Source organism: Aegilops tauschii, chromosome 3 (genome assembly GCF_002575655.3).
Source record: "Aegilops tauschii subsp. strangulata cultivar AL8/78 chromosome 3, Aet v6.0, whole genome shotgun sequence".
In the NCBI taxonomy this organism is placed as follows: Eukaryota; Viridiplantae; Streptophyta; class Magnoliopsida; order Poales; family Poaceae; genus Aegilops; species Aegilops tauschii.
Window position 1 is genome coordinate 576,918,938 of NC_053037.3, and position 72,089 is coordinate 576,991,026.

At 45.9% G+C, this 72,089-nt stretch overlaps 1 pseudogene; it reads left to right on the top strand.

Annotated features, from left to right (window-relative positions):
- Window positions 1–12,675: 12,675 nt before the first annotated feature.
- Window positions 12,676–53,402, top strand: LOC109762235 (probable serine/threonine-protein kinase PBL7; annotated as a pseudogene).
- The last annotated feature ends 18,687 nt before the right edge of the window (window positions 53,403–72,089 follow it).

Consider the following 72,089-nt stretch of genomic DNA (forward strand, 5'->3'; position numbering starts at 1 on the left):
CCTTCCTCGTCGTCGGCTGGGTATGATGCCTCCTCCATCTGCGCTCTTACGTTCATTGTGCACGGCCGTCTTGGAGCTCAATGCATGGATGAAGAAGGGAAGGGCTATGTGGCGTTGAGCTGGGCCAGCGGCAGGGCCACCAACGCCCATGCCAGTTGGCACCGTGAGATGTTTAGGTGCCCCGTGAAGACGCGGACGCTTGCGAACTGTTAAAGTAAAACAAGATTGAAAGCAAAAGGACGATCAGTCCTGGTTTCTATTGATTCTCAAGTATATATACATCTGAAAGAGATAGGAAGAAAAGGTGCTTGTTCGGAGGCATCCCTCCAGAACATGTGCCTTTTGACAACAGAGAGAGAAGGGACATGACTCTTCAGGGTTGGACACACCCCTTGCTAATGACGGTTTGTTAATTAGCATGTGCTAATTAATCCACTAATTAATTCCTAACACTCCCTTGTACAACACCGCTTCTTGATCATCATTGAAGGCTTCTTGAACATCACTGAAGGTGTCTTGTATATTCATCTTCCATCTTGGGAAATCCTTTGTATGATCTTGAGAGTTTCCCCCAAAAATCCAGTGGGAAAAATATGAGGAGAATAGCGCTGACATGTTGCTAAAACTCCTTTAAACCCGATGGAAAAAATAATAAGGAGAAAATGATGGAACATATTATGATTACTGTGTCTCCTTGATAACTCATATGAGAAAAAACCATTTAGGAAGGAGAAAACTCATTTGTGAGTTTGGAGAACAGTAAATATGTTTTGTATATTTCCTTTAAAAACCCCAGTGGGAAAAAAATAGAAAGTATTGCATATGTCGCCTCATTAAAACCTTTTATGAGAAACTTCAAGCGAAATCTCATAAGGAAAAAGAGTGCGATCTGATATATCACTGAAAACTCCTTTAGAATCCAGCGGGAAATATATAAGAAGAAAATGATATGACATATCATTATAATTTTCTCTTTTAACTCAATATGAGAAAATCCAAAGAGTTTAGAGGACAATAAATATGTCGTGTATACTTTCCTAAAAATCCCGATGGCAAAAACAGAAAGTATGACATATGATGTTGTGTTGATATTACCTCATTAAAAACCTTAATGACAACCTGTAGAAGTAAACTCATTAAAGGAAAAAGAGTATAATATGATGCTTTGAACAGGAACAATTCAGGAAGATACTCCCCCTGGTTCTTGCAAATTTCGAAGCCGGCACATACCTATTCCATAAACATATTTCTGAAATGTAGAACTTGGTAAAGACTTGGAGAACAAATCAGTCACATGATTTGACTGACAAGATATGCAATATAGCGAGATTGCTTATTACGTAACATGTTTGCATCCGGGCAACACAAGCAACATTGTCTTAAAGATAATGGTTGATGGATGTAGCCATAAGGTCTGCATCAATGACTTTTAATGGGATGACTACCACACTTAACAAGAACACAAACTTCATCTACAATCTGACATAGTAGGGATCTGATCGATGTATCCCATGATATTGCTGTCCAGATTTCACCTGATGTATTTGAACCATAGATAATCTGTGGGTAGGCTAGGAATTAATTGAGATATACATGCACCATCAATGTGGATGCGCATCAATCCGAGTCCGGATGATATATTGCTTTCTTTTCTTTTTTCTCACGGGTTTCGCGTGTGTAGTAACCTTTCCTTCCTTTGAATATTGAATTAGCCTCCTGGTAGGTTCCTTGTTTGCACCTAGCAATCGGAGTTTAGCCACAAAACTGATTTGGCTTCACGTGATGTACCAGTACTGGAAACGATCGGGTTTGATGCTTGACGTGATTGGAAAAAGTATTTTCTCATGTACTTGGACTTTTGCTTTTGGATTTCAAGCAGTACAGAACAACGGCAGTTTGACGGATCGCGTAGAACACCTGCAACTGGGTGATTTGTACGCGTACGAACGAAACTCCTGGCGGTCTGGATGACGCGCGGCTGCATCAGCGACGTGCACCAGCTTTTCAATAGAATCAATCTATGGTTATATTTGATCATGGACACGCCTTAGTCTTGCAGTAATGACAGCGCACTCGACACAACCCAAACGATAAATTTGTCGGCTCTGCCTAGGGTTGTGCAATGCCGGGTCTTCTTCATCTGATCGATTTGCGAGCTTCTCGATCCTCGAAGAGTTCCCTCCGTGCACACAACACCACCGTGTGCCAACTGTCGTGATTTTGTCACGGCAGATGTCTTCGTGAAAGGATTAAGTTGTGAGGCCATCGCAACTAGGTGGTAGCTTGAACGGGGTTGGTCGGAATTGAGAGACGCGAGTTTTACCCAAGTTCGACCCCTCGCGGTGGAGGTAAAAGCCTACAGCCTATTTGATTAATATTGATAATGATGATCTCGATGACAAGGACGGTGTTTTGCTACTTTTATCTCCAAAGCTATTGACCTATCTAAAAATTTGTCCCTAACTTTTTTCTTTAGACGTCCTAGAAGCCCACTTTATATGAAAGTAGGGTCCCTGGGATTTACAATAGGTCACGAGTCCTACTCCTAATTGGAGTCCTACTATAAGTCTTGTTGATCTTCTGTGCCTTCTCAGTTAGGAAGTATCCATCCCGTGTATGACCTGTTGAGCCGGCAATAGCAAACCGGGTCTCCTCTTTTGAACCAATCAACCCTAACCGGGTCAATCCTCCGCCAGATCTCGCTTCCCTTGTCGCCGAACTTTTCCCTTCTTGGACCTTCTCTACGAGCCGGCCCATCGGGATCCCCTTAAGCCGGCCTCCTGCCGGGTCTGGACCTGGGCCCTTGGTCTCTTCTTATTGTCTCGCCATAACCTGGAATATGAGATGACCCATAGAGCCTCCTGGCTCTTGGCCGGGTCAAACTATGGCCGCCTCATAACCGTGGGGAATATCTCCAACAACCTCCAAACGCGATCTCGACCAAAGCGTATGAGACGGCCAACTTGCATGGACTTTGTTGGGCTCCACATGTATGAATACACATATATACGTAGCTTAATCCATTCCATTCAACAAGCTCGCTCAGTGGACCAAACCGCTTTCATGCCGGACAGGAACATCCTAGAAGGGGTTGTCGTTCTGCATGAAACACTCCATGAAATCCACTCAAAAAAACTAGACGGAGTTGTTTTCAAAGTGGACTTTGAGAAAGCATACGATAAGGTCAAATGGCCCTTCCTTCAACAGGCATTGCGTATGAAAGGTTTTGATAAGGCCTGGAGACACCAAGTAGACTCCTTCACGCAAAAAGGAAGTGTTGGAATTAAAGTGAATGATGACATAGGTCAATATTTCCAAACACACAAAGGACCGAGGCAAGGGGATCCGATGTCTCCTATTCTCTTCAACATAGTGGCCGATATATTGGCAATTCTTATAGGAAGAGCTAAGGATGCGGGTCAGGTAGGCGGCCTCGTCCCGCACTTAGTAGACGGAGGTGTATCCATCCTACAGTATGCTGATGACACTATCATATTCATGGAGCATGGTTTGGCAAAAGCACGAAATATGAAGCTCGTGTTATGCTTGTTCGAACAATTGTCCGGGTTAAAGATTAACTTCCACAAGAGCGAGTTGTTCTGTTTTGGAAGAGCTAATGCTGAACAAGATGCGTACAAGCAATTGTTCGGGTGTGAATTGGGGGCTTTACCTTTTACGTACTTAGGTATACCAATTCACCATCGTAAGCTAACCAACAGAGAATGGAAGTGCATTGAGGATCGTTTTGAGAAGAAATTGAACTGCTGGAAAGGCAAGCTTATGTCTTACGGAGGACGCTTAATTCTCATTAATTCGGTCCTCACGAGTATGCCCATGTTTCTTCTCTCTTTCTTCGAGGTTCCGGTGGGAGTCCGGAAGAGGCTAGAATTCTATCGATCATGCTTCTTCTGGCAGAGTGATGAACTTAAGCGAAAATACAGACTTGCTAAATGGGATATCATCTGTAGGCCGAAAGACCAAGGGGGTCTAGGTATTGAGAATCTAGAAGTGAAGAACAGATGTCTCCTTAGCAAGTGGATGTTTAAGCTTTCTGTCGAGACGGAGGCCACTTGGGCTCAGATCTTGCAGAACAAGTACCTTCACTCCAGAACCTTGTCCCAGGTGACAGTGAGGCCGACTGATTCGCCTTTTTGGAAAGGACTGATGAGAGTTAAACCACTCTTTTTCAATAGGACAAGATTCATAGTTGGAAACGCTAACGCTACGAGGTTTTGGGAGGATACATGGCTAGAGGAGACGCCCCTCGCGCTCCAATATCCTTCTTTGTATAACATTGTTCAGCGTAGAGACGCTTACTTTGAAACAATTATGCAGTCAACTCCGCTGAATATTCAATTTAGGAGGACGCTAGTGGGAACCCGTTGGGAAAATTGGCTCAATCTTGTCAGAAGATTGATGGATGTTCAGCTGTCTCAACAGCCCGATCATTTGTGCTGGAAACTAACTAAGAATGGTGAATTCTTGGTTAAATCCATGTATTTGGATGTTATCAACTCTAGTGTGATTCCTAGATCGAAACACGTTTGAAAAGTTAAAGTTCCTTTTAAAATCAAAGTGTTTATGTGGTTTGTGCATAAACAAGTTATTTTAACTAAGGATAATTTGACAAAACACAATTGGACAGGATCTACCAGATGGAGTTTCTGCGACCAACACGAATCAATCAAACATCTCTTTCTGGATTGTCCTCTGGCAAAAAATTTGTGGCCGTCGGTTCACACAGCTTTTAACATTACTCCACCGAATTATATCAACACGTTATTTGGGACGTGGCTTGATGGGATAGATTGCGATACAGCAAGACATATTTGTTTAGGAGTATGTGCTTTATTATGGGCAGTCTGGAATTGCAGAAATGATTTGGTTTTAATAGAACAACAAATATTCACTTTTTGCAGGTTATCTTCAGAGCCACTGTGTTGATCCGTATGTGGTCGCTACTCACTCCGACGGAGGCCAGGGAGCGTTTGGTTACTGGGTCTATCCGATGGGAGATGGTAGCACGGGATATTTTCAACCGGTTTGGATGGCGGTCATGTAATAGGATAGGCATGTAGTGCTCTTATCTTTTTATGCCAGCCGGTTGTGGCTTTTCCATTTTACTGTTTAGCTCTTGCTGAGCCTTTTTTCACTCGTTGTTCGAGACTTGGAGACTTATGTTGGATATTTTGCTTATTAATAATATTGGCCGTATGCATCATTCTGATGCAGAGGCTGGGGCATACCTCATTTTCGAGAAAAAACAACTTCCATCCTATAATAAGCTAGCAAAATTATCGTCCTTTCTTCCCGAAGGTAAAGGAGACGGTGAATATAAGGGACTCCATCGTAACCGTGCATAACAAGTAGAGGAGACAAGGTAGGAAAGTATTAGTGTATTACCCCTACCTAACTCTAAATTTGAATCATATTGCAGCCATCTTCACGGTCGAACAGGCGGAAGGCGAGAAGCTCCGGCTGTCAGCAGGGCCACCGGCTATGTTGGGATTGTGGCCACCACCAGCTCGAACAACTATCGCTTCTGGAAACACAGCAATATATACTACAAGCAGCGTTGTGGAAAGATTAGCTCGAGAAGACGCAGAAGAGGATGAGAATAAGCATGCTCGCAGGAGGCCGTGGGTAAGCAAGGAAGGATCATCCGACGTGAAGCTGCTGGAGAGCGAGGTGGCTGCAGTGCCGGACAACGACTGTGCATGGTGTGCTAGAGGAGCAGCAGGCGGCTCACGGGCATTGCGAGTACATGCAGCAGGCGGCTAACGGGCATTGCGAGTACATGCAGCAGCTGTTGTGTCTCAACTGGGTATGGTTCAGGTCATGCGGGCGGATATGGATCTTGGAATGCGGAAAGCGCAGGCCGAGATAGAAAGCATCATCCGCGACGCCGCACAGGCAGAGTCGCCGGCTCGTATGTGATTGGTGCAGGGCCACAGCCGTCACGACTCATGAGTCGATTTGCTTAGTGTTGCAGTACGCACGACGTGCGGCGCATCGGACACGGTTAGTTTTGTGTGATTCAGGTTACTTACTAGTCGACAACCCGTGCATTCGCACGGGCTAGTGTATGATTTAGTTATTTCTTTCAAATTACTATATAATGTACTTTTAGATAAATTATAAATAATATATGCATGTTAGAGTAGGTCCTTATACTATTTTTTGTGAAATAGCAAAAATTTAAAAGTTTTTTTGTTTTGTAACAATATCAAATTAAGTTGATTTGACAATGAAGCTTCTGTTAAAAGCTAATGCTATTGTACTTTTTCAAATTGGTTGACTTATCATGCGTTTATTTATGTAATTCTCCTGTTATCGAGCTTTCATTGTAATTCTTTGGTGGTTATAAGGTTCTGATATATCTCCTGCCACATTACTTGATTTACTATGAGTTTGGCCCATCCAATGGACACGTTGAAGATAAATCTAATTTTATTTAGTATTAGCAGATCTTCTTATTTGCTTAACATTTAAATTTTTTTGATGCAAAATTTTGTTAGTAGCTTTTGTACACTCTTTTATGTATGACTAAATATTTTTTTTCATATTCTGAGATAGAGCAATATGGAAAAACCTATCAAAGATCATTATAGTACTAAAATATTACAACCAATTTGTGTAACGCTTTGGCTATAGAGAATTCTACCCTTGTAGATTTAATCTTTAGTCCACAGTGTGATAGATGTGACCTCACGCACCACAACATTCACGCTCCCACCTGAAGCGTTGATTAAAACAATACGTCAGAGAATTAAAAGCATATTCAGTGACCAATGTAATGAAAACTAACAAATCACATGAGCTAGTCAAAGAGCTTCAGATGGACATATCACACACATCTTACAGCGCTTGAAAATTTACCACTCCTTATTGAAGTTTAAACATAGTATCGTCCATAGCCACTCCTAGCTTAGAAATAATTGCATACGAAACAGTGCAACTTACTTTTACAGATCCTGATTAATTGGAGGAGATTTCTGCAATAGCACTATTAGAGTTGTGCACAATTCCGTGAAGGCGCATTATCCAATGCACCCTCATATTTGGTGGCTATTGGGCGTCCTTCCGAAGAAAACATCTGGAAACATGACACTGGGATATGCAGCTTCAAGATTGTCCTAGTGAAACAAAGGACAAAGACTACAACCTCACAGTAATATTTTTGGCCCAAGATACATCATCTGCTGGATACATTGCTAACCAAAAAAAATGATGAGTGTGTCCATATCACCTGAAATTTCATCCTAAATAGTATAAGAATAAACCTATATGGTTGTACATGGCGAATACCGTACTACATTATCTGGTAGAAAATGGCACGTGATGATCTTCAACATATAACAAATAAGATAACGTTGGTGGAGAGGGCAAAATGTATAAACACAGAATCATAATTGAAGATAATATTCTACAATATAGATCATGCAACCCTCATGATACATTAACTAAAGTTTGGAGGACAGCTTCTAAGGCATATCTGTGTGAAGTTCCCTGTTTTAGGGGTTGTCAATCATACCTCAATTATAATAATGGATGACTGTTTTCAAACTGTAACATAAGAATTTAAAGCACATAGAAATTGAACGGTTCCAGTGTGTAGGATCTAAAAGTTCAGCTCAGTTGCACACACACAAACAAATATTGATAGTACACTATGAACACTCTGCCCAGAAACAAAATCAAGGTTCAGTTAAATTAACAATGAAGGTACAAAGCACGAATATAGCTTTGAGTATTAGAAGTTCAAAAAGAACCTGTAATAGAGAACTCAAGCTCTTGAAGAGATGAAGCAGAAACCGAGCTCAATAAGGCTCTTTATTTTTCTTTCAGCGAAAATGCTTTTTTCACTTCTAAAAAAATTCTAAAAATATATACACAGACATATGTTTGTAGTATACACGTATAAAATTTCATAAACATATATGTTAAAATGTGATGTACAGAAAAAAGAAGATAAATACATAGTAATCCGCCTTGCAGATCGGTCGTCTGCTGCCACTGCCCATATAATATTGCATATAAGCTATTTATAATTCTCTACACATCCTTGTGAACTGAAACTATATATTACTTTCCTCATGTTGTTTATGGATAGTGAACCCCACAAATCCTACAGTTTAGTTGAACTACATTCACCTTATATAGTTAGTTATGTCGATGAATTTAATATAAGTCAGCAGAGTTGAATACTGCTTTGAATATCACAATGAAAATATCCAATCAGGAAAGGAGGCACAGCACTTCACCTTCAGCGATTAGGCAAGGAAAGTACTTTAGCTTCTCGGCCTGGAAGTGATTCACGTTTGCCAAACAATAAAAAAACAATGTAAATGGAAAACCGTAGAACTGAAATACTCCCTTCAGCTAGCTTAAATTTTATGTGCAACCATTTGAAAATTTGACCACCAGATCAACAAAGAAAATATATAGTCTATTAGACGTGATTCTTGGAGAAAAACGGAAAATGATATAACTCAGAGTAAAATGCACAGGAATTTATTCAAAGTCTAGGTATCAATACCTTTGCTTAATATTACTAAAAAGCCAGAATAAGTAGAAATATAGTGCAATAGATATTCAGAGAATAACGACAACATCCAAATCCTCATTAGGAAACAACAATTAATTCTTTGCGGATTCTAGAGAATGTACTTGTTGTACTTTTACTCTTCCAGCGGCACTGTCAGATTTGGTTCGAGATCACCACACCTCCAGTAAGGTTTCTTTGGAGACACAAGGACGTAGGCGTACAAATGTTACACCGATTACTTTGTCAATATAAAACGGTCTAATTCACATATAAGATATAACATCAAATGAATTATTAGGAATTTGAGTAAACTAAGATATTTATTAGGGGTTCCCCAGTAAGGTTTCTCTGTACACCCACTGTCTAGATGTTGGATCTGCTACTTGATGAATCGGCTCCTAGCGATACAACATAATCAAGTGTAGACGTGCTGAATTGGATGGGCATGTACGTGGTGATTTGATCATACGCTAGGTATCAAGATAGTTTATTAGGGGTTCCCCATGACTCCAACAGACTGGAAATTAAGGAGGAAACTTAAGAAAATTTGATGGTAGGTTACTTGCCTGTGGAGATGGAAGCGGACAACCAAGTACGAACTCAACGACATCAAAGATGTAAATCGCTGTGCCACCAATTCTCTGTAGGTTTCAACAGGCCACACATCCGTCGAATCCGTGAAGCTTCCTCCTACCACCATAGATGCCACGTCTAAACAACACCTGTCATGTATATGCATGCAGTCACTTGTAGATGTTGGCCTCGACGTGCCCACTTGGTGCTGAAAATTTATTGCGTGGACGTACTGGTGCGAATGCAGCAGATCTAGACGGAGAGAGGAGATGCAATCGGGGGAGCAGCAAAAGAACAATGGTCTCAAGGACATCCCAACCTTCCTAGCAGATCTGACGTTCTCAGGTGAGGACTTGGGTCTGGAGTGATGGGTCGTTGTACCTTAGGGTTACTGCCTCTGCCAAACCTGGTCGATCCAAATAAGCCGCCACCTCAATCCTTCATCAAACTGAGGTAGAGCTGCTGCAGTGCAAACCGCAAGATTCACCAGAGGAGATGAGACAATTTGATTTACGATCAATCAGAGATACACTGCTGCTAACAAAACGATCTACTTCAAACCACCGTCGCCACACCTTATTCTACCCTGCGTCATCCATCGCTAGTGTTTGCCAAGGAGATTAGGTGCGAGGCGGATGATGAGGAAGAGCGATCGCCGCTTGGAGTCGCTGGGAGACGCGGTGATATGGAGGAGCCTTTTGGCAAGATCGATTTTCCACAATTTGGCGATCTATTGAGAATTTCTTTCTAGGGACCGTGTTCTTCTTTTTTTAGATTGCAGGGACCGTGATCTGTTGAGAAAAGATAACGTGAAGACACCATCTTTGCTGGGCCTTATTATTTTACAATGCTTTGGTGGGCCATTAATTACGATAATAAAACTCACGCATGCAAAAGAAGATGCGTGCCCCGCTGAGAAATAGCAAGATGGGCGAATGTCTAATCTACACCGTTATAACTTGGACCCACCAGATTAACGACTCATATAATCTAATTAATGTGGGAATCTTTTGGAAGTCTGTAATTAGTATAGGTAGGTATAGATAGGTAGATATAGATAGATAGATAGATATAGAGGTATAGATAGATAGATAGATAGATAGATGATAGATAGATAGATAGATAGATGTACGTGGGCCTTTCCTCTGGTATTCATAGTAAACAATTGTCAATATGTGGACGAGCTCGCAGGTAAAAATAATTAAATTTCACTAAAAAGGGTAAAAAATAATTAAATGTTGAAATGTTTGAATTTCTGATCATGTACACATTCATCCCTTGTGTGCGTTAAATTTCATGATTACCGGGTTGTTTCTAGAGCATTCGTGTTTTCAGGCATAAGAAATATTATTTTTCTAAACAATGTTACACGTGTTTGAAGCATCATACAACCCATTTCGCAATCCAAACTATTAAAAAAACATTTCGCACTATAACCTTCCTGTGAATTTATACAATCACATTTTCTTTCCTTGAGTAGCTTCTAGATGGAGGCCGTTAATCGGGTCGAGTTATAGGTTTGCAACATGCTGGACAACAAGAGTATGTGGTGATGACGCATGAAGACCCAGCAATTCTTGATCGAATCAAAGGTTTCCAAGCAACATGAATGTGGAGAATCAAACGTACATTCTCAATGACAAAAAATTTAGAATGGTTGCTGCTTGGTAATGACCGATAAACATTATAGTTACACTACCATGCTTATATCACACATTTGTTACAAGTGGTTTGCACATAACGGAGTGGTTATGCCCAAACCATAGTCACTGTGCACCACTTCCGAGACATAGGAGTTGGGGTTCGGAGAATCAAACCAAATAATATCTTAAACTCAGATTTGATGTACTGATTGAACCTTTAAAATATGGAAAACGAGAAGAAAAGTATGTTACCCGAGACTACAGCCACAATTGTTTCGTAGTGACGGTTACTGACGGCACATGCCACTCAGAGAATATCATTGCTTCATGGCTAAAGAGGTATGTAGAAGAGCAAAGAACCCAAAATAGTGTACATAAATTTAAGCAATATACCTACATAGAAGTAGAACTCAATGGCATCACTGTAATATTAAGTTGTTATCTATAAATGTGTTTTTCTTTTTGAAATATCATATTTAAATTTAAAGTTTGCAATTATCACGACATAATGTAAGGTCATATATAATTGTCGAACTAACTTTTAGGGCATGCAACTATTCAACATTTTATGAAACACTATGTTGGTTTTACCATGCTGAAAAACCAATACTTAAAGTGCCAACAAATGGCTGTCCAAAATACAAAAATAGTGGATAAAACAAATAGATGTTGACTTGCAATGGCATGGTTTAATGGCAGTTGTGTGTGCTTTGGCTGAGAGCATCATTTTGGGATTGAACATGTTCGGAGGCATGCAGTCAGGTGGACACATCGCCATGGTGATGAAGGCAATAAGGACGATTAGCAACAACACGGATGAGGCGCTATGTTCAAATCGATAACATGGACATGTGGAAGGGTCTTGAAGCGTGTTTATTGTATTAGGAGCATGCAAGCTTTTTCTCCGGTTGCAATGCACAGGCATGTTTGCTATAGCTAAAAATGTGTCCTCATAAGGTTTCTCTCCCGTGTATGTATATAGATTCCACTAAAGGCTATCTTAGCACAGGTCACACACTGGCTATGATATAGACTACATACATGGATAGATTACACAAGGCACGAGTGATTCTATTTCAGGGCCAAATATAGATTGCATACATGTATAAATGAATTATGAAACCGATATAACATGTGAAACACGTGACCTAGAAAACAACATAAAGCAGCACATGTAGGATCTGGTGACAAGCTCCTCATAAATATTCTAGATATTTTATTATGAATAACTAATTATAAACTAGAAAGTTTTAGCAAGATATTTATAAGACCATATTCTTTAAAGATTCCGACTGAGGTATATCTAAGAATAAACACAAAGACATATAGACTATGTTCCCAAAAAAATACAAAATATACGCAGTTTTGTGCTTCTTATTTTCTTACATTTTAAGACGCAATGTACTGAAATAAAAAGTATATAAATGTAAATTTCATTACAAATATAGTTCACATGCAAAAAATACAAAAATAGACGTTCCAACTCGAACATAAAAACACTCTTAATGATCTAATTACTTATTATAACAAAACCTCACGACTAAAAAATAAGTAAGAAAAATTGGTATAAATATTTAATTAACTTCGATGGGGGAGAGGGGCATACACGAAAATTAACATAGCAGAGGAGAAGTGACGAGGGAGACGCCTGGATGAAACATCTATGATGACCACCCCAACATCCTCACTGCCTAGAGCGAAAGGGCCACCGCTAGCGATGACACTATCACCTGGTACTATCTACACTGTAGTCGGATAGGAATTGCCAATATCTCCTTCAAATACCCACCTCCACCGCCCAAAGCCACAACAACCAATTCCCAAACCAACATGAGCCGATCAAGGCATGGAGGAAAGCGACGAAGAAAGGAAGGTGCCCACAGCTCTAGCCCCCCTGCCTCTCCCGCCTCGATGGACGCCGGACACCTGGAGCTCCTCGGGGTGCTCTGCCTCTGGGTGAGGGGTCTCGCCCCGTGGATGCTCCCCCACTACTTCCTCTTGATTGTCAATGTCTACAACTACCATCTGCAAAAAACTTCTGGTGACATACCCCTCTACGACCCCGGCGGACGGGAGCTTGGCCCTGTACTTCATCAATGTGGTCCGCCCCAAGACAGTAACCGACTCGAGGAAGAAAAGAGTTGTCCCCGGAGGCACTTGGAAATCTGAGTGCTGCCCGCTGCCGCTCGTCCCCGAGGGAACTCGGTATGCGTTCTCCTTCACTGTGTTGGGAACGCGGGGAGAGGAAATTCGGCAAGGGTACATAATCCAGGAACTCAGCCTTAACGGCGAAGAGGGAAAACTCGACGGCGGCAACGACATGGCGATATCCAAAATATATCCGAGCCCCTGTGGCGACAAGGCCAAGCCCATATCAAAACTCGTCTGTGCGTCATCAAGAAAGAAGAGGAGGATCCTTGACCCTGCCTATTCGGCCCTATCCCCCGCACTAGCTCTCCGACTCGTGATCTCCAGTCTGGCTCACCAGGTTCCCTCCCCTGCAGCTCCTCCCCGCCTAGGGGGCCTCCACCTCCTTCACGCCTCCTCTCGGCCAGGGTGCCGCCTCGACCTCCTCCATGCCTCTTCTCGGCCAGGGTGACGCCTCGACCTCCTCCATACCTCCACTCGGCCATGCCAGACGGTTTCTTATTCTGGAGATAGCCCACTTTCCGCTTGTAGGGGAGGATTTCTTGCCTCAGAAAATATTCAGGGCTTCGGAGGTTGTTTGTACAAGAAGAGTGCATGTTGACTACGACGACATCGTTCTGCTGCAGAAGAAGAAGAGGCTACCAGCAGGTTGGGACTGTTGGTGTTCCAGTCTTCCCTGCTTTGTTTGTTACAAAGTGATGATCAGCTAGTTATTGTTTGTTGCATACTTGGAATTTTTCTGTTCCTTTTCATTAATTGATAATTTCCCATAAAAAGTGTCATTCTGGGATAATGCATGCGTTTAGGCTTTTCACTGGTGCTTTTATTTCTGCAGATATGTGAAGCTTAGAGAGCATCTCAAGCCCTGGTGTGCATACCAATCACCTAGCATTCACCTACGAGCAGATGAACGCGGCGACATCGGGTTTCCCACGAGATAACTTCCTGTGAGAGGGTCGGTTCGCAAAGGTTTATAAAGGTGTGCTGGACAGCGAAGAGGTTGGTTCATGTGTTGATCTATGAGCAGTTCAATGATTGCAGTCATGTTCGATGCTTTAGCAGTCATGTTCAATGACTGGGATTCTAGGATAGACATATTTGTTTAAGAGTATATGACACACAGCTGTATGAGAAATCCAGTTGTTAACCAATGGAAAAAACGGGTTTATGCTCAACGCTTGCCATTGCAATCAAACCTTTTACCGGATAGTATTTCCAAGATGTATGATCGACACGATTCACAGAGTTCAGTGATAGTTCCAGTATCAATATGACTACTGGTTGTAGTAGAGTAGCAGGCCAACCAAAGGATGACAGCCCTTGATTGGTGATAGCAGACATCATGTCATCAGTGAGACAAGGGTGACCTTAGAGGAGTATAGCTCCACAAAAATTACCAACAATTATGCCTCAAGCTATATGTCTGAATTTCCATTCAACGAATTGTGTGGCAACCTTTTTTTAGGGCTTAAATCTCTAGCTTATAAATTCATTGTGTAACACCTGTTTTGAATGTAGCGACTTTCACTATTCTATAGGGGCTAGTGCTACAGGTATAATCACGTTTGCAGTGATAAAGCGAATGTATTAAACTAGGAAGATATTTTCTTGCTAAAATGTTAGTCATATGAACGACTGTGTGATGAGAAGTTAAATGTGACGCCCTCGATTCAATCGTACACTAATCATACATGCAAATGTGTACGATCAACATCAAGGACTCACGGGAAGATATGACAACACAACTCTAGACACAAATTAAAATAATACAAGCTTTATATTACAAGCCAGGGGCCTCGAGGGCTCGAATCCATAAGCTCGAAAACACAAGAGTCAGCAGAAGCAACAATATCTGAGTACAAACGTGAGCTAGACAAGTTTGCCTTAAGAAGGCTAGCACAAAAGCAACATCGATCGAAAAGGCAAGGCCTCCTGCCTGGGAGCCTCCTAACTACTCCTGGTTGTCAGCGGTCTCCACGTAGTAGTAGGCATCAACGGTGGCATCTGGCTCCTGGGCTCGGACATCTGGTTGCAGCAACAGGAAAGATGAAGAAAGGGGGGAAAAGGGGTAGCAAAGCAACCGTGAGTACTCATCCAAAGTACTCGCAAGCAAGGATCTACACTACATATGCAACATTATCAAAGGAAGGCTGTATATGTGGACTGGGCTGCAGAAATGCCAGAATAGAGGGGATAACCTAATCCTATCGAAGACTAGCATCTTCTGAAAACCACCATCTTGCAGCAATAGGAGGGAGTAGAGTAGCATAAAGTAAAGTAGTAGTAGTGTTATCAACCTCGGTCAGAGATCCTTTCTCGACTCCCTGCGAGAAAGCAATCCCAGAGCCATACTGTCCAAGTGTCATCACAATCCAATTCTCATCACCATCCAGTTCTCATCACAAGTATCCTGTTCTAGTTGTATCGATCGGGATACAACTCCAAGTGTCCGTTACCGTAGGACAGGCTATCGATAGATGTTTTCTTCCCTGCAGGGGTGCACCAACGTAGCCACCACACTCGATTAACTCCGGCAGGACACACTTTCCTGGGTCATGCCCGGCCTCGGCCAAACAATACGCCGCAACCCGACCTAGGCTTAATAGAGAGGTCAGCACGCTGGACTAAACCTATGCCCCCAGGGGTCATGCGCCATCTCCCCGGGAACTCCTGCACGTTGCGTACGCGGCCGGTGAGCAGACCTAGCTACCTCCTTCAACAAGGCAGGTGCTTACGCAGTCCAACCGGGCGCGCGCCGCTCAGTCGCTAACGTCTATTAAGCTTCGGCTGATGCATACGACGCAGAACGCCCATACGATGCCCACGTGATGGTTAGTGCTATCAGGCCAGAGGCCCCTCGAATCAAATATCCAAATCGTAGTGGATTAGGAGCACGCAGTAACAAGCAGAGACTAACAAAAGATGTGACCCCGTTGCCCCGTCTCGAGGACTTGCGGCAAGGGCTAGGAATGCCCGGCCACGCCTCGTAATTATCTCGCGGGCACCCTCCAGGTCAACCCGACTCCTCATCACTCGCAAATATGCTCGCGCGGGTACCCCTCAGGGTTGAACCAACTTTAGTAACAGGGTTCAGTGTAAAGTCATAGTAACCATAGTAACTGTGTGTCCAAACATCAAGGGGAAAACCCAAGGAATCACCCCCGGTGAATTCCACTTGATGTAATCATCAAGGTGAACGTAAGAGGAACCACCCCCGAGGTTCACACTTGAGGGGTTGCACGACAGAGTTGTATCGGAAGTGGTTAAGGCGGAATCACCCTCGATGACCACGACCGAATAGCTACACTACACGGTTAACATCAGAAGTGCTGTAGAGGTCTCACCCTCGGCACTCGATAGTAACCCAGTAGTGTCGAGCAACTAAGGGGAAAGTGATGTGCGGTGTCGGGGCCTGGACTTCAATCCCGTTGATCGGGTCTTCGATGATGAAGCAGGGGCAACAAGGACAAGGTGGGGGTCACTGATGGATCACTATCCAACCTATACTAAGCAGTTTAGGATAAGCAGGTAGGTAACAATGAGCAGGTTACAAAAGCAGGCTATGCATCAGAATAGGAGCAAACAATAACAGTAGCAAAATCTAATGCAAGCATGAGAGAATGGAATGGGCGATATCAGGATGATCAAAGGGGGGGAGGGGCTTGCCTGGTTGCACTGGCAAGGAGGGGTCGTCGTCGACGTAGTCGATCACAGGGGCGGCATCGGTCTCAGGGTCTATCGGAGAGAAGAGGGGGAGGAAACAGTAAATATAAGCACACAGATGCAACGCTAAGCATGACATGACGATAAGCAGAACTAGGGTCGGCCTAATGTAGTACTACACGTTGCAGACGGAGGGGATAAACATCCGTGGATGAATTCCCGACGTTAGGTGGATTCCGGACAAAGGAAAAGAGGGGGAAAGTTCCAAGTTGAGCATGCTAGGGGCATGTGACAGATGAACGGACCACGTATCCGGATTCGTTGGATTTTTCTGAGCAACTTTCATGTAGAAAATATTTTCATCGGAGTTACGGTTTAATTACTATGATTTTTGCAAGTTGAAAACATATTCTGGAATTACTTAAATTAACAGAAAAGGAATATGACGTCAGCATGACGTCAGCAATGTGTCAGCATTTGGCTGGCCTGCTGACTGGTCAAACTGACAGGCGGGGCCCACCTGTCAGACTCTCTAGCTTAAACAATGGGTTAAACTAATCTAACAGACTGATTAGAGGGGTGGGCCCCAAGTGTCAGTGACTAACTAACTACTAATTAAATAACAGATTTTAACTAGCAGTTTTATTTATTTATAAAATGTTTTAAACAAGTGAGGCCCACACGTCAGTCTCACTGGGCAGCCCAGTCAGCAGTTGACTGGGTCAACCCAGTCATCTGGGCCATCAGGGCCCACTGGTTAGTGACCCTGGGGCGGGGCCCACTGAGCCACGTCGGCGTCGGCGCCGGAGAGAGCCCCGGTGACCAAAACCGCGGCGGAGCATCGCCGGACTTCGCCGGAAAAACGCTACAGGGCACGGGGAGAGGTGCGGCTAGGCGCGTTCGAACGGGCGTTCGACGCCGCATCCATCTACGGTGGCGGCGCGGCCCGTAACAGGCTGGAACGGCGACGGCGAGAGGCGGGGCGGTCGCCGGAGTTCGGCCGCATTCGGATTTGGCGCTACGGGGCTCGGCAGAGCGCGGAGATGGGTGCTTCGGGTTCGCACGGGCGTGATGAGCATGAACCCGAGCTCGTTTGTGCTCGACGGGCAGCGAGGGCACGGCTACGAGCTCGTCCGCGACGAGGTGTTCGGGCACGGCAAAAGCGGCGGCTGCGGCTACGGGGAGAGGTCGGAGAGAGGGGGAGGCGATGCGGCTGCTCACCGTGAGCCTATAGGTGTGCAATCGTGGGCTCGGGGGAGGCTCGGGGTGGCCGAATTCGACGCCGGCGTTCGTCGGAGCATAGGAGGAAGGAGAGGTCGCCGCACTCGTTGTGCGGGCTCCTGGCTTGGTCCGGTGGTCGAGGAAGACTTCACGGGGCACGACGGCGCTCGGGGACTCGTCGGAGAGGGACGGAGACGGCGGTGGCCGCGTTCAGCACGGCGGACGGTGCAGGGCGCGTCGGCGAGGCGGATCTGGAGGAGGGGGAGGGAGTGTGCGAGGGGATAGGGACTGGCGCGAGTGGGGGGAGGCAGGGCAAGTGGGAGCCGAGGGGGCTGAGGCGTCGGGGCGGTGGAGGCCTTATCCTCTCGCCGGGCATCGCCGGCGAAGTGGTTGGATGGCGACCGCGCCCGCGGTCGCTCGAACAGGAAGGCGAACGGGGGAGGTGGGCTGGCTCGGGTGGGTTAGGTGGGCCGGCACAGGTGGGTTCGGTCCAGGGAGGGGGTACGGTGGCCAGCCGGGCCGGCCAGTTGGCCGAGGCCCAAGGGTAGTGGGGGGTTCTTATTTATTTATTTATTTAACCTTTCCTGTTTTCTTCAGATTAGGGCATCAACCACTTTGCAAAAAAAATGGTTCACCACCAATATTAACAAATGAAAAATTTGCCACAAAATGAACATTTTAGTTTGCATATTTGAGAAGTTTGAATTTTGACTTTAATTTGAATTTGAGATCTGGGCTGGATTAGAATCAAAGTGAGATTAGCAACAGTAACAATGATGAAAAGGCATCATTAGAAGGGGATTACTGTAGCATGATTCTCGGGGTGTTACAAATATCCTCCACTACAAGAAATCTCGTCCCGAGATTTAAGGGGTGGAGTAAGGGGGAAAGACTCGGGAAGGACGGAGCTCAACACAAGATAGTTACCTGGGGACTATCTCAGTGAACGTTGCAAAGAGGCATCTCTCGAGTTGAAATTCCAGGAAGTCATCGATAACAAAGTGAGGTGCAATAAGAAGCTCCAACCGGGTAGGCAATCGTTTGTTGCGTGAAACAAGGGGTGTAAGGGGTTCAGAGAAATGGTAATAAGTATTGCGTCTGATACAAGAATAGATCGCCACTCGGAAGCCGGCTCGGGATTTTCATATGAAGCCAAGCGTGAGAAATAACCTTAGAAACAAGGGTGTACAGGAGAGTCAGGTTTCGATCTTGTGGAACTGTGGGGTATGGGCCCACCATGTGGGTTAAAAGCAGGAAGGCGCTAACATCTTGAACGGTCATGATAGCAAGGCAGGTCAGAGGATAGCCTGTCAGTTATGTTGGCAACAAAGTTTGGTACCAAGGGCGTGGGACGAAGAGAACCATTTTCCTTCTCGTAAGACGAGGCAGACCAATAGGCAAAGTTCTCGTCCATCGGTGGTTACCGGAATGTCATCAACAATAGTAACAGGGTCTTACTGACAGAGTTGTACATCGAGGTGCTTACTTAAGCAGGGATTTATCTCTGCTCAGACAAGTTAGATTACAAGAAAGGTGAAACAAAACAAGGGAAAGGAAAATGTGATTTTTATGATAATCAGACCAATGGAAAGGAAAGGTGTTTATACCCAAGTATTAGAGTGTAACTTTCCCAAGGAAAGGCAGGGCATGATAGGGCTCCAAGTATTAAATCATTTAGACAAAGGGGTAAGGAATTTATGAGGTTTACCCATACAACGTTGTTTGGATAATTGATCAAGAACAGTTAGCGTTGCGCTCCCAATGTTCTTATTGATGTTCGGAGTACCACTGTCATGCTTCGGGATAGCATTGACATGGTCATCAGGTAAAGATCGGACCTTGGGAATACAAAGGATCAATCAGGAATTTTTAGAACATCTCATGCAATTTTATTAGGTAAAAGATGAGAAGGTGGCCGATGGGTTCAGCAGCAATCCATCGACATGTCACAAAGGATGTATTTGCAAAATTATATGAACAAGTTTGTGTTGGGGCGAAGGCATAAATGTTGTCGATGATAACACAAATCATTGAGGGGCAAGCATGGTATTTCTCATCATGAATATTGATATCCTGGAAGATTTCAGAATGTTGATGATGATCACCACAATTGTGGAGAGATTTCATGAAGATGTAATCGATCGGCGATGACATCAAGTCAAAGGAACGATGAAGCAAAAGGTTATTGGAACCACGGGTATGGCACAAACTTGAAATCAAGCTTGTTGTTCAAGGCAAAAAGATATGACGAGGAAAATCGACGTAGGCTTAGCTCATCATCAGAAATTGAGCTCCGGGAAGAAGGACCAGGTAGCACAGTTAAAATTTAGCACGATAATGATATAGCCCATCGGGCTAGGAATGACTTGAAGGATTATTAAACTCATAAGCAACGAAAATTATTTAGAGTTATTGAATCGGAGTGTGGAATCGATTCACTTATCGGCGTTCTCGAGTGACTAACAACTCAAACCCCGGGAAATCTGAAATCGATGAGAAGCAATACCAGATGAAGACTCATAGGAAGCAACACGGTTCTTTGTTGTTCTCGAGGTACCGGAGGGTAATACTCGAAGGAAGATCAAAATAGAGGTTGCGGAGATGCATTGATCTGTAGAAGACAAGTGGTTTAACTTGTCCGAGAAATGGAATCAGAGGGGAACAATCGTGGTCAGAGCCACGGTTGCAAAGGACCAAACATAGATACCGTATGAACTTATAATAAGGGGATTATTATATCACAAGAAACTTCCATGATAAGATCCACATTAGGTCCATGGGCATGAGCACATAGTTCAAGGTCGACTCCCACTTCTCCAATGCATAACCTTTCATTCACTTCTCGCGTTCAATGAAGTTGTAGTGTTGAAATGTTATCTGGCAAAACACCAGAAGAGTATGACTCGTGAAAACTCTCGAGTTCACATGGATTAAGGAAGGCATAGGTTCAACCCATAGGGCCATCTTGGGAACATATACCACAAACTCCACGAGTAAAATAACACAAGCTCGAAGGAAGAGCCTGGTTGAGAAGGCAGAGGATACAATTTACCAAAGGCATTATGTATCTGAGGAAAGGCTCCAAAAGGTTATTGAATATGAAGGACGTTGTCAGATAAAATCCAACAAAGGATCTGGCGGTCCACATAGGATCTAATGTGAGTATCGGTACTCAACCAGAAGAAGAAAGAATGCAAAGGATTCGGATTATAGAAACATGTGAATAATTCGATGCTTAAATGCAAAGGAATTATGAGTTCCAAATCAAGGGATCGGAATCAGACGCTCTGATTAAGGATGGATAAGTTGAATAGGCTTAGATCGACAATCAATCAAGGTTTGATTTGCCGAGAAACAGCTCATGTCGAGAGTGGAGTATGAGCCAGAAGGATAAATAATTACCAGGGAATAACTAATGAATGTGTGCATTAACACACATGTCGAATCAATAGGAAAGGAATGACAATCTCAAAGGAGTTTAATGAATACTGTTAGACATATGGTATTAACCGTAATGCAAGACGATAAGGAAGAACAGGAGCAATAGGATACTAAGGATTATCGGAAGATCGAATTGCATTTGAAGAATTTGGTGAGACATATTATCAACTGGGGATGAACGAATCCCCGATAAGTGTGAGGAATTGTTCGTAGGGTTATTCAGGCGGAAAAGAGCTGCAAGGCAGTCGGAAAAAGGATTCTCGAAAGTCGGAGGATACTTTCGGGTATCTTGTAATAACAAGAACAAATAGGGATGGAAGTATGAACGGCGAGGGTACGCAGTTATCCATAAGGATTCAACGGTGTTAAGGGATTGCAAAAGAAATGAACACGAGTACTCGGGAGTAGATCAGAGAGTATCTTTGAAGTCTTCTGGTGAAGTAGGCAACCATCCGAAATGAAGGGGCTCTCCGAGGAAAGTTGTTACGAGAACCTAATGTAGTTAGTAAATTCATTTAACCCGAATAGAAGAGAGAATAGATTCCCAGAGTATAGACGAGGAGTAAAAGATCCTAATACCACCCAATGGCGATGCGGGCCCGCAAGCACTACAAAAAAATACACTTCCATAATGATACGTGTTTGTCACAGTAGGTCGCGTTTTTTGTCATGCATGTACATCCATGACGATTTTATGACAGAATCAAGATAGTCATACCTGTGCTGTCGTAGAAGTGTTCCATGACATTACCAAAATTATCATCACGGAAGTGTCCACTTCCATGACGATAAATCGCGCGTCACAGAAGTGCTTTCGTCAAGGGTGACCGACACGTGGCATCCACCGTAACGGAACGCCGTTAAGCTATCGGGTCGGGTTTTGGATCCGATAACCCGTTAACAGCCCCGACCAATGGGGATTTTCCACGTGTAAAATCATCATTGGCTGGAGGAAACACGTGTCGGCTGACCGTTGGGACAAATGTCATCCGCTCATTGGACCGAAGGCGCCTATGATACGGCGACACGTGGCATGGCCCAATGGAGGCACATTCCTGTGAAAAGGCCGGCCCGTTTGACTTGGTCAAAAGGTGGCGGGCTGGCCCACGGAAATCCTGTTAACGGCCTGTTCGCATATAGCCCATTTACAGCCCGCTAACCCAGGGCCCGTTACGCCCTATCCGAATTAGGCCCAGTAGCGTCATCTGGGCCGTCCAATATGATTCAGCCTGTTTTAACTTCCGGCCCATGTGTGGCCCATGACTTCTTTCGGCCCATATGAGGACGTTTGTAACTCTTGGCCCATTAACGGCCCGTGGTGAAACTGGCCCGTAATGAACAGTGTATCACTTTATACCCATTAACGGCCCGTTATTCCATTGGGCCGTTTCCAGCCCAAGTTATCTTTCGGCCTTCTCAGGGCCCATTGATTCTTGGGCTCATTTGCAGCATTCGGTTACATACGGCCCGTTACTGTCATTTTCTGCTTGTGGGCCAAATTCAGCCCGTCGTTACAGTCGGCCCGTTTGCGGACCATTAATACGTTGGGCCGTTTTCATGTCAAAAAAACCCGTTGGGCTGTTTTCATCGAGTTATCAAATACGGCCTATTAACGGCCCGTTATGGTCCACGAATAGTACAACCCATGATTGGCGAAATGATGATACGCCCCGTAGAAGGCCCATGGATCCTACGGCCCGTATGAGGCCCATGGATAGTACGGCACGTAGAAGGACCATGGATCGTACGGCCCGTAGAAGGCCCATGGACCCTACGGCCCGTAGAAGGCCCATGGACCCTAAGGCCCGTATAGAAGGCCGATGGATCCTATGGCCGGACAAAGGCCCATGGATCATACGGCCTGCAGGAGGCCCATGGTTACAACAGTCCGTGTGTTGCCATGATTATTTTGGCCTAGTTACCAAAAATAGGCTATTGTGGCCACTAGAAAAAAACAAAAAAAGAACTGCAGTGACTACAAGCAAACAACTAAACAAGACAATAAGGAAATAAATAAGCAAGCAATTAACGCTATCCTATTACCGCTATTACACATATTACATCCACTGGGCATCAAAGTTCGCCACCAGTGCAAATATAGGGAACAAAGCAGTACATTACATACACTGGCCGTCAAAATTGGCCACCAGTGCAAATAAACGCGGCAGCAAAACAAGAGCATAACTGAAACAACTTCAGAAGAGCTCAAGAAACGTTATCCTGGGTATCCACCATGCTGGCAATAAGCTTAGCAAGCTGATTAGCTTTTTCCTATTTGGCGCTAAAATCCTCCAACGCTTGCTGTTGCACCAGAAAGTATGCATCTGAATGCTCCAGGGACTTCCGCAGTCCTTCCGCTTCTTGTCGCAGCACAGTCGATCGATGTCTTTCAGCTTGTAGTTGAGACTCAAGAAACCGAACTGATTCAGACAGTGAGTTTGAATAGCTTGTGCAAGCGGTAGTGGCCAGTAACTCGAACACTAAACCAAGACAGGACTTTGGGGTTGTGTCCCTGTCTTCAAGATAGTCTTCCTTAGCTGTTTTATCAGCTTTGTTGGAGACCAACAAGGATGTGTCACTATCCCGAACCTTATCTGCATTACTTCCTTTACCATTGCTTAATAAGGCACTCTTCCCCAATATTCTGTCAGCATTCTAAAAGAAGAAACAAGCAGACACATAACAAGTTTAGCATGTACTAGTATATGAAACTCATTTCGGTGAACCAGTTCATTAGTAAGGTGGACAGGATTAAACTACCAAGTCTTCTATTGCCAAGTACTAGTACATAATAAAAGCATCAAACAAACATATATCTATGTCCTATGGTCACTGCATTGTCTTGCCAAATCAAAATAGAGACACGGTTCAAATCATATCAGTTCAAGACAAAGCAACAGTGAAAGAATACAAAGCATGGGAAACTACACGGCACAACAAGATTTCAGATGGGTACCACGGGTCTACATGTACAACAACACTATTGGCTCTGTTGTGATGCTAGTAATGTGCATGATATGAAAGTCAAGTGTATACACAATTGAAATTGAAATCAACAGAGCTATTGATAAGAGCAAACCTGTTAAAGAAACATGCGTGAACATACCTGATGTGCCATTGGAGTTTCGATTGGATCCTTCAATTTAAAAATAAGTTTGTATGAGTAAATATAGTGATACAAGAGCAAAGCAATCATAGTTTAAAAAGGCGTGCCTAAGCGAGCGCTTAAGCGCGCCTAGGCTCTAGGCGTTGGCAAAACGCATTGCGCATAACTACGCATAATCTGTGCATAACTGCGCATAAGCGTGCGCTTTGGTCAGTAAAGCGCAAGGCGGTGGCAAAACACACAATTAACGCCTAGCGCTTTTTTGAACTATGATATCAATGGAATCTTAAATTAGAACAGTTGTTCTTCATGTTTAGGCACTTGTTCTACATGAACAGAGTACAGTAAGACGCAAGAATATAATACTTAAAAATAGAAAATGAGCTCATAGACCTTACCACATTCTTGGTTCGGGACCAGTACAAAGCAAGGTGTTCACAGTCATCGTCCAGTAAATGTGTCTCAGGAGAACGTAAGGGAATTTGATGAGTTTCTTTGCCGGTGAAGTACGTTTTCTTCAGGCAATTCCAATACTGCCACCAAGCATTCTTGAAGATAGCAGAGGTATTAGCACAGGTTACCTCATCCTGAGTTTCCAAATCGGTCCTTCTCTACAGAGAAAAATGGGAAAATTTGCTGTATTATAACCATCATGGAGGTAGGATGTATGGGACGAAGCAAAGTAATTGTCATGAATAACATTACTTACACATAACTCCTGGACAAACACCTGCAATTGGCATTTTCCTTCATCTTCAGTATAATATTTCCAAGATGGGAAGATACGCACATACGATTTAACAACATCAAATGCGATAGATGCTAAACTACGACTAGCTGGTTGTGCTTCCTCCACAGGAATAGGCGTACTAACTGGTGGAGTTGGGGTTCGCCGTGATAGTACTGGCCCTTTGGGCACTGGAGCTGCCTTACTAACTGCTCTTGTTTGGGAGCTCTGTGGTGGAGATGGTGCTGTGTCAATAGGAACTGGGTTACTATCGGCTGGGGTTGGTGTTAGATTGGGTGAAGCTGGTTCTCTGTCCATCGCAGTAGGGGTACAATCTGCGAGAGTTTGGGTTATGTGTGGTAGGGCTGGTTCTTGTGCATGTACAACCGGGGTGCTATCTCCACCAAGAGGTAGCACTGTTTTATTTGAAGACCGTGTTTTAGTCCGCTAGATACTGGCGTCACCCACTCCAATTCAAATGGCTGATAAACAGGAAACATAGTTGAATGTACATACATTGTATGAGAGACAGATGCAATATATAGTGTGGAAAAAAGAGGGCATGAAATAGTTGACATGTATATTGTTTAACTAAAACGGATAGCATGACATAATTTCACATATATGATGTCTATCTAAACTGGATAGCATAGCATAACATAATTCAAAGATATGATGAATAACTAAAGAGGATCGCATGACATAATTCACCTACATGTTATCTAAGTAATCAGGATCACATCATTTAATTCACATATGTGATTTATATGCTAAACAGAGGGCATTCGATATGATGTCTAAACTAAGAACATGGTGTTGAATATTGTGTATATGATGTCTAAACTATGCAATGCAAGACACCGTATGCATGATATGAGCAGTATAACCGTGCCAAGTTAGAGCATACACCTCAATGGGGGAACAGGACTGGTCATCTGTCTCTGAATCCATCTCTGAGGAGCTATCGGGACCCAACAAGAGATCTGCTTCGACAGGTAGCACTGTCTGCTCTGAAGGCCTTGTTTTCACTCCAGATTTTTCCATCTCCCACCCAAATGGCTGATTCACAGGAAGAGTAGTTTAATGTACAAACATTGTCGACAAATGGAAATGTAATGAAGAAAAGGATGGGCAAGATATCATTCAAATATATGATGCCTGGTTAAACAGGATGGCATTGCACATTTCACATATATTATGGCTGGCTAAAAGACATGAGACTGCATAATTCCCATATATGATATAGAAACTAAACAGGTGGCATTACAGAACATGTCTAAACTAAGCAGATGACATATATGATGTCAAAAGTAGGCGCTGCAAGGCAACATATGCATGATATGACTAACATCATCATGCCAAGGTAGAGCAAACACCTTGGGGGGTAAATAGGAGTGGTCAGCGGCGTCTGAATCCACCTCAGAACAGGTATCTTCCTCTGGATTACAATCTAGAGAGGGGTGGGGAGGGTTTGCCATTGAACGCACCATGGAGCAATGTCTGCATGACATTGTATTGCCGCGCAAAACTCTTCTCTTTTTCTCTACATGTTCAGCATGACTGTGTACAATATCTGACATGCATACGAAAAAATATGGTGAGATTATGTAAGGAGAGCATGCAGAAATTTAGAGTGATGGTAACAACCAGTGGATCGACGTTTTTCCGTTGAACCAAAATAGCCCTAATGGATCGACGTGAATGTATAGTAATAAGTGATGCAACAAGTGTACAACCTCTTTACCGTAGCCGTGTCGACCTCAGCATCATTGGGTTGGTCGCTGAAGCAGTTGAGGCAGAGATGGCTGTCGGAGGTGTGGAGGAAGATCTGAGGAATCTGCAGAGATGGCTGTGATGGATCGTTCTGTCGTTGGAGCAGCTCCGGTGAGCCGTAAGACGTCAAGGCTGAAGCAGCACAAGACAGGCATCGTAAATCTCAAGTGGGATTCTAATAGCATCTCCAATAGATGATGTAAAATGGATGTAAAATTAACATCACCAAAAACCACCTGACTACAACACATGAGGTAAAAACTGTTGACTCTGAACTTAACTGTCAAAACTGAAATTTACTATGGAATCTGAATGCTACTGTCGAAACTGAACGCAATGGTAGCAGAGAGGCACTTGACAAGTAGTTTAGGGAGGGCCTGCAGTTCATCTTCAACCTGCACCCCCCTGAGCAGCCAGCCACCATCGGCCGAACCGCCGGCCCCAGCGCCGCCTCGCCGCCCCGAAACAACTCGCCACCGCCGCCCGGCCAGCCCTCTAGGCCCCCGCCCCCACCCTGAACCCTAAGATAGATAGTGGGGTACCTCTCCAGCGAGCCCCCGTCCCCGCTGCGGGTGGTTCTTCCTTAACTCCGGCGAGCCCCCCAACCCCTGAAAATCGACTAAAGTGTGGCTTAATCGGAGCAGAGCAGCAGCCCGAGCCAGGGGAGAGCAGCAGCAGCAGCTGGGCGAGCGAGCGATCGAGCGAGAGCCGGAGCAGCAGCCGCAGCGCAAGCGAGCGAGCAAGAGCCGGAGCAGCAGCAGCAGATCCGGCTGGTATGGACGCCGCCGCCGAAGGGGCCTCGCACTGGGGGAGAGCCGCCATGGAGATGTCGCCCGCGGCGCCGGCTTCAAGGTAGCCGCTCCATGGGGGTGCGGGATGGAGCACCGTCGTTGCCGGGAGGTCAAGTTAAGGAGAAGGTGCGATGCGATGAGTGTACAACCTCTTTGGTGGCGCCGAGTAGGCCTCGGCTTCGTCCGAGGAGTCGGTAAGGAACTGAGGATGCTGCGGTTCCGGTGGAGCAGGTTAAGGCAGCGTTGTGGGGATGGAGCAGCTGCGATAGACGAGGCGATCGTCGGAGCAGCTCCTTGGAGGTGGAGGACGGGGCGGCTGAACCGGCGGGACGGCGAGATGGACGACGGATCCTCATCTGGGGAGGTGGACGAGGGACGTCGAGCTGTTGCGGTGGACGACGTCGTCGGGGAAGAGGCGCCGGCTGGGCAGCAGTGACGTGGCGGAAGGAGGAGGGTGGGGTTTCGCGGCTGGAGCGGAGAGGTTATGGCGGCCTGGGATTTCGAATGGCGAAAAGGGGGCGATGGGAGGTGGTGAAGCATGACTTAGGGACGCGCTTGTCCAAAATATAGGGTGTGTTACAAAAGTACCCCCCACCGATTTGAACTAGCGGCCCTTTCGGCTCAGGGTTAGAAGGGGGATTTCGCGTGTCGGGATTTGGCAGCTGGAGGGAGTTTTCGCGCGCGTTGTAATTTCGGGATAGCAAGGCGCAGGTTGTGAAGGTGCCAGTTTTGGGAGCACAATATCTGAATTTTCGGGATATAACAAGACGCAGGTTGAATTTTAGGGACAAGCCTAACATGTAGTAATATTGTACTTGTACGTACCAAATCAATTCACACTTCCCTCAACCAAAAAGAAAACGAAAAAAATAAAACTATTCACACCACACAAAGAGAGAGTCTTGCCCCGTTTTACTATACAAATGCTATTCAAAGCTACTCCCTCCTTCCATCTATATAGGGCCTAATGCGTTTTTTGATGCTAACTTTGACCAAATATGAGCAATGATATATGACATGCAACTTACACAAAGAACACCGTTAAATTCGTCTGTGAAAGGTTCTTTCAATGATATAATTTTCACATTGTGCATGTCATGTACTATTAATCTTGTCAATAGTCAAAGGCGGTCTTAAAAATCTCATTACGCCCTATATAGATGGAAGGAGGGAGTATGAATCCATGTTATGTCTGATTAAATTTTTTCGCTTGCTGTATAATGCATGTAACCTACTCATACCAACATTTTAGTGCATTCCAAATGTCTATACTACCGCTGCAATTCGAACTAAATTTGAATTCGTGTCTATATTTCAATAAGAATCTATACAATCATGATTGTTGCCAACTTCAACCATCATAGTTTCCTTGCTATCCGCCAGATATAAATCGGACGGCCTATAATGCAGGATGGCAGGCACACCATCATCAACAACTCCGTTTTTTATAAGAGTAGAGATAAAATATATTAAATGTAGTATAACATGTTCATAACCACACCATGTGTATCACCGTTATATATATTCACACATGCCTCGGTTTGAAACACTATGATAAATTCTTCAAATATCCGAATTCGCTTTTTATAATGAAGTATATATGGTCTCTATTCGTCTTTTACACCCACACAACCCTCTTATCTTTGTAGCTAGCGCTAACTTTCTCTTGTGCATGCACACGCCCGCATCCCTCTCACCCTCCCTCAGCATTCTCTAGCTCCATCGCGCAAATTCGTCTTTTCACTTTAGGTCGTTCACCCACGGTGTGTGTAGGCCCCCCAGCTCCTTCTTTACGGCACACATCGATCGATATGCCTCTCTAGCCAGGTGTGCCTAGCACAAACACAAGCTTGCCCTCTTCTCTTGTCACCGTCCATGCCTCACTCCCACCACTCTTTTCATCGTTCTCGTACTCGCACACTCGTCCCCCTTCGATATAGTATGCCTCTCGTACCACCTCCTACATGCATCCCTCTCTCTCTATCCTTCTCCTCGTGCCTCATTTGCTTCTAACACACACATGCATGTATACCGATTGATCTCCCAACATATACCTAGATCGACTTTAACTACCCCCCCATCGATCGACGTACCTCACAAGTTATGTCTCTCCTTTCTCTAACAAAGGGCGATTGATCTTCCTATGTAGTTACCTCTGCTTACCACAGCCACATGGTCCCCCCTCATCATTCGTGCATGCCTCCTGACCCTTCTCTCACACGCACGTGCACAGACAACAAGCAGCCATCTCCTCTCTTATTGATATTGCGGGTGTGCCCTCCGTTTGTCTAGCAAGCCTATCCCACCATTTGTTAGAGGCAACTCCACTACCACCCCCTCCAACACTCTAGCTCTGTCTCTCTCCCAACCTTATTCCTCTCCTGCACATATGCATGGATGCCGATCGATCTCCCTTAATACATGAGGTAGATCGATCTCCTTAATACATGAGGTAGGCCTCTCTCCTCCTCCACACATATACCAGCCATTGTACCTCTATAGTTAATTGGGCCTCCCTCTTCCCCCACCACACACCGATAGTCGAGCGCTGCAGGTAGGTATCCATGCCAAAGAGACAAACTGCACATGTCCCATCTCACGTTCCAGTAGGCCAGCCACTCTATATCTTTGACGTGGGCACACACAAATTCGATGGCACTCTTTATCGATCGCGCGTGCACACACACACATCATCCCTCTCTTCGATTCTATGGACACCTCAAGCCGATGATACCTCCACTCTCTTCTCGTGGATCGCCCCCTCTATATATATGTTATATCCAGGACTCTATTTCACACACATTGCATATGTTACATTTTTGATTGACCCCCCCCCCCCCAAAAACTTTCAAGAACCCACACACTATATCTCTCTAGGTTTGTATCTCTCTCACACAACCCCACGTAGGTGGTGTACGTATACAAGAAGAGAATAGGTGCACCGTGCACATACTCACGCTTCGTGCCCAGCCACACCCGCGCAGGTACACAGTGGAGCTCATTTCTTTACGAAATGGCAACCCACGTGCTAATTTGAACGCGTGTAGCGGTTGTTTACCTAGGGAGGTCGTGTACCACGCGTGCACGAAACAAAGTTTGACTTGACGCGTTGCCGCGTTATTTTTAAATAAAGTTATAGCGCTCAATGGCACGTACACAGAATATAAAACGATTTTTATGGAGAAAAAGGTAGTCCGCTCACTATATACAATGGAGCCTGCCTGCCTGGTTTGTCGCTCTTCAGAGTATCTCACACAAGGCTGCGGTGGCCTCTCTCTCTCTCTCACCGTTGGTCACTGATCCGGCCGCATCCCGTCCGCCAAGAGAAAGGGAGTGCGGTGGCCTCTCTCTCTCACTGTCGGTCACTGATCCGGCCGGATCCCATCCGCCGGGGGAAAGGGAGGAAGTGCATCATTTCTCCGTTTGACGGCACCGAGGCAGCACGTCCTGATCTGCGGTACACGCCGTTCTCTCTGACCAAGCTCCGGCACGGCAGGGCCTACGCCACCTGCTCGCAGATTCCGCCTGCCGCCGCTCACCTAGTTATATCCTGACGACCTCCAGGTATCCCCTCCGGCCTTGCTCCACTGCCCGTCTTCCCACGTCGCTGCATGTGGATCTTCCATAGTTCTTTGCCCAAAATGTAGCTCGTCCGGCGTACTTTCCATATTGCATTCCCGTCCTCACACCGTTTTAGACAAACACAACCTTGTTGTTATCTTCCCTTAGGACAAGGAATATGCTTCTTTTTTGTCGTCGCATGTGTCATCATTTGTTATTGGCTAGTAATTGTTTCCTTTCTACTCGTTGCTATTGCGACCTTTTGGTGAACTGCACAAATCACTTTTTTCTTAAGAGTGTTTTGTGCAGTTGTACTAAAATGTCACACGGGGAACGTCTCTACATTTCAGTGCGACTGCATAAAGGGAGATTGGTTTTGCTCTATCCTCCTCATCCAACTCCGAGCCTAATCTTCTCCAACTAGTTAGTCTTAAGAGAGACTGCAAAGGTGACCGGCTCCTATTTATGTGTTTATTGTTTCATCAGCAGTCCTCTATTATCGTAATCACACTTAATATCTTTGGAACAGGGACGCTCAGCTCTATTTTAGTGGAACTGCACAAAATGATCGGAATGTTGCATGCTCCAGACAGCTACTTTTTCCCAACATGCCTTGTTGATTTAGAAAGAGCTGGGGGCACGTTGCGGCCAATGAAAGCATGGATCAATTTTAATTTAACACCTTCTCACAACTCTGTCTTCAGTTGTGATGTAATTATTAGCTCTGATCTGCTAATAATTGACATGCATTAGCAAGGAAGTTAGTTTTTTATTGTTTCCGAAAGAGCATCGATGGCAAGACATGCGAAACAAAAGCTGAAAGCTCACACCATTGTACAATTTCATGTCGCTGGAAAATTATTTGTATAGTACGTCAATTATGTAAACAAATGATGAAAGCTTGATAGCATTGCCAGAAGCCTCTTCATCATCCGGGTCCATGTGCCATGCACAAAATTATACTCCTTCGTTCCTAAATATTTGTCTTTTTACAAATTTCAAACGGGCATATTTTAGAGTGTAGATTCACTCATTTTGCTTCGTATGTGTACTCCCTCCATTCCTAAATATTTTATTCGTCTTTCTAGAGATTTCAACAAGTGACTACATACGGAGCAAAATGAGTGAATCTACACTCTAAAATATGTCTATATACATCCGTATGTGCCAGTCCATTTGAAATCTCTAAAAAGACAAATATTTGAGTAGTCACTCGTTGAAATCTCCAGAAAGACAAATACTCCGGAGTATATTTAAGAACCGAGGGGGTAGTGCACAACCGCATGGGAGACTCAGCCTGGTCGTTGCGCCACATTAATAGTGAGTAATGAGCAGTCAAATCATAAGCCCCACCTTTCCCACTATAAGTTGCTCTGAAGAAGCAACCATCAATACGCTCTTCTTTGAATCCGCTCATACTACTCCATCCGTCACTGTTTATATAACGTGCTTCAGAAAAAAGAAAAAAAATCCATGGGACCAAGGCGACTAGCGATCGGCCTGAAAATAGCATTGGTAGTTATAGCACGGCGTCTATTACTAGAGGGAATAATGCGTACACACATGCATGCAGTGCTTCCACCCCGGGTACACACATGCATGCACTTACTCCACTCCGTAGTAGTACAGTACATGGAGAGAAAATTGTGGACTTGATTGCGGTTACCACGCCCTAATTAATTGAGCATTAAACCAAACGCGTCTAAAGTTTCTCTGGTGGTGGAAATGCATTGAGAGAAATGCATCATAATGAAGCGCGCCCTGTAAACTGTGACGGAGGGAGGAGTAGTATGAAGGTGCAAAACCAAGTACGGGTATGGCCAGTCGGTCAACGCACCTCCTCTTGGCATATCACTAACATGTGGGACAGGAGTGTGAGCAAACCGATCTCAATTGACGGCAAAGAGCCAACCCGCCGTTCCTTGAGAGAGACGAGGAGCGAGAACACACAGACGGGTTCGCACAGAGGCCAAGATAAATTCAAGCATGGTTGGTTGATCGATATCATTCATTACATGTTGGGCTGCCATTTTCCGCCCTTCTCCGGAATAAACGTGTACTTTATCAAAGATAAAAAATAAGAGTACAGACGCTCCACCATGCGGTTCTAGTTGTAGTAGTACTCGTACTACTGCGCTTGGCTCTTCGCCTCTTCATGAAGTCGAACAATGATGGTACTCCGCATGTTGGGTACTACAGTGTATGCCTCTGACAATCTGACACCGAATGGACTGATGCATGTCCACCGAGGGTAGGTTGCATTAGTCAAAAGGCGTAAGCGAGCTTCACCTTGTCCTGCAAGCTTCTCCTCGTTCTGCGAGTTGATGGGACACACCAAAAAGTAGTGCTAGTCCATACTCCCTCCTTTCCGGTTAATGTGGCTTAATCTTTTTTGCGGGTAAATGAGAGAGCTTTATTCATATATAAGCATTCTTAGGACGATCAGCCAAGACACTGGTCACTAGGAAGCGAGGTACCCCGCAAAAAAAGAAGTAGGAAGCGACGTGTTTCATCAAGCCAGCTCTCGGCCACATTCAAAGTGCAGCAAGCACGGTTCGCACGAAGATGCGCCGCAAGGTTTGCTGACCTGTTTACATGCTGAATAACAAAAAAAGAGGAAATATTACCGAGCGCTACTATTTGTAACAGGATATGAGCCAGAATTAAGCGAGAATTGTGGCGAGTGTTCCATGCAATCAACTTCCATTATCACATGCGAGAACCCTCGAAGAGAACCAAATGTGTTGAAGATTGCTTTATCACATTTTAAAATTATAATAAGATTGCAGACGCTCCTCCATCCGGTTCCTAGTACTAGTATAGTACGTACCTTCATAGACTATAGTAGTAGTACTAGTAAACTTTGCGCTTGGTTGTTCGCCTATTCGCGAAGTCGAACAATAATAGCACTAGTAGTATAGTGTATGCTTCTGGCAATCTGACACCGAATTAACTGTTGCACATCCACTGCCTGAGCGAGGGAGAGCTTGCATTAGTCAAAAGTTTCTCCTTGTCCTGCAAGCCACCGCGCGCAAGCTTCTCCCATCCTGCAACCTTCTCCTCGTTCGGCAAGTTGACGGGACACAGCAAAGTATTGCTAGTCCATACTTCCTCCTCTCCGGTTAATATGGCTTAATTTCAAACGAGATAAATACACTGTCTGTCACTGTGTATTTGTAAAAATACGGTCAGTGGACTTCATAATACGCTCATTGCGCTCAATATATATATATATATATATATATATATATATATATATATATATATATATATTTTCCAGTGTTTATACGGTCACTAGCTCACCCTGACTGAGTATGTGTGTGCATGCACGTGTAGGTTGAGCACTTGAGCGTGACCGTGTGTGTTCCGTCGTGTGCTCGGACATGCATGCATTAGGGCGCCGCGCGCGTTTTTGCGTCCATGTGTACGTGTGACTGTTGCATACACGTAGGGGGAGTACGTGTAGGGGCCACTAAGGAGCAGTCAAATCACACAGTAAGTTAGTCGGAAGAAGCAACCATCATTTCACTCTTGAATGACACGTACGCAATATAAAATGGTTGATATGGAGAGAAAAAGAAAACCACTATATATACACTAGCAGGAGGCTAAGCTACAAGCCTGCTTGCTTAGGTTGCTCTCTTCACAAGCATAGAACGACGGGCCTGATCCCGCAGCTGGGGGAAGGGAACAATGTTCTGCGTAGACGCGGTCGACATCGGCGAGGGAGAAAACCCATAGTCGGTGCGTCCCAATCGGGGGTTACCGCGGTATGGGCCGATGCCGCGTCCCAACCGCCCTTCTAGCTACAGCCCGACGTCCCAGGTAGTCCATCTTCCTTTTGGAGCCGGCTTGCTCCACTGCCGTAGCTCCATCTCCATGTCGATCTTTCTCTACTTCTACCGGCTTCTTCTTGTGATGAGTTTATGTCTCATGAACTAGTGCCAGTACTATTATTCTAATCACACTTCTTCAATATCTTTGCCATCAGGGATGCTCAGGTCGATTTTAGTGGAACTGCACAAAAGCATCGTATGATCCGAGGGTGCCAGCCGTCTTTCCTTCGACCAGTTCTACCTGGCCAGGAAATTAAATCATGTTTAGGGTTTAGGGTTTAAGTCGTAGTGACCCCATCAGTAGTTTTTCTTTCATACACGCTCTCACAACTTTTTTCTTTAGTTGTGAAGTAAATATTGGCTATGATCTGTGAATCATTGAGATGCATCAGCATGCGTGTTAGTTTTCCTTTGTATTTGATGGAATGTTGTAACGGGGCAACCTTGGAATAGGAATGAAATGGAGTGGAAAGTTTCCGTTTTTCCGGAAAAAATGGAAACGGAGAGAAACCAACGTTTCGTTTCGTTGGATCGCGCCATCGAGCAAAACCAACGTTTAAATCACGTCTGTCGTGTTCGTGTCTCACCCTCCTCCACGGCTCGACCCCACACGGTCGCTCGGCATGCCACTCACCGCAAACCGAGTATACGATAACTTTCCCGCCTGCTTGTCGATGGATCGCGCCATGGAGTACTGGCACTACTGGAAGAGATTGACGAGTTGGGGGAGGACAGCTAGCTGTAGCACGGACTCCCAAGAACTTTTTACATGCATGTTGTAGCCGACTATTGCGACCTTTGAACGCGGAGCAGCCGCGTGTACCCGAAAGTGGCGCGGGCGACGCTCTCTCGGCCGACGCGCCGCTTCAATGCCGGCGCCAGTGAGAGGTCGCGTCCGCTCTGGCCGGGCATGAATGCGGCACTGACCGTTTCGGGCGGGAAGCACGCGCGGGTGATGAAGAGGGTTCGGTTGGTCAGGACCGGCCGTGGCAGCGGTCCAGACGTGCGCAAACAAGAGATGTTGTCCGTTAATATTGCTGCGTATATAATTAGCAACGTAAATAATGTGCCAGTTGGACAAATATGATTGGAGATGGGGATGGAAATGGAATTTTACGTAAACACGGATATGCATGTCTATGTCTATGTGTGTGTGCGCGACGACTCTCGCGACCTGGAAGCGGGGGCGTGTTTTTGATCGAGTTTTCTTTCTTGGTACGTTAGAAAATCAGTTTGTGTAATTCACATCTAGATGTTATTTAAGGATATCACATCTAAGCTCCCATAAGTATATAATGTAGAAACAAGAAACAAAAAAAACTAGGAAAAAAATAGACCACAAACAGAGTGGACATCAACTTAGATGTGACATAACTATGTCACATCTAGATGTGTCCTAGGCAGACCCTTAAAAAATTGTCCGCCAGTTTTTGATTCTTTTTTCCGGGAACGCGCGTATTCTATTTAAACCACTGCTATGGAGAGATTTTTTTACTCCATTATAGCCTCTTGTTTGATAGAGTTTCTCGCGTCTCGCTCTCTCACCCTCTCGATATATGTTACACGCTGGAGGCTCAGCGTTCATTTGCTAGGGTTTGCTATATTCACAGTCTCTCACCCTCTCTTCACCAGATCTAAACAAGACTGCGTTGGCCTCTTGTCTCTCTCTCTCCCCCCTCACAGCTGGTGAAGGAGGCGTCCGTATCCCGTCGCACCGGGAAGGGGAGGAGGTGTAGCGTTCACTCTATCGCCTTCGGCGAGGGAGGCAATATCCACTACCGGCTGCGCTGTTCTCTTTCACCCAGCGCCTGTGCGGGAGGGCCACCGACCCCTTCTTCCTCGCTGTCGTACGTAGTGTGGGCAGATCCGGCCTCCCGCCGCACGCCTTGCCACATCCCGACGACCCTAAGGTATAAGTTTCTTTGAAACCGTTGTTGCTCTAGCTGCATGTGGATCTTTTTCGATCTATAGTCGAATCTAGGTCTTGGTTCAAAGAGGAAAGAAGGTTGCAGTGGGCTGGAGCAAGAATCTAGGACGTGGTTCAATGAGGAAAGGAGGGGCGGAAAGTAGTATAAACTGGCTATCCAGCCGCTTTGTAGGTCGAAAAGGGAAAAAGGGGGTAACCCAGTACACACATCTGTAAGGAACCGATCTCTTTGTTGAAAAGGGAAAGAAACTGGGGGGGGGGGGGGTCGGGTAGTTTGTGCAGGACTAGATTTGCTGCCCTCACATAGGAAGAAGGTTCAAAGAGAACAAATATGGGACCAACGCATATATGCTGCTTGGCTACATACTCCGCATCACCCATTTATACGTGTGGACGCACATGGTGCTGGCATGTCCCATACAGCTATTTTGTTGTGGTTAATCTAAGAATGCCGCCGGAAAATTGAAGCAATGCCACTGTTAAATGTAAATTACATTTTTTAACGAATGTTGTTTCAAGAAAATGTCTCTGTTAATATGAATCAATGCAACCGTTTTAGAAATGCTACTGTCCTACTTTGTTTTCCATCCAAGATAAGTTAGATGCTTATTTTTGTCACTGTTTGTTTCATCCTCCTTTATCGGCAAGTAATTGTTTCCTTTTTGACTCTGTTAAAACAGGGTTATCGATTCAACTTGTTGCTATTGCGACATTTTGCTTCGCTACGCGAAACACTTTGCTTGATTTCAGTGCAACTGCACAAAACGAGATTGGATTTCCTATTTGTGTTGGCAGATTCGTATTTTATCTTGTCCGTCTCATGAAAGTTCAGTACAGGCCTTCATCCACATGATTGTGCAGTGTGCTTTGAGATGTTGTGCTACTTGTTTTGGTACTGTTTTAAATAAATGTTGAATTGAAGCTATTGTATTGCTGTCTTTTCCCATTAAGTAGTGAACAAAAATGGGACCAACCCAGACATGATGCTTGTTGCTTTGTTACAACAAATTCAGCATCACCCCCTTTATAAGCCAGTAATTGATGCCACTCTCAGAATTAACTACTGAATCTTATTTCAAAACTGCAACACTTGTTAGGGATTGGCGGGATTACCATTTTTGTGGCCGCATGTTTCATCCTCCTTTATTAGCCAGTAATTGATTCCTTTTTTGCCTCTGCTTAAACAGGGATATCTATTCAACTTGTTGCTATTGTGACATTTTGCTTCGCTACGCGAAACACTTTGCTTGATTTCAGTGCAACTGCACAAAACGAGATTGGATTTCCTATTCGTGTTGGCAGATTCGTATTTTATCTTGTCCGTCTCATGAAAGTTCAGTACAGGCCTTCATCCACATGATTGTGCAGTGTGCTTTGAGATGTTGTGCTACTTGTATTGGTACTGTTTTAAATAAATGTTGAATTGAAGCTATTGTATTGCTGTCTTTTCCCATTAAGTAGTGAACAAAAATGGGACCAACCCAGACATGATGCTTGTTGCTTTGTTACAACAAACTCTGCATCACCCCCTTTATAAGTAGATGGAAGCACATACTGTTGTTGTGCCCACTCTCCCCTGGAACTGTTTATGGTTTTCGTTAATCTAATGCCGCTGGTAAAATTAAGCAATGCCACTCTCAGAATTAATTAACTACTGAATCTTAGTTCAAAACTGCAACACTTGTTAGGAATGGTACTATCCTACTTTGTAGTTCTTTCTACATGTTTAACCAAGGTATTGTTAAGATAATGTCTCTGTTAAAATGAATCAGTTGCATTGTTTTAGGAATGGTACTTTTCTGCTTTGTTGTTCTTTATACATGTTGAAACAAGGCATTGTTAAGATAATGTCTCAGTCAATATGAATGAATCACACTGATGGAGAATTGCTACTCTCCCGCTTTGTTTCCCATTAATATAAAGTAGATCAGTAGATGCTTTTCTTCTGGGAGTACAAGTCATCAACCGTTATTTCTCAGTAATTGTTTCCCTTATACCTATTGTTGCTTACAGGGATATCAAAATTAAAGCTCGGTTTTATTCCGACTTCGATTTTAGTTGAACTGCACAAAAGGAGCCAATGTGTCCAAGGCAAACTGCTGCATTACTGGGTCCAGTTGGTCATTCCACTTTGCAGAAAGAAGCAGTCACTGTTTGCACTACATTACAGAAGGAATGACTGAGAAGCTTTACAGAGTATTATTAGACACCGGTGACATGACTAGTCTGTAGAGACCATTGGCAATTTAACAACACGTGGAGTGCCCTGGGCAAAAAGTGCCCAAACAAGTACAAGAAGCTACGACAAGACTCCACGATCATAGGCATTACATATTTTGAATGGGAAAAGCTTGTCAAAGTTTAATAATTGATGTTAGCAAGAAGACGTTAGTTTAATATATTGGAATTGGAAAACCATGTCAAAATTTGCTCATTGATGTTAGCCAGAAGACATGCATTTGATATTTTTGAGTGGGACGCCCTTGCTGTGAGCAGCGTCGAGTGTTTTTTCCTATTCCTGTGTTTAGTTTAGAAGTAAATAGTTACTCTGCTGAGATATTCCTGTGTTAAGAGTTTGTTCTGAATATTGTCTATGTAATGCCAGGCCTTGTGTTTGATTGCAAAGTTGAGCTTGGAATGTTGTGGCATGCGGCATCACGAGCTGTTCACCGTGCCTCCTGAGAATAATGCTTCGTATTGTTTTGCATGTCGATCTAATGCCAGTGATTTGCTTGTTAAGAAGATCATCCTCTTCTATTGTTTCCGTGCTTAAGAAGTTCATCGTCTGATGTTTCATTCATAGCCTATACGACAAGTCGGGTAGGTTAGACATGAAACCATATGATCTTCCGACCAACTCATGATATTAGGCCGTGATTGGATCGTCGTTTTCCAACCAAAACCGCTTGTAAAACTGACGCTTGTAAATTAAAGAAGATGGTCTCGGGCGAAGGCGCTTGGTTGGTCGATTTCGACTAGTAAAATATCGGAAGTACTTCACACACGATAAAAACGCTGAACGACACTCGGACCATTGCTAATCCAGCCGTTAGCTGCAATTTGAGCCTTGCCCATGGATGGCATGATACGCACGTCGTGCATGTATCGTCTGGTAATGTCGTCCATATAGCAGTGCTCGTAAAATATACACTGGTCTCTCAAATTACACGCGTAACCCGCCGGTTTTACTTACAGACCTCGGGCCCTCGGTTTCATTACGCCTGTATTTTACGCGTTGTTTCTGATGACGAGTAAATTACACTTGTATGTTAATAGATCTTTGAAATAAACCAGAGCTCCCAAGCGCGGCCTTACCGTTTCATGCCGTCTCAGTTTCTCGAAGGTGCTCATAGGTGTCCGATGATCCTGGCTTCCTGAATGAGCAGCGGGCGCTGTATCAGACCATCCGTAGGGCCCGCGAGGCCCTCTCCGTTGCCCTTCGAGTTGTTGCGCTCGCCGTGGCGCCGAGCATTGTTAACATCGTCAACGAACATGAGGATTCAGGAGATGACTTTATTTTGACTGGATGACACTAGGGACCCACTAGGGCCATAGCCGTACGTACGCAAGTGCCTCCTTATTATGTACAACTATTTTTTTTGGCTTTCTCCTGGTTTCCTGACATCACGGTCCCACACCATTGTCAACCTATGTAGTCAATATAAACGAGAGAATTGCACAAGGTGCGGCCGACAGCTGGGACCAAGCAGCTCGAGCAGTATTTGTGTTTTTGAGGCGTGAGCACTGCAGAGTTTTTCTTGGCGATGATTTCGTTGTTGTTCAAAGGAGAGCAAGGTATTAACTGGGTGGGCTGTGGTCCGTATAGCCCAGGCCAGATATCCAGCCTAGATACTAATTTTTTCAAGATGAAAATGGCTAGCCCAGCTATACGTCTTTTTGAGGAATACCCAGGCAAGGTCAACTTGTTATTCTCCGCCCTGCTGGGCTGCAAATCTTTCCTAGGAGGGATGCATTAGGCTTAAGAGGAAAATGGGCTTTAAAAATCATAAATGGGATGTAATTATAAAAACTGGGCAGTAACTATAAAAAATGCACCAAACACGAAATTAGTTTATAAAATATTATTTATGGATTTTGAAAATCTTAAATTTTCATTGTTGCGTGCGCAATGTTTTGTTGGATTTTTACGTAATACAAATTTATATTTAATCTGACTAGAAATTTCGGGATAAAAATATTTTGGATCCCATCAAAATGTGGGAAATTTTATTGAATTCTGTCTTCAACGGTTGGTTGAAATTATTAATCGTTGTCCTAGCTAGAAAATGGGTTGTACTTTTAACAAACTGTAAATGGGCTGTTGTCAATTCCATTAGAATTCAAAAATGGGCTGTACATTCTTACAAAACGCAAATGGGCTATAATCTCTGCCACACACTTGTGGGCCTACTAAGTGACGCGTCCCCTAAAAACATAAGTTGACGCGTATGCAAGGCTTTGTCAACTTATTATAGTCAACACACGGTTCTAGCAGCAGTGACCGTTGGATGTCTATCCAACAGATGTCGTGCTTCTTCTTCAATCTCGGATATTCTTAGCTTCGGCCGCCCAAAAAAAGATTCCTCCCCCTGACATCTGGGGCGCACCGTTTCGGAGGCTGACCCGTGGGCCTACTAAGTTGGAGCGTACCAAGGGCTTTGTCAACTTAGTCAAGATAAACGATTCTAGCTTCAGTGACCGTACGATGTCCATCCAACGGCCGTAGTGCTTCTTCAACCTCTGGTCTTCCTGGTCCAGCCGCCCAAAGCAGCGCTGGTCGTGCCGCCTGCTCCTGCCTCCCGTGGCCTGCTGTGCTGCCGCGGAGGCCTCACCGCCCCCATACTACTCCCACCGCTGGCCAGGCCATCCCTCCACTCACCCACACCCCCTGTTATTCTGCGGCGACGGCAGCCTCACACCGCAGCCGAACCAGTGAACCCTCGTACTCCTCTCCGCGCGGGCTTCCACTGCTGCGTCTTCCCCGGCTCCGCATCGTCCCCTTCCTAGGCCTTGCCGTCGTCCACCGCCCTGGTGCTCTCGGCGCGGCATGGTCAACATGGTCAACGACCGACTTCCATCGGAAGAGTACTGTACGTGGAGAGGCTGACAGCTGGGTCCACGGCGGCCGCAAGGAAGTGCCTCCTTATTACGTGCAAAATAATTATTCATCCACCTGACAGCGGGGACCCGCCGGACGGGCCACCTTATTTCACGAAAAAACGTTTCCCCCCTGACTGCTGGGACCCACCAGACGGGCCACCGTATTTCGCGAAAAAACGTTCCCCACGCTGTCAGCTCGGACCCACCGGAAGTGCCTGCTTATTGCGCACACAAAAAATGAATACTCCCCCGCTAGCTAGGACCCACCTTGGTGGGAGGCTGAGTTGTGGGCCTACTAAGTTGACAGGGACGGAGGGCTTTCTCAACTTAGTCAATATGAACGATTCTAGCTCCAGTGACCGTACGATGTCCATCCAACGGCCTAGTGCTTCTGCAACCTCTGGTCTTCTTGCTCCAGCCGCCCAAAGCAGCGCCGGTCGTGCCGCCTGCTCCTGCCTCCCGTGGCCGGCTGTGCTGCCGCGGAGGCCTCACCGCCCCCTACTATTCCCACCGCTGGCCAGGCCCTGCGGCGACGGCAGCCTCACACCGCAGCCGAACGAGTGAACCCTCATACTCCTCTCCGCGTGGGCATCCACTGCCGCGTGTTCATCGGCTCCGCGTCGTCCCTTTCCTAGGCCTCGCCGTCGTCCACCGCCCTGGTGCTCTCGGCGCAATGTGGTCAACGTGGTCAAGGAACGACTTCCATCGGACGTGGACTGTACGTGGAGAGGCTGACAGCTGGGTCCACGGCGGCAGCAAGGAAGTGCCTCCTTATTACGCGGAAAATAATGATTCCTCCACCTGACAGCAGGGACCCACCGGACGGGCCACCGTATTTTGTGAAAAAAAAAACGTTTCCCCCCTGACTGCTGGGACCCGCCAGCTACACATTCGCACGCAAGGAAGTGCGTCCGGGCAAAAAAAATGATTCGCCCCCTGACTGCTGGGACCCACCAGCTACATATTCGCACGCAAGGAAGTGCGTCCGGGCAAAAAAAACCAAAACGATTCGCCCCCCTGACTGCTGGGTCCCACCAGCTACATCTTCGCAGGCAAGGAAGTGCCTGACAGTCGGGACCCACGTGGTCGAAGCATACGTAGCGTTGTCATTCTGGTCGCGAATGTGTACGTACATATATACTGGTCGATGTAGAGGCGCGCACGTGTCGTAGTAGAGGCGCGCACGTAGCATGTACACGTACGTACAGCGGCCAGGGTGCAAGAAAGAAAATACAGCGACGTACGTACATACGGGCAAGGTCTCGAACGCCTACTCGCGCATACGTACGGCGAGGGCTCGTGTACATGGCTGGGTCAGAACGGAGAAACAGCGTCCTCGTCGTGTTCATGGGGAGGCAACGGAATGCGTCGTGTTCATGGGGAGGCAACGGAATGCGTCGTGTTCATCGGGAGGTAACGGAACGCGTGGGAGCCAACCGGCTGTGTCGGAACGGAATGCGTGGTCGTGTTCATCGGAGGGCTTGGACGGAACAGGCGATGGAAACGAGGCCTGGCATACCGCAGAACGGAGGAAACGGCCTTGTGTTCGACCGGCCACGTTCGAAACGGGATCATGTTCATCGGGAGGGGTCTGGCGTACCGCAAAACGGACGAACGGACCTCCTACGGTCGAAACGGGGGTCCTGTTGATCGGGAGGGGTGTGGCGTACCGCAAAACGGACGAAACGGACCTCCTACGGTCGAAACAGGGGTCCTGTTGATTGGGAGGGATGTGGCGTACCGCAAAACGGGACTCCACGGGATACTTTTCATCTCCACCGTCGACCTCCTCCAGCCTCCATGGGATACTATTCATCTCCACCGTCGACCTCCTCCAGCCTCCACGGGCTACTGTCGACCTCCTCCAGCCTCCACGGGCTCCTGTTCATCCAGCCTCCATCGCGCGCTACACCACCGGCTACTGTTCAACCACCCCTCCACGGGCACCCCTCCATCGTCTACTGTTCATCTAGCCCTCCACACCACGGGGTCCTGTTCAATCACCCCTCCACGGGCACCCCTCCACCGTCTACTGTTCATCCAGCCCTCCACACCACGGGGTCCTGTTCATCCCAAGGCAACGCCACCGCTCACTGTTCATCCAACCCCCCCCCCCCGCAACGCTCACTGTTCATCCAATCAATCGGCTTCAGTTAGCAGCAGTAGCGAAGGAATCGGTCGATCGGGTTCAGTTAACAGCCATCGATCGATCGCTCGGGTTCAGTAACGTGTAGCCTGCAGTGCAATCGCTCGGGTTCAGTTAGAGCCCAACGCCTCGCTCGGGTTCAGTTAGAGCCCAACGCCTCGCTCGGGTTCAGTTAGAGCCCAACGCCTCGCTCGGGTTCAGTTAGAGCCCAACGCCTCGCTCGGGTTCAGTTAGAGCCAACGCCTCGCACACATGCGCGTATGTGTACGAGAGAAACGCCCATCGCTCAGCGCCCGACCTCCCACCGTAACCGGGAACTCCCCGAAATTTTCCTCCCCCTCGCTTCTACCACAGTTTTTTCCGTCATGGACGGCCCAAAGAATATCATGCAGCTGCGTCTCCGGCCCGCCCAGGACGAAAAGCCCATTTTCTGTCATGATTTTTTGTCATAGAAGTAGGAGCCCACCACATCTATGATGATACCAGGTTTTGTCACAATTATCGTCATAGAAGTGTCATATGTATGACAAAAAAAATTTATTCGGCCCAAAATGTCACGGAAGTGTCTTTTTTTGTAGTGAAGCCACACAGCCATGTTAGTAAAAGTTTTTCAATGACTAGACTCAACTTCGGCCAAGGAGTTGGAAAGGGGGCTACCTGCAGGCAGTCGGCTCTGATACCAACTTGTGACGCCCTCGATTCAATCGTACACTAATCATACAGGCAAATGTGTACGATCAAGATCAAGGACTCACGGGAAGATATCACAACACAACTCTAGACACAAATTAAAATAATACAAGCTTTATATTACAAGCCAGGGTCCTCGAGGGCTCGAATACATAAGCTCGAAAACACAAGAGTCAGCGGAAGCAACAATATCTGAGTACAGACATGAGTTAGACAAGTTTGCGTTAAGAACGCTAGCACAAAAGCAACATCGATCGAAAAGGCAAGGCCTCCTGCCTGGGAGCCTCGTAACTACTCCTGGTCGTCAGCGGTCTCCACGTAGTAGTAGGCATCAACGGTGGCATCTGGCTCCTGGGCTCGGACATCTGGTTGCAGCAACCGGAAAGAAGAAGAAAGGGGGAAAAGGGGGGTAGCAAAGCAACCGTGAGTACTCACCCAAAGTACTCGCAAGCAAGGATCTACACTACATATGCAACATTATCAAAGAAGGCTGTATATGTGGACTGGGCTGCAGAAATGCTAGAATAGAGGGGAGAACCTAGTCCTATCGAAGACTAGCATCTTCTGAAAACCACCATCTTGCAGCAACAGGAGGGAGTAGAGTAGCATAAAGTAAAGTAGTAGTAGTGTTATCAACCTCGGCCAGAGATCCTTTCTCGACTCCCTGCGAGAAAGCAATCCCAGAGCCATACTATCCAAGTGTCATCACAATCCAATTCTCATCACCATCCAGTTCTCATCACAAGTATCCAGTTCTAGTTGTATCGATCGGGATCAATGTTTTAAATAGCTGGCTATAGCTCCGCTATAGCCCGCTATATAGCCTTTTCAGCAGGGTGCCGCTAAATGATCCTATGTACAAATAGCCCGCTATAGCCTGCTAAAGCCCGCTATAACTCCGCTATAGCTAATTTTGAGGTCCGCCGCTATTTGGCAATAGCCCGCTATTTAAAACATTGATCGGGATACAACTCCAAGTGTTTGTTACCGTAGGAGAGGCTATCGATAGATGTTTTCTTCCCTGCAGGGGTGCACCAACTTACCCACCACGCTCTATTAACTCCGGCCAGACACACTTTCCTGGGTCATGCCCGGCCTCGGCCAAACAATACGCCACAACCCGACCTAGGCTTAATAGAGAGGTCAGCACGCCGGACTAAACCTATGCCCCCAGGGGTCATGGGCCATCTCCCCGGGAACTCCTGCACGTTGCGTACACGGCTGGTGAGCAGACCTAGCTACCTCCTTCAACAAGGCAGGTGCTTACGCAGTCCAACCTGGCGCGCGCCGCTCAGTCGATGACGTCTATTAAGCTTCGGCTGATGCATGCGATGCAGAACGCCCATACTATGCCCACGTGATGGTTAGTGCTATCAGGCCAGAGGCCCCTCGGATCAAATATCCAAATCATAGTGGATTAGGAGCATGCGGTAACAAGCAGAGACTCACGAAAGATGTGACCCCGTTGCCCCGTCTCGAGGACTTGCGGCAAGGGCTAGGAATGCCCGGCCACGCCTCGTAATTATCTCGCGGGCACCCTCCAGGTCAACCCGACTCCTCATCACTCGCATATATGCTCACGCGGGTACCCCTCAGGTTCGACCCATCTTTAGTAACAGGGTTCAGTGTAAAGTCATAGTAACCATAGTAACTGTGTGTCCAAACATCAAGGAGAAAACCCAAGGAATCACCCCCGGTGAATTCCACTCGATGTAATCATCAAGGTGAACGTAAGAGGAACCACCCCCGAGGTTCACACTTGAGGGGTTGCACAATAGAGTCGTATCGGAAGTGGTTAAGGCGGAATCACCCTCGATGACCACGACCGAACAGCTACACTACAGGGTTAACATCAAAAGTGTTGTAGAGGTCTCACCCTCGGCACTCGATAGTAACCCAGTAGTGTCGAGCAACTAAGGGGAAAGTGATGTGCGGTGTCGGGGCCTGGTCTTCAATCCCGTTGATCGGGTCTTCGATGATGAAGCAGGGGCAACAAGGACAAGGTGGGGGTCACTGATGGATCACTATCCAACCTATACTAAGCAGTTTAGGATAAGCAGGTAGGTAACAATGAGCAGGTTACAAAAGCAGGCTATGCATCAGAATAGGAGCAAACAATAACAGTAGCAAAATCTAATGCAAGCATGAGAGAATGGAATGGGCGATATCGGGATGATCAAAGGGGGGGGCTTTCCTGGTTGCTCTAGCAAGGAGGGGTCGTCGTCGACGTAGTCCAGCACAGGGGCGGCGTCGGTCTCGGGGTCTATCGAAGAGAAGAGGGGGAAGAAATACTAAATATAAGCACACAGATGCAACGCTAAGCATGACATGACGATAAGCAGAACTAGGGTCGACCTAACGTAATACTACACGTTGCAGACGGAGGGGATAAACATCCGAGGATGAATTCCCAACGTTAGGTGGATTTCGGACAAAGGAAAAGAGGGGGAAAGTTCCAAGTTCACCATGCTAGAGGCATGTGACAGATGAACGGACCACGTATCCGGATTCGTTGGATTTTTTTGAGCAACTTTCATGTAGAAAACATTTTCATCGGAGTTACGGTTTAATTACTATGATTTTTGCAAGTTTAAAACATATTCTGGAATTACTTAAATTAACAGAAAAGGAATATGACGTCAGCAATGCGTCAGCATTCGGCTAGCCTGCTGACTGGTCAAACAGACAGGTGGGGCCCACGTGTCAGCCTCTCTGGCTTAAACAGTGGGTTAAACTAATCTAACAGACTGATTAGAGGGGTGGGCCCCAAGTGTCAATGACTAACTAACTACTAATTAAATAACAGATTTTAACTAGCAGTTTTATTTATTTATAAAACGTTTTAAACAAGTGAGGCCCACACGTCAGTCTCACTAGGCAGCCCAGTCAGCAGTTGACTGGGTCAACCAGTCAACTAGGCCATCAGGGCCCACTGGTCAGTGACCCAGGGGCGGGGCCCACTGAGCCACGTCGGCGTCGGCGCCGGAGAGAGCCCCGGCGACCAAAACTGCGGCGGAGCATCGCCGGACTTCGCCGGAAAAACGCTACAGGGCTCGGGGAGAGGTGCGGCTAGGCGCGTTCGAACGGTCGTTCGACGCCGCATCCATCTACAGTGGCGGCGCGTCCCGTAACAGGCTGGAACGGCGACGGCGAGAGGCGGGGCGGTCGCCGGAGTTCGGCCGCATTCGGATTTGGCGCTACGGGGCTCGGCAGAGTGCGGAGATGGGTGCTTCGGGCTCGCACGGGCGTGATGAGCACGAACCCGAGCTCGTTTGAGCTCGACGGGCAGCGAGGGCACGACTACGAGCTCGTCAGCGACGAGGTGTTCGGGTGCGGCAAAAGCGGCGGCTGCGGCTACGGGGAGAGGCCGGAGAGAGGGGGAGGCAATGCGGCTGCTCACCGTGAGCCTGTAGGTGTGCAATCGTGGGCTCGGGGGAGGCTCGGGGTGGCCGAATTCGACGCTGGTGTTCGTCGGAGCAGAGGAGGAAGGAGAGGTCGCCGCACTCGTTGTGGGGGCTCCTGGCTTGGTCCGGTGGTCTAGGAAGACTTCACGGGGCACGACGGTGCTCGGGGACACGTCGGAGAGGGACGGGGACAGCGGTGGCTGCGGTCAGCATGGCGGACGGTGCAGGGTGCGTCACGAGGAAGATATGGAGGAGGGGGAGGGTGTGTGCGAGGGGATAGGGACCGGCGCGAGTGGGGGGAGGCAAGGCAAGTGGGAGGTGAGGGGGCCGAGGCGTCGTGGCGGTGGAGGCCTTCTCCTCTCGTCGGGTGTCGCCGACGAAGTGGTTGGATGGCGACCGTGCCCGCGGTCGTTCGAACAGGAAGGCGACCGGGGGAGCTGGGCTGGCTCGGGTGGGTTAGGTGGGCCGGCCCAGGTGGGTTCGGTCCACGGAGGGGGTATGGTGGCCAGCCGGGCCGGCCAGTTGGCCGAGGCCCAAGGGTGGTGGGGGGGGGGGGGTTCTTTTTATTTATTTATTTAACCTTTCCTGTTTTCTTTAGATTAGGGCATTAACCACTTTCCAAAAAAATGGTTCACCACCAATATTTACAAATGAAAAGTTTGCCACAAAATGAACATTTTAGTTTGCATATTTGAGAAGTTTGAATTTTGACTTTAATTTGAATTTGAGATCTAGGCTGGATTAGAATCAAAGTGAGATTAGCAATAGTAACAATGATGACAAGGCATCATTAGAAGGGGATTGCTGTAGCATGATTCTCGGGGTGTTACATTAAACTAATGTGCTGCGTCAAAGAACAGATTGCCATAGCATTTTATTTCGCATGTTTTAATGTGGTCGACCATCCATGCCATGGCTTACTGAGGTTATTTTGCTATGAAAAGTAAGGCTTTTGAGATGACGATGGTGTAATATATGATTCCCTTGTATGTTGTTGTAATAGGTGGCTATTAAGATGCTCAACCCCCATGGATTGCAAGGGAACAGAGAGTTCTGCACAGAAGTTATGGTGTTGAGCCGGCTGCATCGCCCGAATCTGGTCAAGCTCGTCGGCTTTTGTGCTGATGATGATCAGAAGCTTTTAATTTATGAATACATGCCTCTAGGTTCACTCGGAACTCACATTTTCGGTATGGTGCTGAACTTCCTTGTATATAGATATAGTTCTTTTCTCCGCTTCATTACGTTGTTGCTGAATAAGTAGAAGCTTGTTTTAACCAGAATTTGGTTTCTTTTTTTATCCAGATCTTTCCCCTGATAAGAAGCCTCCTGACTGGAATGCAAGGATGAAGATACTTGCAGGGGCAGCTGAAGGCCTAAAGCATTTGCATGTTAACTGCAACCCTCCTGTCATAAACTGCGATGTGAAATGCGCTAACATTTTGCTTGCCGAGGGATATCATCCAAAGCTATCACTACTAGGAAAAAGCCTAGTAGTAGCCAGGTCAAATGCCTAGCAGTAGCACGGGTGGCCGCGCTACTGCTACGACGCTACAGCTAACTTTTAGCAGTAGCGCGTGTTGGCCCGCGCTACTGCTATCTAGAGGTAGCAGTAGCATGTGTTACAAGAATGTGTTGTTGCTAATAGCTGTAGTGTCCCTTTTTAAAGAGCGCTACTGCTAAACTCTCGCTGCTGCTAAAATCATACCCCGTGCTACTGTTGTTAGGTTCTGAATTTTTTTCTGCTGCATATTTTCTTTTGTATTTGTACAGGTTTTATACAATAGTCCCTAGCATATCATACACATACACATCTAATCATATCATACACATACAAAATACAAATAGTCTCATCAAATCATGTCATCATCATATATAATCATCATCGAACACAAAATGATGTCTCTAGTCATCATCTCTAAAATAGCGATACAAGTTATGACACCGCGAATACTTGCAACTGCATCGTCAACAAGACTCGATGAAGATTATACATCGTCAACAAGACTCACATTAGTCCCGATTCATAATGCAACCGTGACTAATGTGTAGATCGAGCTCGGACCAAAGTCCTGTTTTCTACTAGTCTCACACACACACACACACACACATATTTCCATTCTTCCAAAAGCACAACTTTTTAATCACCTATCTTGACATAGAGATCGAGCATGGTGATGAGGCCGATCGGTGTCGCCACATACACCTAGGGAGTTATCAAAAGTGGACAAATGTTACTTCTTGACATGGCTAGACCTAGTTAGCGAGGTACATATGTCACTTCCTTAAATGGGTAGATCTACCTAGCTAGTTGGGGAAGGAGATGTCTCTAACTAGTGGAGGGGGAGGAAAAGTGAGGGAAAAGAGAAATGAGTTGCATTAATTAATGAAGGTGGTGTAGTTAGCTAGGAGCATTAAAGAAAGAGAAAGAGAGTAATGGGGGGAGTAGTGAGTGATAACCCACAAGTATAGGGGATCACAATAGTTTTCGAGGGTAGAGTATTCAACCCAAATTTATAGATTTGACACAAGGGGAGCCAAAGAATATTTGAAGGTATTAGCAGCTGAGTTGTCAATTCAACCACACCTGGAGATTAGTTATCTGCAGCAACGTGATTAGTAGCAAAGTAATATGATAGTTTGGATAATAGTGACAACAGCAATGGTAATGGTAACAGTGATAGCAGTAGTTTTGTAACAAGTGCAGCAGTAATGATAGCAGTAGTAACTTAGCAAGAACAATATAAGATAAATTTGTAGGCATTGGATCGGTAATTTGTTGGATGATATTCTTCATGTGACAGTCATAACCTAGGGCAATACGGAACTAGCTCTAGTTCATAAATATAATGTAGGCATGTATTACGTAAATAGTCATACGTGCTTATGGAAAGAACTTGCATGACATCTTTTGTCCTACCCTCGTGTGGCAGCGGGGTCCAATTGGAAACTAATGGATATTAAGGCCTCATTTTATTAGAGAACCAGAACAAAGCATTAACACACGGTGAATGCATGAACTCCTCAAACTACAGTCACCACTGGGAGTGGTCTCGACTATTGTCACTCCGGGATTGTCGGATCATAACACGTAGTTGACTATAACTTGCATGATCGGATCTAGAACATGGATCTAATGGTGATAACATAAACAGTTCAGATATGAAATCATGGCACCCAGGCCCAAAGTGACAAGCATTAAGCATGGCAAAGTCATAGCAACATCAATCTCGGAACATAATGGATACTAGGGATCAGGCCCTAACAAAACTAACTAGATTACATGATGAATCTCATCCAACTCCTCACCGACCAGCGACCTACGAAGGAATTACTCACTCCCGGTGGGGAGGATCATGGAATTGGCGATGGAGAAGGGTTGGTGATGACGAAGAATGAAGATCAGCCTCTCCAGATCCCCAAACGGACTCCAGATCTGGCCTCCCGATGAAGAACAGCAGGTGACAGCGGCTCCGTCTCGTGGATCGCGATAATTCTTTCTCCCTGTTTTTTTTTGGAAAAATAGGATTTTATAGCGTCGGTTTCAGGGTCTGCGGGGCCACCAGGTGGGGACAACCCACCTGGGCACGCCTAGGGGGGCAGGTGGGCCCTGGTGGGTTGTTCCTACCCAAGTGCCCCCCCTCAGGTGACTCTTGGCTCCAGAAATTCTCTTTTATTGTATAAAAGTCCTCGCAAAGTTTCGTTCCATTTCGAGAACTTTTATTTCTGCACAAAAACAACACCATGATAGTTCTGCTGAAAACAACGTCAGTCCGGGGTTAGTTTCATTCAAATCATGCAAATTAGAGTCCAAAACAAGAGGAAAAACATTAAGAAAAGTAGATACGTTGGAGACGTATCAGTGAGTAAGAAGCAAAGTGAGGGAGACAGGAGGTGGGAGCTACGGGAAAGTGAAGGAAGAGAGGATGGGGGAGGGGGTAGGAAAGGTGACTACTGCGCCTTAGCAGCAGCGAGGGCAGGGAAAAGACGATGCTGCTAAAAACGTAGCCGTAGCGAGTTCCTGCCAGGCGCGGTACTGCTAAATGGGGCCCGCCATGTGGCACAATACAAACTTAGTTGTAGCGCGGTCCCCCTAAAAACGCGCTAATACTATTCTCTTAGCAGTAGCGTGTTATCTCGAGTGGTGCTACTACTATACCTAGCCTATCGGCAACGATGTGGCCATAATACTCATAGTGCGTTTTAGTGTTGTCGCGCTACTGCTATGACGGTAGCAGTAGCACCCTTTGTAACCACGCGCCACTGTTAAGTATCAGTAGCGCCTCTTTATAACCAGCACTACTGATAATCCTCTCTGTATAAGGTTTTCCCTGGTAGTGTATCTGACTTTGGATTGCCTCGTCTTCCAAGCAGAGTGATGGGTACGCCTGGGTATTGTGCGCCGGAGTATCTTGAGAGCGGTCAGTTGACTATCAAGTCAAATGTTTTACAGCTTTGGTGTTGTCATACTGGAGTTTATCACAGGAAGAAAGGCTTTAGGTCAGAGCCTAGCTGAGTGTACCCTTGCTGAATGGGTTAGCATCACTTCATGTGTTTCCTTTTTCTTTTGAAGAACTAGTATTTGCTTCTCCCCAATGCTATAAGTCTGTATCAAGGGGATCTTGTGGGGATTTCTGATTTCTATTTGCTTCTGAAAACTGGCAGGAAGAAGCATTATAAGCTTAAATTTTACTTACTTTTTCAGTAGTTTTTAACCATTTGATTAACACGGATTTGTTGAAAACTTTCTTCGATGAAGATTAATTGTGGTGACATTTGTTGTTGTGTAATTTCATGCCATCCCTTTGATTGACAGAAGGAATTTTGCAATGTTGATAGATCCAGCGCTTGGCAATCAGTACAACGTGACATCATTGATCAATGTCCTTAACGTTGCTCGAATGTGCCTGAATACAACAGCCAGTCTCAGACATGAGATGATAGACGTGGCTGTCGCTCTCACTTGCATCTCAGAGTCGAGAAGAATGCAGTAAGCAGCTCAAGTTGACCTACCCAGGGAAGACACATAGGAGGAACTAGTAGTGTGATCAGGAACATGCTCCACTCCCATTCTCGTGTTGGAGAGGGAAATTTTATTTGTAGAAACTAGATAGATAGATAAATAGATATACCTAGAGTAGGTGCAAATATTCCTGTGACACTGGCTTGTCATAAGTCACTAGTAGAAAACTGGGCTTTGGTCACAGGGCAATATTCACATTAGTCCTGGTTCAGTCACGAACCAGGACTAATGTGAGCATTGGTCCCGGTTCGTGCGGCCAGGGGCCTGCCGGGCCTCGTGGGGGCATTGGTCCCGGTTCGCCCGGACCGTTTGATCCCGGTTGGTGGGACAAACCGGGACCAATGGGCCACGCTCCTGGCCCACCACCCTTTAGTCCCGGTTCATACCACAAACCGGGACTAAAGGGCTGGTCCTAGTTGCGGCCAGTGTTTAGTCCCACCTCGCCAACCGAAGGGCGCTCACACCAGTTTATAAGCCCGTCCCTCTCTGCCTTGTTGAGCTTCTCTTAAAGTGAAAATAGATGCCCTTATACAGGGAATTTGACCTAAATTCACAGTAAATTTCATAGAAATTTATTATGAATTTAGGTTTAATTTTCTCTATAAGCGCATCTATGTTTATTTTTTATATTTATAAAATAAATAAACCTTAATAAAATAAATAAAACTAAATAAACCTTAATAAAATAAAATAAAATAAACTATAGTAACTACAATAAATAAACCTTAATAAATTAAGTAAAAATAGCAGCAGTAAAATAAATAAAAATAGCAGCAGTAAAATAAATAAAAATAAAATAATTAAAGTAAAATACATAAGTAATTAGAAATAAAATAAATAAGTTTTTTGTTGTAAGTAGAAACAAAACAAAACAAATAAAGCAAAAGAGAAAAAAAACAGAGGAAAAAAATTATGCCACCTACTGGGCCACCACGGCCCGAATACGACTAGAAACCCATCCATGGGCCAAGATTCAGGCCCGTAGAAGGCCCGGTAGGCCCCATAGGCAAAGAGAACAGTTAGGCCCGAAAGCCTGCAGTTGAGAGGAGTTCAAGAGGGTGGGCGCAGCAGCGCTTATAAACCACTCTCGAGCTCTCTCAACTAGCGAGGTGGGACTAAACTTTTGACGCGGGGCAGCACAAGGCCTTTGGTCCCGGTTGGTGCCACCAACCGGGACTAAAGGGGGCATTGGTCCTGGTTCGTGGCACCAACCGGGACCAAAGACCTTTAGTCCCGGTTGGTGCCACGAACCGGGACCAATGAGTTCCCTATATATACCCCATCGCCACAGCAGAGCACTCTAGAGTGCTCTGTTTTTTCTGGCCGGCGAGGGGAGGGCATTTGGGTGCTCTAGCTCACCTCCTATGCACATGAGGTGTTCGATGAAATGTCTGAGCCACACTAGTTAATCTTTCTCCTCTCTGAACATGACCTCCGAGCTCCATTTTCCCCGAACTTTGTCTAGGTTTAGCGGTCCGTCACGTCCCGTCCCCGTCTTCACCGCCGTCGATCGCCCGCGCCGATCTCGTCGCCAGCACCACCGTGGTGAGCCTCTTGTTCTTATCTTCTTTCTGAAAGGAAAAAATTCTTACCTAGTTACTTGTCTAATTTTGTTACTTTTATTATTCCTTCTTATTACATAGTGCCATGGTTTTGGTATCCGCCCCCGTTGGCCCTCGTCCTGTCTATGATTCGGATGTGGTATATATTATCTTTTTATAACTATTTGGTTCATTTATTGTTTATGACAAATATACCGACCAACGTGACATAGATTTTATTTATCTAGGAGGTGGTTGAACCGGAAATTCTAACCGACCCTATTGTCGAGAGGTTAAATTTAGTTGAAGAAGAAAACAATTATTTGAAGGAAAAAATAAAAAAATTGAGGAGGAGAAGATGATATTGGAGTTGCATGTTGCGGATGTCGTCGATGATCACAAGATCAAGATGGATGCAATGCGCTTGAAGATTAGAAAGATTAGAAAATATGCCATTCATACTGAGGCTTGGTATCATTATGCCGTTGGATCAATTGTTACCTTGGTTGCGATTATGATCGCATTTGTTTTCGCATTGAAATGTTTTACATAGTTTCAATGTATGGTTTAATTAATTAGATGCTCTGGAGAGCTATATATATGTTGTTAGATGAGAACTATGTATGTACTTTGGTTTTAATGTGATGATGAACTTCTATTAATTTGGTCACTTAATTATCTATTCATGATGTTCTGTAATGGTTTTTGACACACTTAATTATATATAATGCACGCAGATGAACCGGCAATGGATGTACGGTGACAGACACACCTCCGAGTACATTAAGGGCGTGCATGATTTTCTCAAAGTGGCTGAGGCAAACAAGCAGAATGGTTTTATGTGTTGTCCATGCCCTATATGTGGGAATACGAAGTCTTACTCTGACCGGAAAATCCTTCACACCCACCTGCTTTACAAGGGTTTCATGCCACACTATAATGTTTGGACGAGGCACGGAGAAATAGGGGTTATGATGGAAGACGGCGAAGAAGAAGAGGACGATGACAACTATGTGCCCCCTGAATACGGTGATGCTGCAACGGGGGAAGCTGCTGAAGATCAAGAGGAACCAGACGATGTGCCCAATGATGCTGCAAGGGGGGAAGCTGCTAAAGATCAAGAGGAACCAGTGCCCGATGATGATGATCTCCGCCGGGTCATAGTCGATGCAAGGACGCAATGCGAAAGTCAAAAGGAGAAGCAGCTTTAGAGAGGAGCTCGACAGCTCAGGCGCACCGCACCTTATAAACAGGTGCGGCTCTCTCTTAGCTAGCGAGGTGGGACTAAACTCACCACCACGCCGCTGTGCAAGGCCATTGGTCCCGGTTGGTGGCACGAACCGGGACCAATTCCACCCTTTGGTCCCTGTTGGTGCCACGAACCAGTACTAATGAGGCTGTGGCCCCACGAGCACCTTTAGTACCTGTTCGTGGCATGAACCGGTACTAGAGTTTCTTACTAAACAGTTTTTTAGTCCCACCTCGCTAGCTGAGAGGCACTAGGAGCGGTTTATAAGCCCTGAGTGCAGAGACGATGAAGAAGAGGCGCAATGCTCACGTTGCTTAGCTTCAAGCCTTGAGGAATAAGGTAGACTGCATCGAGCTATGTGCAGTGCAGTCTACACTATTTCGAAAGGCTTGAAGCAAAGCAACGAGCATTGCGCCTCTTTTTTATTTTTAATAACTTATTACAACTCCGGACTTCTTGTGTTCAGACAAAATAAAATAAACTATAATAAAATTTATGAAACTAAAATTAACAAAGTATTTTCTGTTCAAAACATTATAAGAAACCTCTATTATTATTGAAACTAAAATCATATAAAATTGATGCAACTAAAATTATTGAAGTATTTTCTATTCAAAATCATTAAAAGCAAAAAGAACTTTCATAAAGAACTTTTTTGATAGAAACTTTAATAGCAAAAAGAATTATCATAAAGTAAAATAAATAAGTAATTAGAAACAAAATAAAATAAAATAAATAAGTTTTTTGTTGTAAGTAGAAACAAAACAAAATAAATATAGCAAAAAAGAAAACAAAAAAACTAAATACAGCAAAAAGAATTTTCATAAAGAACTAATGCACTAATAGAAAGTTTATATTTTTCTAAAACTAATGGCACTAACAGACAGTTTATAATTTTGCTGACCTAAAAGCAGTAAGAATTAAAAAATAAAGCAAAAAACAAAAAAAATTAATGCAAAAAACAAACAAAAAAACTGAAAAAAAAAACTATTTTTATACTAAAGTTAATCACAAACTTGTGATTCACACAAATTTCAAACAATTCAAATTTTAACAATTCAAATTTGAAAACTAATGGCACTAATAGAAAGTTTATATTTTTTCTAAAACTAATGGCACTAACAGAAAGTTTATAATTTTGCTGACCTAAAAGCAAAAAGAATTAAAAAATAATGCAAAAAACAAAAGAAAATAAATAATGCAAAAAACAAAACAAAAAAACTAAAAAAAAAACTATTTTTATAGTAAAGTTAATCACAAACTTGTGATTCACACAAATTTCATAGAATTCAAATTTTAACTATTTAAATTTGAAAACTAATGGCACTAACAGAAAGTTTATAAATTTTCTGACCTAAAAGCACAAAGAATTAAAAAATAAAGCAAAAAACAAAAGAAAATAAATAATGCAAAAAACAGAACCAAAATACTGGAAAAAAAATAAAAAACTGCCACCTATTGGGCCACCACGGCCTGAATACGACTAGAAACCCAACCTGGGCCAGGATTCAGGCCCGCAGAAGGCCCAATAGGCCCACAGACAGCACAGTGTGACATTAGGCCCGTAAGCCTGCATTTGAGAGGAGCTCGAGAGGGCAGCCGCAGTGGGGCTTATAAACCACTTCGAGCCCCTCTCAACTAGCGAGGTGGGACTAAACTTTTGGCCGCGGGCAGCGCAAGGCCTTTGGTCCCAGTTGGTGGCACCAACCGGGACTAAAGGGGGCATTGGTCCCGGTTCGTGGCACCAACCGGGACCAATGCCCCCCTTTAGTCCCGGTTGGTGCCACCAACCGGGACCAAAGGCCGCCGCTTCCCGCCCTTTGCGCTGCTGAAAAGGGACCTTTGGTCCCGGTTGGTGGTACCAACCGGGACTAAAGGTTGGCATTGGTCCCGGTTGGTGCCACGAACCGGGACCAATGCCCTTGCTATATAACCAGGACTTGTGAAAATTTCACATCTCCCTCGCCTCCCTCGCCAGTTGCCCCCGCCGCCAGGCTTCCCAAATCGCTCGCGTGCTCCTCGTCGCCGTCGCCGCCGCCGACCGCCATCCCCGTCTCCCCATGCCCCTGCCCCGCGCCCGAGCCCACGCCGGCCGCCGCCCCGTGCCCCGTCCCCGGGCACGCACGGCCGCGCCCCTGCGCCCCTGCCCGCCCCCACCATTGTCGTCGTCGCCGGCGCCCGCCCCCACTGCCGCCCCTGCCTCAACGCCGCCCCTCCTCCCCGTTCGGTCCGGCTCCGGCGACCCCCTTTCCTCCCTGTCCCCTCGATCCTCTTCACATAATTTTTTCATATAATTTTTTTTCATATGCATATGTTGATTATATGGATGGATGGATGATGTATATGTTCATTATATGGATGGATGGATGATGTATGCTTTTTTTCATATAATTTTTTAGGCAGATTTTTAGAATTTTTTGTGTATGTATGTTATGTTTATATGTATGTATGTATGTATGTCCATATGTATGTATGTTTATATGCAAAGAAAATGTGTGAATGGTCATATGCAAAGAAAAATGTATGTATGGTCATATGCAAAGAAAATGTATGTATGTATGTTCATATGAAAGAAAAATGTATGTATGTTCATATGCATATGCAAAGAAAATGTATGTTCATATGCATATGCAAAGAAAATGTATGTTCATATATATGATGATATGTTCATATAAAAAGGAAAATAAGAAGAGGAAGAAAGGAGAAGAAGAGGAGAGGAAGAAGAGGAGAAATAAATAAGAAGAGGAAAAAAGAAGAAAAAGAAGGGGAGAAGAAGAAAGGAATAGAAGAGAAGAAGAAAAAATAGAAAAAATTCTATTTTTTCTTCTTCTCTCCTCTATTCCTTTCTTCTTCTCCTCTTTTTTTCTTCTTTTTTTCTTCGATCTTCTCCTCTATTCCTTTTATTCTTCTCCTCTTTTTATTTCTTCTTCGTTTTCTTATGTTTTATCGGGTCCGTCGTCGTCGATATACCCCTCTCCCGATAACTTCAACATGAGGGGGGTCGATATACCCCCTCCCCGCCGATAATGTTATTTTCCCATGTACGTATGTCGTCGTTGTCGATATAACCCCCTCCCGATAACTTCAACACGTGGGAGGGGTCGATATACCCCCTCCCCGATAACATTATTTTCCCATGTATGTATGTCGTCGTTGTCGATATATATAACTCCCTCCCAGATAACTTCAACATGATGGACGGTCGATATTTATACCCCCTCTCGACCGTGATAACTTATACCACGGGAGCACCCCCCCGGCCCTCTCGCTCGACCAAAACTCTCGAGGACACCCAAACCCTAGAAAAAACGATGTCGGTCTCCTACCCCCTCCCGCCGCGCCCCTACCCTTGAAGCGTTGCCTAGGCCACCCCAAACCCGGAATAAGCTAGGTCTACGTTTGCACTAATATATCCACCTGCTGTCATGTTTGTGTAATAATTGCCATGTTGTAATATTTGCAGAAACAATGGAGCAGGGACGAGATGAGCAAGCAGAAGAGGTGTTGGGGGACATAATCTTAGCCGGAGGTGATATCTTGACGTATCTTAACGACAATGATGGTCTGGAAGAACAGGGTGAAGAAGCAGGCTACGGTGATCGATGAGTGGAGGAGGAAAGACATGATTATGATGGCTCCGGTGACCCAATGCTGGTGCAAGAAGGAGCCCGTGGTGACGGCTCCGGTGACCGAACAGAGTCCGGCCAGGTAAATATATTAGTTAAGCCTGTGCTGACTAGCTAATTGATGCATTCATTGTTTTGGTATGTACACATATTAATTAACACTCGTCGTTCTTCTTTTTTCTAGCCCTCCGGATCGAGCACAACTGCGGTAAAGAGACAAGGCCCGAAGAGAAAGTTGCGCTCGGATGAAAGGTTTGAGATCACAGCAATCGCTCGCGACGGCCAACCGATTGAACCCATCCGGACAAAGGATGCATTTGCTGCTCAGTGCGGGGTTCTAGTTAGGGACAAGATCCCGATCAGCATCCACCAATGGTATAAGCCTAAGAAGGAAGACCCTGAGGTGTCTTATGTCAATGATATGCAGAAAGATGATCTTTGGACTGAGCTGAAGGCAAATTTCACCCTACAGCCAGAGGAGGATCCGGAGAAGCCAGTTATAGAGCAATTAATCAAGTCTCATGCTCTTAAGAAGATGGCAGACCTATTCAGGAGGTGGAAGAATGAGCTGAAAACGTTTGTCGACAAAGAAGAGACACCAGAATTCATCGGCCGGTATGAGAAGATCAGAGATCACTGGCCCGCATTTGTGGCCCACAAGACATCGGAAAAGAGTAAGAAGATGTCAGCGACAAACAAGAAGAATGTTGCAAAGAAGAAGCTTCACCATCGCAAGGGGTCAGGTGGCTACCTCAAAGCCCGACCTAAGTGGGCCAAGGCTGAGAATGATCTGCTTGAAAAAGGGATCAAACCACAGACAATGAACTGGACAGACCGTTGCCGGACTTGGTTCTTCGGGGCTGGCGGAACCTTGGACCCTGTATCAGGGAGGTGCGTTTGGACGAACGAGCTTTTGAGAATACCAATCAAGAAGATTCAGCAATATATCGATGCAGCACAGGAAGGGACGTTCGTTCCAGACAGAGAGAACGACGAGGTCACAATGGCCCTCGGGGATGCTGAGCACCCTGGACGGACACGAGGCACGCCAGGCTCCGTTCCGTGGAAGGCTGGTTTTCCGGACGCGGGCAGTTACAAAAGCCAGGAGAGGAGGAAAAAAGTGGAGCAGATCCAGATTCAGAAGCTGCATGAAAGGGTTCAAGCCCTAGAGGAACGAGACGGCAATCGACATGCCGAAACTGCCCCCGAAGCTACACCGCCATCTCAGCGGAGAAGCAGCGTGGCTTCCACCGAGCTGCTTCAGCTGGAGCATGCGGCTCCTGCTAGCTACCCCGTGGATGCTATCACGGAGTCTCAACATTGCCACCTTATGGCGGAATGGCAGAACTTCAAAGTCAAGGCTGCTGTTGGCTCTGTTTTACCTCCTGAACCCGGCGCAACCTACCACTGCCGGCCGATTCCAGAAGGATATGCTAGGGTGATGGTGGATGAAATAACGGAGGGATTTGAGGAGCTCCAGCTTGACCACCCTACCGGTGAAGGGGAGACTCGGCTAGGTTCTGCTCTGAAGACTCCATGCCTATGGCGGAAGGAGCTCATCAAGCTTCTGAACTGGACGGCTCCGGCGAGTAAGGGCACTCCGCCTCCTCCTCCGGCGAGTGATCAGGGCACTCAGCCTCCTTCTCCGGCGAGTGATCAGGGCACTCAGCCTCCTTCTCCGGCGCGTGACGGCACTCCGCCTCCTTCTCCGCCAGCACCGGCGCGCCAGAGCAGCCAGCCTCCTCCTTCTCCGCCTCGTCAGCAAGGGCGGAAGAGACCCGCGGCTGCTCCGGCGCGTCGTAGTCCTTCTCCTCCGCCTCGTAAGCAAGGAAAGAAGACAGCCGCAGCCGCTCCGTCTGCTCTGTCGGCGTCTAGCAGTACAGCTGCCAGAGGCGGGAGGCAATACAGATTCGGTCCTTCTCTGAAGACTCCAGAGAAGTTATCATACAAGAGGACCGAGGAGGAGAACGCGAAGATCGTGCGAGCCGAAGTGAAGAACTTCTTTGAAGGGGTGAAAGCAAAGAAACATCCACCTCCGGAGGAGAAGGTAGATCCGGTGAAAGCAAAGCGCACTCAGGCTGCCCTAACAAAACCACCAAACTCTCCGCCGAGAGGCAACTATGAGCGCATTCTTGCAAAGACATATGCCGAAGCGGAGCGGTCGGGAAGTACTATCAATGATAAAAGGTTAAAAGAATGACGAGCTGGGAAAAAATTGACCAGCTCGGCGAACAAGCGAACCAATCGTGCCCCCCGCTCAAGGTGTCAAAAGACATCGTCGCTAATGATCCGAGTATGGTGCCCGGTTATAGCAATCTTGGAGATTACCTGCTCGACGATGTACATTATGAAATCATGGAGGTGGACGAACACAAATACCATTACGGGAAGCCTCTCGTCAAAGATGAAAGATCTCTATCAATGATGATGCGAAGACTACATGATTGGTACATGAAAACCTGCAGAGAGTCTGATGGGATGGATACTTTGACGCTGCGAGTTAAACCGGAGCATGACCTCGTTGGAATTGATCTGCTGAATGTTCCATTTAAGGATTTCTTCCAGTTTTACAATCAAAAGGCCCTCGATAAAACAACGATCACTTGCTACTGTCTGTAAGTAGTACTACTTCTGTCATTAAGTCTCTCTATATAGGTCAGCTCTTTCATTGCATGTATTTATACTTATCCTCACTATATTATGCAGATTGAAGATCGCCGAATTGAAGAAAAGAAAAATCGGTGATATTGGGTTCATTAACACAAATCTCATAGATGCATATACGGTTGAAAAACATCCCAAAGAAGCCGAGGCCAACTTGCTACAATCGTTGGTATTAAATCAAAACAAAGATATAATACTCTTTCCTTACAACTTCAAGTGAGTGTTACTGTCTTGTGCATATTCGGTTTCCCTTATTAGTCCAGGTTATGGTAATGTAATTGATGACTTATGCATGCATGCGCAGCTTCCACTATATTCTCCTAGAGATTAAGCTTGAGCAGGGAGTAGTAACCGTCTTAGACTCGAGACGAAAAGATCCCCAGGACTATGCGAACATGACTCAAATGCTCGAGAAGTAAGTTAAATCGATCATTATCCACCATATCAGCAACTTTGTTCATTTCCTGATATCAAGTAATTGTTTTCTTTGTCTGGCAGGGTTTGGAGAAAATTCACCTCAAAAGCTCCGGGACTGCCGAAGAAGCTGCAATTTAATCACCCGAAAGTAAGTACTATAGTAGCATGTTCCGCGCATCTCCTAGTGATTCAAGCGCTAGTTTCATCAATATCATTTAGCATGCTTGCTTATCAGTTTGATTGACTTCTATTTCTTGTAAAGTGGTTGTGGCAGGAACCCGGGAATAATTACTGTGGATACTACGTTTGCGAGTCCATCCGCTACACGACCTGTGAGCGGGGCTACACTGAAGAACAATATGAAGTGCGTAAGCAATAATATTCACAATTTTATTTTATTACCATCATTTGTGTTGAGTTTCATTTATTCATATATATATATATGTATTGACCCCCTTCTTCAAATTAGATGTTTCGGAAGCGGGATGAACTCCTAGCACCAGATCGTATGCGAGGAATTCAAGAGGAATTGGCGGCATTCTTCCTTGACCACGTGATCGCTGAAAACGGAGAATACTATGTGGACCCTGTGTTCCTACAATTTAATTAGGAGATTGTATTGTAAGACATAATTATTGTATATATGTAGCCGGTAGTGTCGGATAGATATACGAGAACTTGTTGTTCGACCAATATCTCGGAGAAGGAGAGGTGGTCGATATCACTTCTCTCTGTATGCATATGTTCATGACGATCTTCTGTTTCCTTCATTTGATTACTAGCTAGTGTGTCTACTCCTCTCCATACGTATATAGTACGTAGCGTTGACCAAGCACGGAGATAAGAGAGGACACTTCTCTCTATTAATTAGCTAGCTAACACAATATATGAAACACCTAAATTAACCGCCCAAAACCCCTAAACCACCCCCTTTCAAAAAACACAAAAACCTCAGCTCCTGCCAGCTGCTGACGGGTGGATGCCTATTGGTCCCGGTTGGTGACACCAACCGGGACAAAAGGCCCTGCCTATTGGTCCCGGTTGGTGGCACCAACCAGGACCAAAGGCCCCCTGCCTGGGCTGGCAGCAGCGGCCACGTGGAGGACCTTCTGTCCCGGTTTGTGTAAGAACCAGGACTAAAGGAGGGAGGCATTAGTAACGACCCTTTAGTCCCGGTTCGAGAACCGGGACAAAAGGCCCTTACAAACCGGGATAAAAAGCCCCTTTTCCTACTAGTGAGTGGTCAGGATACTTCCATGACGCTTTTTAATCTTCCTGTTGACATGTGGGTTCTTCGGCCATCCTCTTTTGATTTGTTCAAATGTTATGCAGGCACTACAATTGGCTGATTTGAGTTACGTCGAAGAGAATTTCTGAATGTGTATACGCTGATTGCTTCATGTCTTGATTTTTTCTGCAGAATAAATTTTGTTTCCAATAGTGGGTATCCTCTTTGATGTGTTCACATGTTACACGAGCTAATTGACTGATTTCAGCAATGAGTCGAAGGGAATTGGTGCATGTACATATACTAACTGTTCCATGCCCGTTTATTTTAGATTGCAATGTGCCATCCAACTAGTTTGCATTTGACCTAAGCCACGGCACTGGCCTGTGGGCCCCAGCTAGCCTCTTTGTCGTCTGCCTGTCCGTTCTTGGCCGTCGGCTGACAGACGGCAAAGAATGTACTGATGGCAAAATACTTCTTTGCCATCAGTCCTTCCTTTGCCGTCTGCTTTTTAGAAGCGAACGACAATGAATGGACTGATGGCAAATTCTCTGATTCCAGTAGTGTTTCATTATATGGGACCTTCTTCTCCCTCTAATGAGTATACTCATATTTTGGTTGCCGCTGATTATGTTACTAAGTGGATAGAAGTTATTCCAACTATTAATGCTGATCACGTCACTTCTATTAAAATTCTTAAAGAAATTATACTCCTAAGTTTTGGAGTCCCTAGATATTTGATGATTGATGGTGGTTCGCATTCTATTCAGGGTGCATTCCGTAAACTTCTTGCTATATATGATGTTAACCATAGAATTGCATCACCTAATCACCCTCAGTCTAGTGGTCAAGTTGAATTGAGCAATAGATAAATAAAGTTAATTTTGCAAAAGAATGTTAATAGATCCAGGAAGAATTGGTCTTATAAACTTGATGATGCATTATGGGCTTATAGAACTACTTATGAAAATTCTATGGGTATATCTCCGTATAAAATGATCTATGCGAAGGCATGTCATTTACCTCTTGAATTAGAAGATAAAGCTTATTGAAAAATCAAAGAACTCAATTATAATTTTAAGCTTACTGGTGAAAAGAGGTTAATTGATATTAGCTCTCAAGATGAGTTGAGAACCCAATCCTGATCGAGGTCGGGCCATACCCTGCCATGGGCATGGTGCCTCCGCTCAGGAGCTGCTTATACCTCGTGTAGGAGGCCTGTGTCGGTGGTGCGGTGGGTGGGCACTGCCATAGTTCCTAGGGACGTCGGCCTCAGCTTCGGTGTCGCAGCGGGGTTCAACACCGCTGTCCTCGGTCATGCCAGAGAAGACCGCCGATGAAGCCGCTGCTATCGGTGTTTGGGATAAGGCAGAGTAGAAAGCGAGGACACGCCATGCGTTGGAAGGCAGCACAGTGCTGCTTCAACGGTTCACTCATTCCCCATTCCATTGCGAGTGAGCTTCACCTACAGGCCGATGTCAAGGTGGGGGCCCCGCTCGACGTTTGTCCATCCTACTGGTGCACTGTGCTGCTCGTGCGCCCAACTTGATAGAAGAAATGCTACATTGAGAAAGGGTCATAAGGGTGGAAGGTTCACTCTGACGGGTGCACTACTAGGGAAAAGCCTATACGCAGAACTTTAGCAGTTGTGCATGTTAAAAAAGGGCGCTACTGCTAGACAGCAGTAGCGCGCGCGAAATAACCGCGCTGCAGATACACATATAGCAGTAGCGCGGCCCTTTGTAAAAGTGCTACTAAAAAAATTCCCACCACTAAGCCGATCTTTTAGAAACAGCGTTGCCGCTAATTTTGTTGTAGCAGCGCGTTTATGTGTAAGGCGCTACTGCTAACGAAAATAAAATAAAATGAAAAACAAGTAGAAAAGTAAATGTAAATGAAAGAAATAGAAAAAGGAGAAAGGAAAACAAAATAAAATGTAAAGGAAAATAAATGAAAAAAGGGGAAAAAAGGAGAAAGAAATAGCAGTTGCGCGTTTCGGGAAACGCGCTGTAGCTAACTTAGCTATAGCGCATTTTTGGGAACGCGCTACCGTTACGTTTCACTTAAACAGCGGTTTCCCTCCCCCCGGCCACCACTTCTCCCCCAAATCCCTCGCCCTCACCACCGTCTCCCCAATTCGCCGTCGCCCCACTTCACCGCCTTCTCCTGCTGGCGTGGACACCCGCAACCTCACCGTCTCCCCCCGAGGCCGCCGTCATACTCACCGCCATCGCCCGAGGGCGCCCTCGACCTCGCCGTCTCCGCCGTCAACCTCACCACCGCCCGAGCCCGCCCAGGACCGCCGCTGCCCGTGCCCGAGCCCGCCCTCTCCGCCCCTGCCTGCGTCGCCGAGCACCTCCCCGCCACCGTCTCTCCCCTCTCTGTAAGCCCCCCACCCCTCCCCCCCCCCACTCCTCTCTCTCTGCATTTTAGAGCAAAAATTAGTAGAGCAAAAGTTAGTTTAGAGCAAAAAAATTAGTTTAGAGCAAAAGATGTTAAGTAGTAGATGTTAGAGCAAAAATTAGTTTAGAGCAAAAAATTTGGTTTACAGCAAAAGTTAGTTAGGGCAGTAGGGTTTAATTAGGGTAGATGCTGCTTGTAGTATATAGTGATACTAGTAGATGTTAATTAGGTTAGGGCAGTAGTGGTACTAGTAGATGTTAATTTGATGTTTTTTAGTTAGGGCAGTAGAGTTTTGCTAGGTTAATTAGGTTAGTAGTGCTCCTAGTAGTAGTGGTACAGTAGGTTAATTAGGTGAGGTTAAATGAATAACCTAAATGAATGAAATTAGTAGTTAACTGGATATTTTTTCTTTCATCATTATAGAGCACTAAAGTTAACTGAATTTTGTTCTATTGGTAGTTAAATGAATTTTCTTCTACACTTTGTTTTTGAATTAGCTTGTGAAATTTGGACATGTATATTTGTACATGTGGTTGCTCGTGTATATTTGGACATGTGTTGCGGTGTCGAAGATGGATATTTGAACACTGTTTCCAGGGAATGAAGCTGAGTGGCCTATGTTTTGCCAGAATGTTGATTCATTTTCGTTCCGGCAAATTTCAGGTTCTCGATTTTTCCACTTTTTAGCAAAGGTCATGCCGAAATTTTCCGTGAATTTCGGCATGACAAACTAGGACATATCGAGCGCCCAGGATTTGCCGCACCGGGAAGGCGTCAACGTTCCTGCAAAACATATGCCTTTTTTATGTCACTATTCATTTTATTAGGTCTAGAATTAATTGACTATATTTAATCGTAGGAAACATGGTTAGCAACGATGAAGGACAGGGTTCTGGTTATTGCGACGACGTCTACTTGGCGGCAGACGAATTTTTGAGCCTTGCCGACGATCAACCGATGTTGTTGCTGGGCCCACCGGTCGCATCGGGGACTGAGACCGACACGCAGACCGGTGCTGAGACTGAGACCGGTGCTGAGACTCAGACCGGCATCGAGACCGGCGCTGAGACTGAGACCGGCGCTGCCTCGGGGAGCGGAGCCGGTGTAGAACCGAATGCAAAGAGGCAACGGCTTCCAAACAAACTCAGGACTACTAGACTGGTGGTCACGGAGGTGGACGACGGTAATTTTGAGCCAAACGCGCCCGAGGAAGCGCGCGCGTGCTACGGCAATCAAATAGGCTGCATCGTACGGACAACCGCCACCATCAACGATGAGAAAGTACAGAAGATAGATAATATGAGGCCCTCCCTCCTAAACAAGCTGCACCAGATATTCTTGTTCCCAGGCCGGAATGAAAAGGATTATAAAGATCCAGATAAGGACCCGGCAATGAAGAAGATAAACAAACACGCCATGACCAAGTTTAGCGACGCGTTGGCCGCCTGGAAAACAAGGGTGAAAGCAAGGATCATCGACAAAAAGGAACCCTACTCCGAGATTGTAAAGGATAATCCGACAATCACGGCAGAGCACTTTGAAATATTCAAGGAGGCTTGTGAGGCCAAAGCTGCCAAAAAAAGTCGGAGTACATGAAGGGGTTTCAACAAAGGAACATTGGGTGCCACCACCTCGGAAGCCGTGGTTACGGCGGGAAGAGGTCCATATGGGCCAAGGAGGACGCGGAAGCCGCGAGTCTGGGCATCCCAGACCCCTTGGCGGAGTTCGCCGTCCCGCAGGAGCGTGACGTCCTCAGGGCCCGGCACCGTTGGGACCCAGTGAAGAAGGTTTTCGAGATGAACACGGTCACGACGGAGTTCATGAGACTGCTGGTAATTTTAGTTTCTAATCAATTCGACTGCACGTTAGTCATATTTGTAAACGATCCTTGTGCCTTTTGCAGAGAGAGCAGCACAGGATTGCGGCCGAAAGCGACTCGCCGTCTGAGGCATTGGCGAGGCCCAAGTGGGACACTCCATTCAACCGGGCGTTGAACATATTGAAACGACTCCCAGTGGAGACTCGACCGTCGTATGGACGCGTGCACGGTGTCGGAGACGGCGCCACGTGGAAGAAGTACTACCGTGAGACCACGGAGGAGAGAAAGGAAAGACGGAGGTTAACTGAAGAAAACATCGACAAGAAGGTTGAGATTGCGGTTGAGAAGAAATCATCCCAGACAGTCGCAACAGCGGTACCTGCCGCAAAACAGGTGGTTGTAGATATGTCTACTTCCTTGGTTCCGGCCATTTTCAATTGGACCAGGCAAAATCCAGAAAAAAAATGCAGCGGACTTTCCCCTTGCTGACTTCTTGGGGAGCAGCTCGACTAGCGTTGCACCAGCACCTGCACCTGCACCTGCTCCCGCACCGACTCCCGCACCTGCTCCGGCACCGGACATGCTCGGCGGTGCTTCGTCTTTGGCTGAGCTCGACGTCCTCATGGTATCTGTCACACCGGCCCCCTTTACTAAATGTATAATCTCCCGTTTTCGTTGCCTTTCGGATGTCTCACGTCGCAGACTTTTCTTTGCAGGCCGACGAAACCCTGGGCACCATATTGTACACCATCGGTGACCAGAAGGTGGACGTGGGGAAGGCGACGATAATGAAGCCAAAGGAACCATTGTTCCACAGTCGGCCGATCCCCCCGAACGTCTTCAAGGTTTCCGTGGCCAGTGTCAAACCAGGCCACGAGAATTTGCCTCCTCTGGTACTAGTGGGGGATGACGATGAGACCCCGCGGTGGCTTGGTGATTGTTGCAATGGGTGGGTCCTGTTGTGGCCAAAGGGTCGGCTTCGTCTGGAGGCGGCCGGGAGCACACCCACGAGCACGCAGTTAGGTATGAACATCAACACCTCATCTACCCAATTAGCGCTGGCTGTCGTGCTGGGTGATAGCGGAGGGGGTGAGGAAAAGGCTCCATTAGTCGCTGGTGATGTCGCCATAGATGAGGATGAGGATGACGATGGCACTCAACAGTATGTCTATACCGGCGCCTACTTAAGGTTTGAGCGTCATGAGTCGGTGCCTGAATTGCCGTCTCCGGAGGCTGAACGTATTATGGACGACCTTCCGGTAGTAAAGAAGTCTAGGAAGAGACTGAGGAAAGGCAAAAAAAGCTGATTCTATGATCCAGCCGCCTCAGCAGCCTCGGGTTCAAGACCGTATAGATATCCCCGGTGCGGATAAATGGCATATCCCGGGTCAACCAATCCTACCTGTAGCAGCGCTAGGGGCCAGATTCGGCGATCTAAGGAGACTTCATGACTATGTGTTGCGGATAGAGAAAGGCCTCATTGCCTCGAAAGATCCAGGATACCCACTCTACATGGTTAACGTTCCGCGGTAATTGTCGTACGTCGACACATTCCCTGCGGAGAAGTTCTTCCTTCGATTCGATTACATATTCGACATGTTTCACGTGAAGAAGCTGGATTTTACGTTTGTCCGCCTTTATGCCTTGCACATGAACTAAATCATCGGGGTTGAGCAGATACCTCATATCTGTGTCGCTGACCCGTACTTCATGCACGAGGGCTTCTTGGGAGTCTGCGCAAAGCACCGTGAATACGCGAGGGAATACATCGTCAATTTCATGCTCGCCAATAAGGACAAGGAGGCGATTCTCATGCCTTATCATCCCCTGTAAGTCATCCGCGCGGATATCCTTCCTTCGATTTCAATCATTCATTTGCATGGTGGAGGCTAATTAATTTGAGGTGTACTTATTTTGCGCAGCGGTGGGCGTGCCGTCCTCATCATCCTCTACCCCCGATACTCCCACGCTCTTTACTTGGACTCATCGAAGAACATTAACAAAAAGGATTACACCCACATCAAGGATGTTCTCGACAGTGCTATGTTTTACTACGACGCACGGGGTGGAGAGGTCAAGAACAAGAAGAGAAGGGACGGCAGGCCCGCCTTCGGCCATAAGACCGACTTCTGCTGCATCCAGCAACCGAGTGATTCTCTTAATGATGGATTCTATGTCCTACACCACATGCTGGAGTACAGACGGGATCACCAGAACCTTCGCATGTCACCTACATCCGGCGATGCCCATATTCTGCAATGGGCAAAGAACGTAGGAGATATCGAGGATCATCGACTTCGAGCTGAGTTCTATCACATCCAACGCGAACTTGCCCAAATCATCATGAAGGAGGTCGTCGGGAAAATAGGGATGTTCTACGAAGAAGGACAAATGTCGCAGGAAGACGTGCGAACACGGGTAACCGCTCAGTGTCTCGACCTGAAGCCTTTCACTAGGCTCGGGGACTATCTCCCTGACTTGGATGGATGGCACGACATGTTGGAGTGATTGTCGATATATGACAATGTGTCTGTTTAGTCCATACTTTCTGTATGACGGAACTTTGAGTTATGCTCGATGAAACTTTATTTCTGATGTAATTAAACCGTCCTCCTCGACTAGCGACGATCACTCTAGTTAGGCATTTTGGGTACGATCAACATTGTTATTATGCTTATGATAGGTTGCTTCTATTTTTGCCAAGTCTGTTTCTTTCTATTGCTCAACTATATATGTTGCATATCATCGACTCATGTGACGATGCAGGTGCATAGATCATCGATGGCGAAGAAGTGCTACGCCAGGAGTATATATACGACGAGTGGCCGGAGTGTCAGGCCCAGGTGTACCGGTTTCCGGTTTCCAAGCGGCAGGTAGTAGTTAGTTTAGGTTCACGCTAATGCGAGAGAGGGACACGAACTCATGTACTGCATAGTTCCGCTCTCACTCAAAGTGATAGCTCTTCTCGCGAATATCATTGTTTAGATGGATAACGATGTACAGTTGCAAGTAATCGAGACTTGTATCGCTATTTTCGAGATGATGACGAGAGACCACTTTGTGTTGGATGATGATTATGATGATGACATGATTTGATGAGACTATTTGTATGTATATGCTATGATTACATTTGTATGTGTATGATATGCTAAATATTATTGTATATAGCCTATTCAAATACAAAACAAATATGCAAAAAAAAAACTAGCAGTAGCGAGGGGAACAAAGTTAGCAGTAGCGCTGCCTTACCAGTAGTGCTTCCTGCTAAAAAGCGCTCGAGATATTAGCAGCAGCACTCTTCACTAAAGCGCGCTACTGCTAGCCATGTATAGCAGTAGCGTGGGACGACAGGCGCTACTGCTACACGTTAGCTGTAGCGCCTTATCAGTAGCGCGTCGTCCCGCGCTACTGATAGGCAAAATACCCGCGCTACTGCTAGGGTTTTTCCTAGTAGTGGTGGTCCCCACATGTTCAACTTAAAGGTCAACAAATAATATTCACATTGTTTGCCACATATCAACACTTACAGGCGGGCCCAATGGGTCATAAACATGCTTAAAATGAGTTAAGTGCCTCACTTCTAAGAAACAATTATGCATAAAGTAGGTCATTTTTGTAGCCATAAAGCAATGTCGTGGTTTTCTGGAACCCTAGACTAGAATGTGGTGGAATTATTTTATTTACTCCTCCTACCATGCAAAATCTATCATTATAATAGGTAGGCAAAATATATCCTCCCAGGGGTCTCATTTCTTCACTTTCTATCTCTCTCCTCTATGTTTCCCTTGAGAGTGCATGCAATTCCCATCTACCATCCATCT